The sequence below is a fragment of the Glycine soja genome, chromosome 20, assembly GCF_004193775.1.
Source record: "Glycine soja cultivar W05 chromosome 20, ASM419377v2, whole genome shotgun sequence".
NCBI lineage: Eukaryota > Viridiplantae > Streptophyta > Magnoliopsida > Fabales > Fabaceae > Glycine > Glycine soja.
Window position 1 is genome coordinate 2,098,656 of NC_041021.1, and position 70,705 is coordinate 2,169,360.

At 32.4% G+C, this 70,705-nt stretch overlaps 8 protein-coding genes across 21 annotated transcripts in view; 3 read left to right on the forward strand and 5 right to left on the reverse strand.

Moving 5' to 3' along the window:
* Positions 1-5,801: 5,801 nt before the first annotated feature.
* On the forward strand, positions 5,802-21,705 carry LOC114401409 (protein NARROW LEAF 1-like). Of its 3 annotated transcripts, none has more exons than XM_028363924.1 (6): positions 5,802-6,133; positions 7,092-7,602; positions 8,446-8,589; positions 15,289-15,529; positions 16,596-17,096; positions 20,890-21,705. In XM_028363924.1, the coding sequence occupies exons 2-6, from the start codon at positions 7,114-7,116 to the stop codon at positions 21,309-21,311; spliced, it is 1,797 nt and encodes a 598-aa protein (XP_028219725.1). In that variant the 5' UTR covers positions 5,802-6,133; positions 7,092-7,113; the 3' UTR covers positions 21,312-21,705. The 3 variants fall into 3 exon arrangements, with proteins under 3 accessions (XP_028219725.1, XP_028219724.1, XP_028219726.1); XM_028363923.1 differs by having other exon boundaries at positions 7,102-7,602; XM_028363925.1 differs by lacking the exon at positions 5,802-6,133 and having other exon boundaries at positions 7,500-7,636.
* A 2,312-nt stretch (positions 21,706-24,017) lies between these two features.
* Positions 24,018-27,583, forward strand: LOC114403551 (TMV resistance protein N-like). The gene is made up of 4 exons (XM_028366569.1): positions 24,018-24,194; positions 24,279-24,418; positions 24,741-24,927; positions 27,410-27,583. Exons 1-4 carry the CDS (start codon positions 24,018-24,020, stop codon positions 27,581-27,583), a joined length of 678 nt encoding a protein of 225 aa, XP_028222370.1.
* Positions 27,584-42,505: 14,922 nt separating this feature from the next.
* On the reverse strand, positions 42,506-44,927 carry LOC114402590 (cytochrome c6, chloroplastic-like). 6 transcript variants are annotated; one of them, XM_028365219.1, is made up of 6 exons: positions 44,766-44,927; positions 44,515-44,638; positions 43,737-43,834; positions 43,605-43,635; positions 43,163-43,226; positions 42,506-42,825 (listed from the first exon to the last, which is right to left on the reverse strand). In XM_028365219.1, exons 1-6 carry the CDS (start codon positions 44,823-44,825, stop codon positions 42,702-42,704), a joined length of 501 nt encoding a protein of 166 aa, XP_028221020.1. In that variant the 5' UTR covers positions 44,826-44,927; the 3' UTR covers positions 42,506-42,701. The 6 variants fall into 6 exon arrangements, 5 of the variants coding, with proteins under 5 accessions (XP_028221020.1, XP_028221025.1, XP_028221021.1 ...); XM_028365224.1 differs by having other exon boundaries at positions 43,733-43,834; XM_028365220.1 differs by having other exon boundaries at positions 44,515-44,698; positions 44,766-44,925.
* A 3,674-nt stretch (positions 44,928-48,601) lies between these two features.
* Positions 48,602-54,719, forward strand: LOC114401169 (lecithin-cholesterol acyltransferase-like 4). 3 transcript variants are annotated; one of them, XM_028363604.1, is made up of 12 exons: positions 48,602-48,786; positions 48,813-49,070; positions 49,891-49,982; positions 50,067-50,185; positions 50,619-50,754; positions 50,914-50,965; positions 51,359-51,459; positions 52,173-52,355; positions 52,813-52,970; positions 53,131-53,185; positions 53,783-53,836; positions 53,972-54,719. In XM_028363604.1, the coding sequence occupies exons 2-12, from the start codon at positions 48,824-48,826 to the stop codon at positions 54,380-54,382; spliced, it is 1,608 nt and encodes a 535-aa protein (XP_028219405.1). In that variant the 5' UTR covers positions 48,602-48,786; positions 48,813-48,823; the 3' UTR covers positions 54,383-54,719. The 3 variants fall into 3 exon arrangements, with proteins under 3 accessions (XP_028219405.1, XP_028219406.1, XP_028219407.1); XM_028363605.1 differs by having other exon boundaries at positions 48,606-48,725; positions 48,778-49,070; XM_028363606.1 differs by lacking the exon at positions 48,602-48,786 and having other exon boundaries at positions 48,932-49,070; positions 49,495-49,982.
* Positions 54,720-54,817: 98 nt separating this feature from the next.
* On the reverse strand, positions 54,818-58,507 carry LOC114401171. Its single transcript, XM_028363607.1, has 3 exons — positions 58,212-58,507; positions 56,804-57,400; positions 54,818-55,457 (listed from the first exon to the last, which is right to left on the reverse strand). Exons 1-3 carry the CDS (start codon positions 58,484-58,486, stop codon positions 55,088-55,090), a joined length of 1,242 nt encoding a protein of 413 aa, XP_028219408.1. The 5' UTR covers positions 58,487-58,507; the 3' UTR covers positions 54,818-55,087.
* Positions 58,508-60,547: 2,040 nt separating this feature from the next.
* On the reverse strand, positions 60,548-64,276 carry LOC114401571 (protein PHLOEM PROTEIN 2-LIKE A1-like). Of its 5 annotated transcripts, none has more exons than XM_028364111.1 (4): positions 64,064-64,276; positions 63,012-63,462; positions 61,711-61,804; positions 60,548-61,046 (listed from the first exon to the last, which is right to left on the reverse strand). In XM_028364111.1, exons 2-4 carry the CDS (start codon positions 63,121-63,123, stop codon positions 60,677-60,679), a joined length of 576 nt encoding a protein of 191 aa, XP_028219912.1. In that variant the 5' UTR covers positions 63,124-63,462; positions 64,064-64,276; the 3' UTR covers positions 60,548-60,676. The 5 variants fall into 5 exon arrangements, with proteins under 5 accessions (XP_028219912.1, XP_028219910.1, XP_028219913.1 ...); XM_028364109.1 differs by having other exon boundaries at positions 63,012-63,171; positions 64,064-64,275; XM_028364112.1 differs by lacking the exon at positions 64,064-64,276 and adding an exon at positions 63,675-64,056 and having other exon boundaries at positions 63,012-63,171.
* Positions 64,277-65,917: 1,641 nt separating this feature from the next.
* LOC114401371 lies at positions 65,918-67,665 on the reverse strand. Its single transcript, XM_028363879.1, has 3 exons — positions 67,474-67,665; positions 66,270-66,428; positions 65,918-66,159 (listed from the first exon to the last, which is right to left on the reverse strand). Exons 1-3 carry the CDS (start codon positions 67,495-67,497, stop codon positions 66,034-66,036), a joined length of 309 nt encoding a protein of 102 aa, XP_028219680.1. The 5' UTR covers positions 67,498-67,665; the 3' UTR covers positions 65,918-66,033.
* Positions 67,666-69,295: 1,630 nt separating this feature from the next.
* Positions 69,296-70,705, reverse strand: part of LOC114402747 (protein PHLOEM PROTEIN 2-LIKE A1-like) — a 3,319-nt gene continuing 1,909 nt past the window's right edge. Inside the window, exon 2 of the mRNA XM_028365416.1 lies at positions 69,296-70,126. Coding sequence (XP_028221217.1) covers positions 69,760-70,126 — 367 coding nt within the window. The 3' untranslated portion in view covers positions 69,296-69,759. The remainder of the gene's footprint in view (positions 70,127-70,705) is intronic.

Genomic DNA, 70,705 nt, shown 5'->3' on the forward strand with positions numbered 1-70,705 from the left:
AAAGTATATTTTCCTTTGTACTGGTAAAACCTTTCTAGAAGGGATTTTGAGTCCTACATTATTCATCTCAATCCATTTCAAAATATTCTTATAAATAGACCATTATCAGAATGTGAAGTATACATTTGTTACATTTATTAAAAAATCTTATTGAATTAAGCATTAAACTATTGAAGTGTTTTTATATGTACCGTACCCAACCTTCACCATCAATCTACAGGAAAGAAAGACCACTACAACAATACGTCAAAACTCTATCAAAGTTTTAAACATCTCGTATCAATTCAATTAGGGTCACACCCATTAGATAAAGTCATGTGTTTTTGTGTTTATTTTGTTATATAGAACATGTTCATTTTTTATATCAAATAAAAATATTTTTTAAAATAATTACTCTTTTAAATTATTTAAAAATAATAATCATTTTCAAATCTTTTTAATTGATATTAAATAATGAGATATTCATAATTGAGATGATTTTTATTAATTAAATTAAAATTTGTAATTTCTGAAACTAGAAAGTTTCAAATAATTTTTTTGTAAGTTGTTTATACCCGCAAAACAATTTTTAATACTTAATTAAAATTTCAAGCATGTTTTTTTTAATTTATAATTTTATATAGTATCTAAATTTAATAAACCATAATTACAAATTGTTATAATTGTTGATTTTAGCTGGGAGTGTTCATAGGGACGAGTAGGCCGCAAATTCAAGTCGATGCAAACTAATTCAATTAGTCTTATTTAGATTTTTTAAAAGTTCTAAGTTAAATTCGATCCAATCCAAATTAATTCAATTAGTACGGACAATGGATTTTGTATTTTAAACCGTGACCCAACAGGTGCCATGTAATTATTATTTTTTAATTATATATAAATTATTGAATATAGAATACCACAATTTTTTGCTAATTTTTAACCAGGATTTTATTTTATTTTATTTTATTTTTGTCTTGTTTTGTTTATGCTTTTCTTATGCTAATATAATAATTTATTTCTATCTAAAATAAAATATTATATTCACATTAAAATCATTCATTTTATTACTAAAATATTATCATCACAATCTGATCTCTAAGTATTTTATTATTATATATTTGCGAAGCTCTAAGCAAAAAAAAAAAAATATTATTCTAAAAATTTCTAATTTTACAAAATAAAAATATTTTTTAAATTTTCATATTATATTGACTTAATTCTTATAAGAATGGATTCATTTGAACTGAGTTTGACAATAAAATTATACAAATTCAACTAGTAAATTTTTTATCAGATTAAGTTATGTGTTTAATCACACCCGACTCATCCTAAAATTATACAAATCAAGCTATTTACTTGAACAACTAAATATCATTTTTTCCAAGTTGGGCGTAATTTCCCAAAACATCCAAGCAATTGTAGCATCAACTGGCAAGTAATTTTACTTTGCATGTCTCAATCAAATTCTATTTCTGTGTCCCAAAAGGTTTTCTACTAATAACAGTTGTTCCGGCAGGACCTGCTATTTCATCTTTTAATTTCTTCCCTGTTACCATTTCAAAAATCATACTTGAAACAAATGTTTTTATACTTTAAAGTCCACCAAAATAATTTCCAGTAATTCATATTTATTTACTAGTTTGTCCTTTTTGGAAGTTCCATGACATGCTTGTATTGTTCATTTATAGAGATATTAATAGTGTATGTTTGGTTCTACATTGAACGATGAAATAGAAGTTATAAAGCGTATTTTTATAATATTTGTTTCATCTTTAGTGATTTTGCATACATTGTAGGCATGAGTTCAAACACACACTCTACATTTTTTTGCTTGTCTAGTAGAACAAAACCTACCTATGAAGATCGAATTTCACTCCAAAAGTAAGTACAATGGATGAAAATTGTTATGTTTAGGCTGATAAGATTGACTTTAATCGAATTCTAACTTGACTTTAACTTATGTTACTTCTTCCTTTATTATTGTTTAAAAGTTATAGAAAGGATGAAGTATCTACAAAAGTCATTCCAATACTTAAGTTAACAATACTTTTAGTAGAGTGACAATGTGTAATAAATGCATACTTGACACTATTATTGATGTTGGTTGTATTTATTGGGGTCTAAGATGGGCTGGATTTCTTGGTATGAGATAAGGCCTTCAAGAAGCAATGTTAGTCTATTTTTGGAGTAGAACATTATAACTTTACTTTAGGTCGAGATACACTTTCATGTGCCTAAATGTATTTTAGCATTCATGTTAATGGGTTGTGGCATTCACTTTGGTCAATATTTGATGAATTGGACTAGTTCTCTCTTTAGGTCAAGGTTCCTTGTTGGGCTAATTGAGCATTGAGCTTGGTTTATAACTGTTTCCCAAGGTTTGACGTGCTAGGTACTTATGTGAGAATGTCAAGTGTTTGCATAGATTTTGTGGTTTTTGCTTATTCGAAGGTGAAGTCTTAGACATATCAATTCATCTTTGTTTGGGTTGTAATATACCATTTAATGGGACATATGACGTTTTTTGATAGGATGCCAATTTTTTAGCCTCACAATAACTATGACAAATGTCACAAGGTTTCATGTAGTTATCATGAAAAATTAGAGTTTTGGTTAAAATGTTATATTTTTTTTTTTACCCTTAGTTTTGAAGTGGAAGAGTAATTTTTACCACTATAAAAAATGCTTATAAATAAAACCGTTTCACCTGTTTTTTTTTTCCTTTTTCAAACTTTTGATTTCCTTCAATTCCTTTACAATTTTTAACGGTCATCTCCATCATCGTTCTCTTATTTTTTGGTGTTTTGTTTCACTTTTTTTAATCCTCCATTCCATTTATCTTTATCCATTTTTTATTTTATTTTTTTGCCATGGTTGTGTAGAAAAAGGTGGAGGAAGGCAATAAAAAAAGATATGTATGTGTAGCAAAATATTTGTGAAGGTCTTCTTAGTGCCTCTGTCGCTGTAGGCCAAAGTTTAATCACAACAGTCCTGTTCTAGTGAGAAAGTTCAAGGTCCAAGTTCTATTATAACATTTTCTGCAACTTGATTATAACATTTTCTGCAACTTGATAATTTTTTGTCTAACATGGAGTTATTGCAACCAACCAAATCAAAATGGTTGTAATAATTGAGAGCTAATGGAAAGTTCATTTCATTTTTTTTTCTTTTTTTTTTTCTAGAAGTGCTTTTAGAAAAGTTTACCCAAACAAGCACTAGATGATGGGGGATTAGTTTGACATTGTTGTTGAGTCCTTCAACAATGTTGTTGCCCAACTACGATTATAAGCTTTTATTTCGATGTTAGCATTGCTTCAAATACTTTTTTGTGTGTCAGATGGTAGAGTTGAAAGGATCAACTCAAACAACTCATTCTCTACACCAAATTTTTGTTTAACGCCTTTTTCTTCTTACCTTTTCTTCCTAATGTATTAAACTTTCTTTGTGATATATTTTGCCTTTTCCATGCAATTTTGTAGTTTGAATGAAATGGTGAGTTACTTTCTTGGACTGGACTTATGAATTAACTAGGTTGCCAACACTATGTTATTTTGATAAATCAATGCTAAGTTAACTTGTAACTCTAAATCAACCTTGAACAAATGAATAGTCAAAATCAAATTCACTTTTTGCTGTGGTCTTTCACCATAACATAGCATAATCTTCACTCATAGAAGGTTAAAGAATAATGAATTCGAACCATACAAAGCTGACCTATCAAGAATGAGATGATTTCAAATATAGATGACTATTGCATACACTAATTTAATATTTTTTCACTGATGTTTATCACTTAAGACCTTAATAAATGATTTAGGACCATAATATCATCATGTAAGATCAAATTAATAACTTATTAGATGCATTTGTCACTAGGGCTTTAATAAAATGAATTTGACCGAATGTTTGCCATGTAAGGTTGATTTAGTAACTTAGCACATACATTCATATTATGTAAGGCTTTACTAGAATGAATTTAGTGCCTTAAATTGTCACTAAGGCCTCTAAGGAGCAATGTTAGTATATTTTGGAGCAGAACACTGTGACTTTATTCAAGGTCAAGGTACGTTCCTTATGCCTAAAATGCATTGTAGCATTCATAATTATGGATTGTGGCCAATGACGGATCCAAGACCCTAAGTCAGTGGGTGTAAATTATAAAAAATAAAATTAGTGAGTTCAATTATATAAATATAGATGACATAAAATATAAAAATATAAGATTTTATTTATAAATTTGATGAATTTTTAAAAATGAGAGGATGCAAGTGCACACCCTCACATGGCTGTAGGTCCGCCACTTATTATGGCGTATTTCAATCAATACTTAATGAATTAAACTAGTTCTCCATTTGAGTCGAGATGTCTTGTTAGGTAGATTGAACCTCGAGTCCAGTCCAAAACAAAAATCTAGGCAAATATTTTTATTCATTATAATTGATTTTTCTTCTCTTCTAAAATCCCAAAATTATGTTTTAGACATTGAAATAAATTTCATTTGAGGCTTTCTTAACTAAACATGTATGTAATAATTTGGTCACATATTCTTGTAATATACTAATCTTGTGTAATTTGGCTTGGGTACGCCTTGTACTCATGCTTCTTTTTCAATAATACTATTCTGATTTTAGTCTCTCAAAAATAAAATAAAATAATGGGATTACATATTAAACATGTGTTGTCATGTTGATAAACTTCTTTATAAATACTTATAAGATAAAATAAAAAAAGATAAAATATATTAAAATTCTTTATAAGTAAAAATTAACTTATGCAACTTTTTTTTAAAGAACTTCTATTGAATTAGGTAAATAAATTGACTTTAGTCTATGAAGAAACTAAATTCATTTTGTTTTATTATTTTCTTCTTTCATAAATACTTATGAAAAAGTTTATCTAAGAACAATACGTATTTTTATCTTGAAAATTAGTGGATACAATTGAAGATTAATGGATATAATTGTGTAACCATTTTTTTGATGACAATTCATGTATACTTTATAGGGCCTTGAATCGTTTAAATTTGGAAATTATGCAAGAATAAATATGCACTAGTTCTCAAGAACGCAAGATGAATGGGAGCTTGAGCAAATTGTATAAAATGTTGTTATCAACTACAAATTCTTGCAGTATTGTAGTATTTTTCCTTCTTTGGGACATTAAAAGTAGTTGTTTGATATGGACAATCAATTTGTTATCATTTTACTTGTTTTCAATTATAATAACTCCAATTACACGAAAATGAAAAAAAAAACTAACCAAAGAAACAATAAACCAAAATTAAGTCATGGAAAAAAATGCATGATCATATGATTATATGACCCAAAGAAGCATGTGGAGTGGACAAAAATGTAAGGGCAGCCACAGCTTGGTCCGTTTTTTTTTTCTTTCTTTCTTTTGTGTGAATTTTATAGCTAGATAGATGGGAAATGAATGATTAAGATTGAAAGGGTGTGCAACTTTTAGGGAGCAAACAGGGATGGGCCCCTAAACCCCACCCACATAAATAAATTGATAAATATCATATCATCTGTATCCAAAGAAATGTTATATTATTATTTTCCCTTATTGCCTGGGTGCCCATGTCTCCTCCATTAAAATTTCCCCCACTCATAATTGTAAGCTGTGACAGGAATAGGATCTCCCCCATAGCTGAAACAAAAAAGCTACTAATAATAATATATTAAAAATGATAAATAAAAAAAAACAGCAGAAAAGGGCTAAAAGAATTAATATTAATTATACCTTAGTTTATTGTATTATTGCCATGTAACATATAGTAGATGGTAGATACTACATACCACCATACAGATATATTAATGCCTTTTGACAATCCACAAGTATAGCTATTTTAGCTAGTAGTGCTCTTTCATCATCATCACTTCTCTCTCTCTCTCTCTCTTCTCAATACTCCTTCGTACACTCTACACAACAACAACAACAATAACAACACAACGAGTTTGAGGCAAGGCTTGGGAATCATACTCACTAATACTACTATTCTAATGCACCCCTTTTGAACTTTGATACCCTTTCTTCTGAAATCTTAATCTCATAGATGATTGGCGCAGAATTTACATGTACTAGGGCATGAAAACCTTCGAGCTTCTTTGTTCCGAGGCGGCCATTTCCATTGCTCCAACATTGCTGATCGGTGAGTTTTCTCTGACTGGTTCTGCAAATTTTTTTCTTTTTTCACATCCCTTTTCAATGAATGGGTTGCGTTTTTTGTTTTCACACTGATTGTGCCTGAGTTGAGAAACTGTGTTTTCTCTCTTTTTCTTTTTCTAAGATGGGTCTGTTTTTGCACACACTGTTTGCCCATTGTTCCATTTTGGGGTACCTATTTCTTGAAATGGCTTTCTGGGTTTGGTTTGCTTCAATTTCTCTTTCTCTCTTCTGATAAAAAGCATCTAGCTTGATACGGGGTTCGGATTTTTAAGCTGTTGTTATTGCACGTGAAGATTATGGATTCTCTTTTGTACACTGCATGATGACTTTTAATTTTTCTATTGTTTTTCTTCTCATGGGTTCACTTTGTATTTGTCACTTGAAGATTTGCTATAGCTTTGGCTTTAAGGGGATTGTAATCCTAATTTTTTGATTTAGTGCCAAAGTGGTGTTGATATTTTTGTATGCAAATGTATACTCTTGAGTACCATTATAATACTTGATAGCTTATATTTTATGTTTTCATATGATAAATTTCTGGAGATGTGCTGGCCTTTGCAACTGAAGAACTTGTGTAATGATCTTTATTTCCTATAGTTTGTACTTTGCCTGTCTGTTGATTTTGATATTATTTTGTGAAAAAATTTGGAGCTTCCTGTTCAGATGTACTGGGGGCATTCTAGTCTGTGTTGTTTATGTTATGTACATGAAATAGTAGTCTTTGGCTTGTTAGGTTTACTTTATGCAGATGAAGTTTACTTTCTGTAAATCAAAACACCATTTCCTGTTCAGATGCTCTCTGAACAATTTTCTCCACCTATGTTGAAGTTTTGTTGAAAAATCTTTGTAGTTTGAGTTTGAGTATAACAAGAAATGGTGTTTTGATTTGGTTAAGTGGATCTGGGTCTTCAATTATTTAAGTTTGTTGAAGCTAAGTTTAGTGTGATGTAGGAGAATTGACCGATGAATCAGAATCAATTGGACTTAAGAGCTCATCATTCTGGATCAACACAATCAGAGGAGTCGGCTCTGGACCTTGAAAGGAGCTACTATGGTCATCCTAACCCCTCCAGTCCTTCACCCTTGCAACCTTTTGCAGGAGGTGCTCAGCATTCTGAGAGCAACGCTGCCTATTTTTCTTGGCCTACATTGAGCCGCTGGAACGATGCAGCAGAAGATAGAGCCAACTATTTTGGGAACCTTCAAAAGGGTGTGCTCCCTGAAACTTTGGGTCGATTGCCAACAGGACAGCAAGCTACTACCTTGCTTGAACTGATGACTATTAGGGCATTTCATAGCAAGATCTTACGCAGATTCAGTCTTGGCACTGCAATTGGATTTCGAATTAGAGGAGGTGTTTTGACTGATATTCCAGCTATTCTTGTCTTCGTTGCCCGTAAAGTTCACAGGCAATGGCTCAACCATATTCAGTGCCTACCTGCTGCCCTTGAGGTGGGGAATTTTGGTTCTTCTGGCTATGTTGCAGGTTTCTACATGGCTTTAGTGGATCTCCTCACACTTTTCAATTGAATTATTGATTATTTATTTTTGTTGTTTCTGTTTTGGTTCTTTTTTTTTAGTATTTACATATAGGTATATGTTGGCACTATGATTTGGATTTATAGATGGCTAAAGAAAAAACACAATATAGAATGTTAGATATGGGAAATTTTTTAAATGCTGACTTTCTTAAAGTTTGCACAATTGATTTAACAAATAAGAAACAGGTACTGGTTATTGAGAAATTTTTGGGTCACTCAATGGATGTTTTATCAAGGCTAAAAGCAGAATGGTCTCCACATGCGGATAAGGCACTGAACAGTGAATATTGTTTATTTTTCTTTGGCCTACAATGGTCTCTTATGAGAAAATGATTAAGAAATTTCTATTATGAAAAAGTAAGCTTATCGCACAATTTCACATATCTTTATATTGGATAATTTCCTCCCCTAACTTACACTATTCTGAGTTTATGTAAATCTGAGTTGCATTAACGTAAAATTTTTCCACATGTTTTAGATGTCAAATGCTGATAGAATATAGTATATCTAACTACAATGTGTTGTTTTTCTGTTTAGTTTTTTTGGTAATTTAATTACAGATATTTTATGGATTAACAGGAAACATACAATTTTCTTTATGGTGATAACCTAACTTATTGTAAAATCTATTTTTATCTAGAAGTACCATCTTAAAGCAACAATGGAACTATAGAACTATTATTTAAGATCTTAAGTTTGATATAATTTCTAATTAAAGATGCTGATCTGAAGTCATCTCTTAATTTCCAAACAGGGGCCGGGAGGTGTTTGGTGTGATGTGGATGTTGTGGAGTTCTCCTATTATGGTGCACCTGCACAAACTCCTAAAGAACAATTATATACGGAGCTTGCTGATGGCTTAAGGGGAAGTGATTCATGTGTTGGCTCTGGCTCTCAGGTACTTCTACAGTTCTACTTTGTTTGAAGAATCAATATCTTGTGTGTTACATTTTCTGTATACTAAATGGAAGTAAGTGAAAGGAAAGTAGTGTTTCTTAATTTGATACTAGAGAAGAGATATACCATCATGGCCATCGTTTTCTTTTTATTTTTATGGACTTGAATGCAGTTATATATTTGATATCAGCACTTCTTCCTTTCCAAATAGATTAGATGATAATGTTTTGTAATCTGGTGGGAAACTAATACGGACCAGAAAATATCAAAACAGGGAAAACAAAGAATAACAATACAAATGAGAGGAATTAAGAGCTTTATTGATGATAATGGAGTGATTACAGACTTAGGACACAGTAAGCCTAATTCTGACCAGAGCGAGGCTCCTATAGGGCAGCTAGAGCCCCCTATTCATTCTGTCAGATCTAGCAATCAACTTTTTGATCCCTCTCTCCTCTAACTGCCTGCTCCTTATAATGTGGAAAAGATTGGTTGCTCCCCTCACTCTCAGCCACGTCACTGACTGCTAGCCACTATTGACCTTCTTACCCCTTCTAGAATAAACTTGCCATATCTTGGGTCCACCTTTGGCATGATGAATTAACTGTGACTGTGGATTATTTATCTGGGCCCTATCAATACTTTCCTCTTCAATTTCAACCTTGTCCCCAAGGTTGAACTTAGGAAATTGACTTTTGAACATCAACAAATCCTCCCAAGTCGCCTCTTCTACTGCCTTCCCCTTCCAATGCACTAGTAACTGCTGCACCACCTCTCCCTGTTGTTGCACTTTCCTGGAAGCTAGCACCGCTTCAGGTTCTGCTGTGTCAGTCAAATCTCCCTCCATATGATCTGGGAGATCCTCTTCCTCAAAATATTGTCCTACTGCCTTCTTTAACAACGAGACATGGAAAACTGGATGAACTTTTGACCCTTCCGGAAGCTTCAACTTATATGCTACAGCTCCAATCCTTTCTAAGATGGGGTAAGGCCCATAATAACGAGCAGCTAATTTGGCATTAATCCTAGTAACAACAGAGTTTTGTCTGTGTGCTCTGAGTTTCACAAACACCCATTCTCCTGGCACAAAGCTTTTGTCACTGCGCTTTTTATCAGCTTGATTCTTCATCCGGTCTTGTGCTCTTTTTAGCTGAAGTTTTAGTTGCCTGAGTGCTTCATCTCTATCCAAGAGATCCCGCTGTACAGCTTCCACCCTTGTTTCACCTTGTCCCCACCTTATCATAGCTGGAGGTGGTCTCCCATAAACTATTTCAAAAGGAGTCTTCTCGGTAGCACTATGGAAGGTGGTATTAAACCAATATTCTGCCCAGTGAACCCAGTTCATCCATGTCCTAGGTTGATCAGAGATAAAGCATCTGAGGTACGTCTCCAAGCATCTATTAACCACCTCTGTCTGCCCATCAGATTCTGGGTGATAGGCAGAACTTACCCTCAGCTGTGTTCCTTGCATCTTAAACAATTCTCTCCAAAAACTGCTCATGAACACTGGATCTCTGTCACTTACTATAGAAACGGGAATGCCATGCAATCTGACAATTTCCTTGCTAAAAACTTCAGCTAAACTTCTTGCAGTGTAGGGGTGTTTGAGGGGAATAAAATGACAGTATTTTGATAACCTGTCAACCACTACAAATATAGCTTCATACCCCTTAGACTTGGGTAACCCAGTAATAAAATCCATTGAAATATCCTCCCATATGCGTTCAGGAATGGGTAATGGCTGCAGAAATCCTCCAGGGGAACATGCTAAATACTTCTGTCTTTGGCAGACATCACAGCTTCTGACAAACTCCTGAACCTTGCTCTTCATCCCTATCCAATAAACATTTTCAGCTATCCTTCTGTACGTCTTATAGAAACCTGAATGTCCACTTTGAGGAGTAGCATGGAACTCTTGTAACAGTATAGGGATTAAAGTAGAATGTCTGGATATCACCACTCTATCTCCATAGAATAAAATTCCTTGCTTGTACACATATCCAGGCCTGGAATCAGGATTCTGCTGCAGTTCTGCAACAATCTTCTGCAACTCCTCATCTTGACTTACTTCAGTCATCACATGTTGCTTCTGGTCCCATTGTACCAAAGTAGTGATGTTTCTTAACTCCATTCCTTCATTAATTCTGGATAACGCATCAGCCCCTTGGTTCAATCTTCCTTGCTTATACACAATCTCAAAGTCATAACCAAGCAGTTTGGCTGCCCAGTTTTGCTGCTCTGCAGTGACTATCTTTTGTTGCAGCAGTTGTTTCAAACTTTTCTGGTCCGTGGACACTGTAAATTTTCTTCCTAGTAAATATGGCCTCCAATGTTGTATAGCCATCACCACAGCCATCAACTCCTTTTCATAGGCAGACTTGGTCAAATTTCTCACTCCAAGTGCTTTGCTAAAATAGGCTATGGGCTTCTTGTCTTGCATCAGTATAGCACCTACTCCTGTGCCCGCTGCATCACATTCAATCACAAAGCCTTTGCTGAAGTCAGGCAAAGCTAGCACTGGAGAGGTGGTGAGTTTCAACTTCAATTCTTCAAAGGCATCCTGAGCTTGCTTTCCCCAAATAAAATTGTTCTTCTTTGTCAGCTCAGTCAAGGGTCTTGCTATCCTCCCATAGTCCCTTATAAATTTTCGGTAATATCCAGTGAGTCCCAAGAACCCTCTCACCCCTTTTACATTTTTTGGTACTGGCCACTGTGTGACACTTGCTACTTTACTAGGGTCAACAGCCACCCCTTCCTTTGATATGATATGGCCCAGATAGTCCACCTTGGTTTGAGCAAACTGGCATTTTTTTTCATTTGCCACCAATTTATTATTTGCCAGAACCAGCAGCACTTCCTCTAAGTGTTGTAAATGGTCTCCCCAACTTTGGCTATAAACCAAAATATCATCAAAAAACACAAGGACATGCTTCCTCAAAAGCAATTTGAACACTTCATTCATGAGACTCTGAAATGTCGAGGGAGCATTCATGAGCCCAAAAGGCATCACAAGGAACTCATAATGCCCCTCATGAGTTCGGAACGCCGTCTTATGCACATCAGACTCCTTCACCCTGACCTGATGATAGCCTGATTTCAAATCCAGCTTGGAATAAAATTGAGCACCATGAAGTTCATCTAGCAACTCTTCAATCACAGGTATAGGGAATTTGTCTGGTATGGTTACCTTGTTAAGAGCACGGTAGTCAATACACATACGCCATGAATTATCCTTTTTTTTAACTAGTATTACTGGGCTAGAGAAAGAACTGGTACTGTGGCGTATGATTCCGACAGCAAGCATTTCCTTCACCTGTCTTTCAATCTCGTTCTTGTGGTGATGGGGATACCTGTAAGGTCTGACATTCACTGCATTCTGCCCCTCCATGAGGTTAATAGCGTGCTCTTTTCCTCTAATGGGGGGTAGACCAGTTGGTTCTTGAAAAACTTGTGAGAATTTGTGGAGCAACCTTTCCAGTTCTTCTTGTTGCCCTGATGTTAGGATCTGATTCTCCTTCCTTTGTTCGTGTTTCTCCATCTCCCAAAATCCACCCTGTACCTCCTGTTTGGACTTCCTTAAAATGCTCTGCAACGCCACCATAGACTCTCTACAGTCTTCCAGGCCTTGCAGGGTAACCCAGCGCTTGTCCATCCAAAAACTCATCGTTTGTTTCCTCCAATTAATGATTGTATCCCCCAATGTTTTGAGCCATTCCATACCCAACACTACATCAATACCTCCTAACTCAAACAAATGTAAATCTGGGCTCAAAGTGAAATCCCCAATGCTCATTTCCAGTTTCTTACATATACCTTTAGTAATGGTCTGGTACCCATCACCAAGCTTAATCCTCCTCTCCGGGGTATCATCTACTGGCCAATCCATCTTATACACTAATTTCTGGGAGATGAAATTATGTGTGGCTCCACTATCCACCAAAATAAGCACAGGAACACCACGCACAATGCCTTGAAACTTCACGGTGTGATGATTTTCTTGGGCAATGTGATGCAAATTCAGTATGCTACACTCCCCACCTTCCTCCTCATCCGTATCTTCCACTTCCACTGCCAGGATTTTCGCATCTGAGTTTTCTTCCTCCTCGTTCTCTATCACCAGGACCCTCAACTGCTTGTCAGGACATTGATGCATTGGATGAAAGGCTCCTCCACACTTGAAACACAGCCCCTTCTGTTTCCTTTCCATTAACTCTTGATAGGATAAGTGGGTAAAGCCCCTGTCACGAGGTCCATGTTTTTTTTTGTCTCCATGGGTTGACCCATCTCTCTTAGGCCCAATAGCTGGCCCTTTGGACCCTCCAACTTCCTTTCCTTTTACCAACACCCAATCATTACTGCCCCGTCCTCCACTAAACGACCCGGGTCGTTGTGACCCATTTCCGAATCTGGAGCTCCGATTGAAACCCGACCCGTTTCCTCCTTTCACTTCTTTCTCTACAGCACGTGTCACTTGCAATAATTTGGAGCGGCTCATTTCCCCCATTGCTGCCAAGCTTCTTACCTTCCCTCTTATCTCAGACTTCAAACCATGTAAGAAGTACCCCAAAAATTGCTTACCTGGAAGTTTGGGTATCTGAGCAATGAGATACTCAAATTCCAAGATGTACTCCTCTACTGTCCCCTCTTGTTTCAGCTCTGTTAGCTGCTCATATACATCACCGTCACCATGCCCCCCATACCTTTCCAGCAGCGCCTCTTTCAGATTCTCCCACGTTAGTTCACCATCTTCTCCGATCAGCGAGTTGAAGAAGTGAATGGTGGGTCCTTCCATGCATAGCTGAGCCAAGTTCACTTTCACCTCCGGGTGTCTTGAACCCTGAAATAGACTTCTGCACGCGAGATCCACCCCGCCGGATCCTCGCCGTTGAACGCCGGCAGCTCTACCTTCTTGACGGATTGACGAAACTCCGTCATCGCGTCACCTTTGAGGTTACTGAACGATCCACCGGTACCCTTCATCTTCTCCGGTGACCCCTGGTCCACCGTCGCCGTACTTTTCCCCGTACTTCCTTCTCCGACGTGCGACGTCTTACCCAAACATTTTTCCAGCAACGCGAACAAGCTCGCGTGGTTCTCCTTCACTGTGTTCTGAACATCAGCTAGTGTTGAACGAACTTCAGAAAGCTCGCTCTCCAACGCTTCGACCCTAGCTTCCATTTGCTTGAGCACGTTAGTTTTCTTTGGTGGCATCCACTGGCTCCGTCGTCGGATAATCCGGCAGGTCGGACCAGTTTAATACGGACCAGAAAATATCAAAACAGGGAAAACAAAGAATAACAATACAAATGAGAGGAATTAAGAGCTTTATTGATGATAATGGAGTGATTACAGACTTAGGACACAGTAAGCCTAATTCTGACCAGAGCGAGGCTCCTATAGGGCAGCTAGAGCCCCCTATTCATTCTGTCAGATCTAGCAATCAACTTTTTGATCCCTCTCTCCTCTAACTGCCTGCTCCTTATAATGTGGAAAAGATTGGTTGCTCCCCTCACTCTCAGCCACGTCACTGACTGCTAGCCACTATTGACCTTCTTACCCCTTCTAGAATAAACTTGCCATATCTTGGGTCCACCTTTGGCATGATGAATTAACTGTGACTGTGGATTATTTATCTGGGCCCTATCAGAAACCAACACATTCTGAATATATTGGGTTCTATGGTGTACTACTTATTATAATTGCCAGTTCACTAAAAAAATTGACATTTCCTCTTGGTTCAAATTATGGCAATAAATTATGTTTATATATGTATTATAGATTATATTTAACGTTTCCACCCATTCATTGGTCTTTGATGGAAAATTCTTTAGAAAGTGTTATTGGTATATGATAGATATGGGGCATGTTATTATTAATGATGAAAGATAGGGGTTGCAGTGATAAGTATTTGTGGCTGGTAACTTTTAAATTGATCTTCTTAGAATTGTGGGTTATGCGCCTAACTCAAACCTACAAAACTGGCCTGTAAGGTGATGATTGCCCTCCACTTATATACTTAATTTGACCATATCTAGTCGATGTGGGACTAAACCACCACCCTCCAAGTTGCACTTCTGGCAACCCCCAAAGAGGCTGCAACTAAGGCGGGCTAAGGGGTGTCACTGCCAGCAATTAAGGAGGCTTTTCCAACAGATCTTAAAAGTATTGATGCGATTACTGAATTGGTGATTTCATTTTGTATTCAAAATGGAACTTTTCCTTCATTTTTTACCTTATCAATTTAGTTAGCTGTTGTCTTGTTCCCATATTTTCTGTGGTTGCGTGCAGCTGTAGATTATCAAGTGGCCTAAAATGAAGCTACAAATTTCTTGTTTTTAGTTAACTGAGATAATAGTTTTCCATTGCAGAAATACATTTCTTTAAATACATTTCTTCATTTGAAATGGTGGCTACAATGGTCGAGTCATAGTTTCAAAGAAATAATTCTGTGTCTCTTTTGGGCATTGATGGTTGTGCTATGCTGTTGATAGACAGCTTCATTCTTTTACTAGATGAACAAGTGATAGTATATGAAACTCATTTTCATTTGTTCTTGTACTTTTATAATTGTTTAGATACTTATTTGTTTAGATTTGTTTTCATTTTTAGTTTTTCCAAGTATTGATTTCTGCTCCTCATTATGTGAACCTTGATCTAATGCTGGAATCTATCTTTCCTTCATAATTTCTTCTCCTTGAAGGTTGCTAGCCAAGAGACATATGGAACCTTGGGTGCTATTGTCAGAAGCCGATCAGGAAATAGAGAAGTTGGTTTTCTAACAAATCGACATGTAGCTGTTGATTTAGACTATCCAAACCAGAAGATGTTTCACCCATTACCACCCAGCCTTGGACCCGGTGTGTACCTTGGTGCAGTTGAGAGAGCAACATCATTTATTACTGATGATCTTTGGTATGGAATTTTTGCAGGAACAAACCCAGGTAATGTGGTTCTAGTTCTCAGTCAACAACTAGAAGTTCTCAGCCAGGAGCTATTTGTTAATCTTAAATCTGGGGTCTAACTTGCCTTTAATGCAAAATAATAGGTGTTGTGTTGGTAGTTTCTACAAGTTAATCAAGCGAAGTTTCTTTCCATAAAGTGATATTTCTTTAGAAAATGTTTTGATTTTATAAGAAATACAAAAGTAGACGTACCTGACTGTGGAGGCTGGATCTTAGTGTAATAGAGTTTGGGAAACGCTGATTTCTCATTAATCAGAAAATGAAAAAGGCAAGTTACTAAGGATATAGTCATCTCTATGTATAGAGAGAGAGAGACTTGAAGTCTAACCGTAAACTATCCCTATCTGTTACAGACTAACTCTGGTTAGAGCTATAACAAACTGAGTTAACTGACAGCTCACAGATAATAGAAAACAAAATACACAAAGTAAAAACACTTTATGGAGTAAGTATACTCTAATATAGTGAGTTCCCCAAGGGAATGGTCACTCCAGTATTCACAATTTGGAACCCAGAGGCTAGGCCAGGGTTTTAACAATGTTGGTTTTACAGTTGAGTTAAAGATCTCTGTTTAGAGAATTATCTTGAAAAGTGAAATCTTCAGCAGCAGAATGCAAATATAATGATGGAGTTTTTATGCTAATTATTTCAGTGAGATATTGTATTTGTATTTGTATTGTTTAGCTCTTGATGTGAAAAAGTTTGTGCTAAATAATCTATAGTTTTCCTCTACAGTAATGACTACACCAGTCTATTGTCTAGCTTATGTTTGATAACGTACCCTATAGTGAATTTTCGTTTCATCCCAACATCATATGCTAAATTTATTTCTTTAACGCTCCTCTGATACTAGGAGATGTTGCACTTTAGTAGTGATTTAAGTTCTTATAATGAGATAAAAGAGTATGTTTGAGAATCTTTCCAAAATGGCATGCCAAATTCATAGTTTTCTTATTTCAAATTTGTTGGTTATGATTTTGGCTTAGAATTTTCTGTTGGGTCCTGACCCATGACGCATGCACATTACAATTTTGTTATCTTGCAGAAACATTTGTGCGAGCTGATGGGGCATTCATCCCATTTGCAGAAGATTTCAATATGAACAATGTAATCACAACTGTAAAAGGTGTAGGGGAGATCGGTGATGTAAACATCATAGATTTGCAGTCTCCAATCAACAGTCTCATTGGAAGACAAGTGGTTAAAGTTGGAAGAAGTTCTGGTTTGACTACAGGGACTATAATGGCATATGCCCTAGAATACAATGATGAGAAGGGGATTTGTTTTCTCACTGATTTTCTTGTTGTTGGTGAGAACCAGCAGACATTTGACCTTGAAGGTGACAGTGGAAGTCTCATTCTCTTGACTGGACAAAATGGGGAGAAGCCATGCCCTGTTGGTATTATCTGGGGTGGGACAGCTAATCGGGGTCGTTTGAAACTAAAAGTTGGTCAACCCCCAGAAAATTGGACAAGTGGAGTTGATCTTGGCCGACTTCTTGATCTCCTTGAACTTGATCTCATTACAACAAATGAAGCACTCCAAGGTTTGCAAACATTCAGTTATTAATAATTCAAATATTCAATTCTCTCAATTAATGGCAGTATTAAAAGGCTGCAGTATTTAGTGTTTTATTGTTTCACAATTGTTTAAACTTTAGGGTTTAGACAAGGGAAAGGAAGAAGAGAAAAGGCTAGCAATGTATTTTGAGTTTGATAGTAAGATGTTACTTAAGATACAATAGCGTAATGCTACCTATTTATATTATTAGTATTAATTAGGCCAAGCAGTAGCACTTCTAGTACAAGCCCCAATCACACTACTACTAAGCAATAGCTAATGATATATTCTCTAACACCTCTCCAGCCTTTGCTTATTACACGTAGCAAACCATAAATAGAAACATAGAACATTGCAAACTTTTATTTAAGACCAATTAAACTGATCTCAATAACAGAATTTGGAAACTAGTACTTAACTGATGTAGCTCAGGAATTCGTGAGCAGCTATCTCCAGTGTAGGATCAGGTGGGTATGGAGGGAATTGTTGATTGTATTTCTGAATACCCAGTATAGACTTGCGCAATGCTATTTATACATCCTCCTAGATCTAAGTATCCAACTATTCTATAAGGCACTACAACTATCAACTAACTACCAAAAATGGGAAAGTTACAGGAATTCTACAAAAAAAATGCACAAGGATGATTGCTCTTGAATTTGGGCTAAGCCTATCTCTAGCTCATGAGGGATTCACAAGCCTTTATAAGTTCTATTTTTTCCATGTCTATAATCAATGTGGGATCTCAACAACTATTATATCAACTCTTTGTATCTAAACCTTGGCTACATCCTTGGAAAATATCTCCTTTCTTCTCCTTGACACATGCACCAAGCAAAGGAGTTTATAGAGTTTGTTAGAACATATGAAAACATCTTATCATATTTTAGAATATCCTAGGTTTTTCTTGTTAGATTTCAGCTTAAAACCAATTGACATGAAGTGAAGTTATCCAATAGATATATAAGCTGCACCATGAGAATTGAGGTAGGTGATGTGGGACTTCCAAACATTTCTCTATGATTGGTTAATTTCCGTATTTTCTCATCATTGCTTAGGATTGTTTACTATATTTTCTTATTCTCTAACTCATTAGGATTATGATAAGTATAATTTTTTGGCCACTGCTCCACTGCCAAGCCTCCTAATGAGTTTTATTTTAATCCGTACAGAGATTATCTCTGTCCTAAAAACCACAAAACACGTGACATGACTGTCCCTTAACACCACCACACCAATACAATCATACAAATGAAAATTCATACCTTTTCCTTACTGAAATTGTCACATGACAGTTATTAAAACTGTAGTTATTATTATAACTAAATCCTAATCTGGTGGTTATGAAAACTGCAGTAATTATTAAAACTAAGTCCTACATTTCCTAGAATAGACTTTCCTAGTAATTGGTCTTGGTGGGTGCCGTGTCTGATGCCTTATCATTTGCTGTGCATTTTTTTTTCAGTGTGTTTTAAACTTTTCCAGCCACTTCTATTCATTTTTTTCGCCAATATTTGGTTTATCTCTTTTGTCCCATGATCTCTGCTACTTAAATCACACCTCTTTGGTATTGTGCACTATGAGAGAAATCAGCCTGTCCTCATGGCTTTCCTAGAATTATTAGTCTGGCTCCTCAACTTCACTAGAATTATTAGTTGACCCTGCTGCTTTTCCAGATAAATCAGCTGCCATGACTTTCACAGGACCCCATGACTTTCCCTGAGAAATCAACATGGGTGCCGTAGTTTCACCAGAATTATCTGTTGCTATCATGGCATTCCTAGAGAATCATCCTTGGTCCATTTTACCCATCGTGGTCATGAGTATTCTTCAACTAAATTTTGAATTCAATTATTGTTCAATGGTCTTTATGTGGCAATATTTTATGCATTGTTATTTCAATGTGTTTGTAAGAAGCAGCTGGGTTGCTCACTTTCCAACATCATTTGCAATAATTAATATTGTTACTATTTTTTAAGTAATCTAAGAACAAGCAACATCAAGGGTCTTACTATTTCAAACATAGAAAGAATGCTTATTTTTTTCACTTCTTGCGATAATATAGATATATGTATCTGATTAATCTTGTAGTATCTGCTCATGTTGATAACTTGAGATAAGAGGAATCTCTTTTGGCTACATCTGAAGATAGTTGGCTTGTTTAAGTTCAATTGCAGAGAGCATGCATCCTTTTGTGAAGGTTCAAAACTTCCAAAACATAAATTCGAGTAATTCCAATGTTAGATATGGAGAGAATGGTCGTTTCCTGTCTTATTCAATACAGAGGAATGGGCATGTCGGTAATTGCAAAGAAAAACTTTGGAAGAGGAGAGTTCTTTAATTTTTATTGTTTATTTATTTGGTACTTGAAATGCTTTCCAGTTTCCAACTAGCAGTACTGTGGCTTTCTGGAGTTTTTGGACTGTATGACTTTCTTCCCTTTTTTCTCTACATTCTGTTTGCCTAAGACTTTTTTTTTCTTCTGAAAATAGCTCCTCTAAAGTGAGAAAGTATGATTATATTCACCATTGTTTTGAATTAAAATATTCTGTAAACTTATTGCATTTAAAATCAATGATGGATTCATTCTCTGAGAATGTCGAGAGTCTGAGATCTCTCCCAAACCAACCCTTCACACTAGAACTGAATGTCACTAGTCTTCTTTCCCTATCTATTTATAGCCAATTGTTTCCATTCTATTAAAACTGTAACTAACAATTACTGGCTATGACTCCTTCAATTAACAGAACCATTGGGCTTACCTAACAATACTCTCCCCCAATGTTATCAGACTCGGACCGGTTGTTGACTCGGTTGGGGTACTGAGTCACTGGGTCACTGGGTCAGGGCTTGACTGAATGAGTAAAGTTTAATAAAATCTAAATAATTTTATAACATGCAACATTTTACACTTAAGATTTAAAGTTTAATAAAATTTAACATATTTTGAAGCATGGTTATGAATTTGTTTAAAATTTTGAACATGCATCCCCTATGGCAACATCACATCAAAATATGGCTTTTGTCCCGTACTTCTTCATCTTCTATCTGTGAGACAATCTTGTGTGATGCTTGAGTTGTGCATCCACAAAAATAGGGGCTATTATGTAATGCAGGGAGTGTGTTTCGATAATTCTCACTGCTGCTTTTGGGTGAGACTTCTATGTTTCGTCTGCCTGGAAAATTGCACATTGTTTACATTCAAGCTGCTGGTTCTTTGCTCTCCAAACCTTCATCTTTTCTGTTTTCTTGCACTCAAGAAATTTACCCAAGATTCAAATTCTTCATCCCAAATTGCTATCAATGAATCTTATGTGTATCGAGGTTGGAACTGCTTGAGGACTTCCTTCCCAAAGTTGCGCCAAGTCACATTTTGAGTGCACCCATTGTCTCCAGCTGGTCATTTGGCCACAGTTTGGAGAGCCTTAAGAGTTAAGACCGAGAACACCCCCAGACAATTAGTAATCTCCACATTACAATACTCAAAAGGAATATTATTTTCAACCATATAGGCTGTATAATTTTCATCCACATGGCCGAATGACCCTTAAGCCCCTTAAAATCTCAAGCCCTGTCATTGAAAAGATGTAGTGAAATATGCAAGTTTGCTACTTTCGTTCTGGTGGATGCCATATCATAGAGGTTTTATGGCATGGATCCATTTTGTCAAACCGTTTTTAGAAATGGAGCTGGAGCATGAGTGACAATATCCTAGCTTTTATGAGTTATTTATTTGTTTGAACATTTACAGCTGACTTCTTTCCTTGTCATTTTTGTAGCTGCAGTGCTAGAGCAAAGGAATGGTTCTGCTGCTGGAATTGATTCTACCGTTGGAGAATCCTCTCCTACTGTGCCAATTAAAGAAAAGCTTGAAGAGAGCTTTGAGCCTTTTTGCTTGAATATCCCACTTGCTCAAGTTGAAGATGAACCCTCTCAAAGAGTCAACCCATCAATAAGGCCCTGTGAGTTTCATATAAAAAGTGAGATTGAAATAGCTCCAAATGTAGAACACCAGTTCATACCAAGCTATGCGGGCAAGTCTCCAGCACGTCAAAGCTACCTGAAAGAAGACATGGAGCTGAAAAGTTTAGCTGAACTTAGGAATGGCCCTGATGAAGATAATTTTGTTTCGTTGCATTTAGGAGAGCCGGAAATGAAGAGAAGAAAGCTTTCAAATTCCTCTTTTTGCATCAAAGAATAAAACTAGTAGGTTTAAATATGAAGCATATATACTCAATGAAGCGACTGTCTCATTTGCATGGCTGTTCTCTATGCTATAGAAACGCAAGGCCTTTAGCATGTGGTGCCTCGTATGGGAGGAGCTTCAAAAGCAAAGCACAAACAAGGTTCACTTCTGGATGATATTCTTATTCTTTACTTTTCTTTTTTCAATCTTGTTTCGGCAAAGTGATGATATTAGTCACTTGTGGGTTATATAATATTTTATAGAGGACATTTAGCTTGCACTGTGTTGAATGGTTTATACCACTTTTGTAGACATTTGTATTATAAGCACTCCCTGAAGGAAGAGCAGCTATTGTAAGTTATCAGAATGTGAAATATATCGATGTTAAGCAGCTTCGGTCTATTCAGTATCCATGTTTTATACTTATTCAGTACTGCCTTAAATTTTTATCCTTTTAGTTGATTTTTTTAATGTAAAAGGCATTTTAATTTCTAGCCTTAGATGGAATTCCTAGATGTTTTTTTATGTTGGAACTGTAAAGGATGAGTTAAATTTCTTTTGTTGACATTTTGTGGTCACTAATTTTCTTTCATAGACGTAGTTGAGAATACCAGACAATGGCTTCTATGGTAGCTCAGTCTTTTTTAATTTGAGCTTGACAAAAGAACTTTGCATTAGGTTTCAAAAAATATTGACAATGTCAGGAGAAGCCTCCAACTTCTTTTAGATCACAGGTTTAACCGTTGATAAAATCTTCAGGCAGGACCTGTTCAGGTGAAACCCATTCCTTATAAAGAACAGATGAAAACTCCATAAATAGTTGAATGCATAAACTATTGACTCTAGAGCACCACCTGCATTAACAAGAATCTGCCGTGCAAATGCATTTATTATATCCTTGGTGTCTGTTTTTTTTTTATCCGTGAGAATTGAAGAAAATATCATGAGGTTTATAACAATTTACGTATCTTTATTTAATCAATTGAGTTAGGTCTTATTAACTATTTTTGGTGTCTGTATGTCAAAAGTGATCATCACTTAGCTGTTTTATTCTTGACCATTTATGATATATTTTAATGGTCAATAATTAATAATTCAATATCTATTTTTCTCACACGAGTATAAAAAAATCTAAATCACCGAATATGCTCCTATATAATGATGTATATAGTGAGAGGATCTTTATGTGAGTCTAAGGGAAAAAAATATTAACTGTTACATCTTATTATGAAATAATTGTTATGATTAAAACATATAAAGTTATGTGAATTCTTTTAAGAAATCATCTAATTTATTAAGTGTTCATGTAACATTAAAACCTAATTATTTATGCATAATTTAGATTTACTTTTTTTAACTCTCATATCAAAATGGTGGGAGGATTGAATAGTTTGCTCAAGAATACAAGTTCAACCGTTAATAGAATAATAAGAAGTTATACTCTTGTGCGGCAGTTGTCAAAACAATATGTAATTTTACAATTCATGTCAGAAGAAAAACTAATATAAAATAGATTTTTTATAATTAATCTCCATGGAAGATTTCTATATTTACCAACATTCAGAAATCTTTCTTTATACTGTGGAAGGTTTCTAAATGTAGGTGAATGAAACCAACAAATCTTTTGGTTTAATTTCAAAAAGTCAAAATGGCGGTGCTTTACTATATATTAGACTGAAGAAGATACGCTAACGCAAATACAATAGTATTATTCAATTGTTACTAGTTTACTGAAATAATGTATAATCTTATAAGGCATTTTAGAAGAGCAACTAATATCGAAGATATATATTTTATAAATCTTCGTGGAAGGTTTCTATATACTTGTGAATATAAAACTAACAAATCCATTGGTTTATTTCAAAAAGTCAAAAAATGAGGGTTTTTTTTATTTTATATATAGTATTAAATTAAACTGAAGAAGATAAGCTGTTGCTGTTTCCACTGTTAGTATATTAATCTTACAAAATTGCCGGTGAATCCAAAACGCGAATACATTTCACTTCATGTGTGTTTGAATAAACATTGAAAAAATTGATTTTAAATAAAATTAATTTTGATTAAATTTAATTTTGAAATTATATGATTTATGTTTGAATGTTTTATTATAAAATAAGTTATGAATAAAATTCAGTATAAATTTTTGAATCTAACGCATAAATTACCTAAAATTACTTCAACTTAGCATCAATTCTGATTTTTTCTCTAATGTGAAATTAAATATATGAAAATATATTTAAAATTAATTTTAAATCAAGAATTAATTTTGCTAAACCAAACACACAAGACTTCATTTGAGAGACTGAGAAAACATTTTATACTTATTATTATTTGCATCATCAAACTTAATTGCATTATTTTATTTATGTAGGGTCATAAATTATATATAAAGCTTCATCCATAATCATATATAGTAGCCTTTCTTCTCGGTTCTCATGTAGAGTGTTTAAAAAAAAATTGGTTCGGATTAGATTATAATCAAATTTAAACTGGATTGATTTTTTTTCTTGAATTAGTTCAAGAGAAAATAAATGTATTATTTTATAAAATTAATTTAATTTTCTAGAAAATTAGTTCGATTAACCAAACTAATTTTTATTAGAAAAAAATAATTCAAAAATTAGTTTGAAAATGAATACGAGTTAAAAATTAATTCAACAAAAACAGTTGAAAATCAATTAGATTTTTTTACTGAATTAATTTTCACACACCTGTATTCTCATGGCTTTGCGATCAAGTTCAGATGCATTCACCAACGATGTGTTCCTCAGCTTTAGAGGCTCAGACACCCGCCTTGGTTTTTTTGGTAATCTCTACAAAGCTCTTAGTGACAGGGGAATCCACACTTTCATTGATCATGAGAAGCTTAAAAGAGGAGAGGAGATAACACCAACACTTGTGAACGCAATTCAAGAGTCCAAGATTACCATCATTGTGCATTTGTGCTCTCTATAAACTATGCTTCTTCCTCATTTTGCTTAGATGAACTTGCAACCTATCCTTGACAGTGTCAATGGGAAAAAAGGACTGTTGGTTTTGCCGGGTTTTCATAACATGGATCCTTCAGATGTTCGACGCTGGAAAGGCAGTTATGGAGAAGCATTGGCTAAGCATAAGGAAAGGTTCAAGTTCAACCATAACATGGAGAAGTTGCAACAATAGAAGATGGGTCTGTATCAAGTAGCTAACTTGTCTGGCTATCATTTCAAAGATGGGTACCTAACCTTACCAATCTTTTTTACTTTATTGTTTTAGTTGGATTAAGTTATACAGATCTAATAATTTGACGTTAAAATTTAAAGAGAAAAGAAAAGTTTGTTAACCTTGATAGACCACATATATTCTTTATTGAAGTCAATTCTGTTGGACCGGGATTGAACTACTAGTCTACTATTGATAGAAGGCTTTTAGTTTAACTTTATTGATTTTTTTTTTTTGAAACAGAGCTGGATACGAATATGAGTTTATTGGGAAGATTGTTGAGAGGGTTTCCAGCAAGATTAATCATGCTACTTTATATGTTGCAGATCACCCGGTTGGACTGGAGTCACAAGTGCTAGAAGTAAGGAAGCTTTTGGATGATAGGTCTGATGATGGTGTCCAGATGATAGGGATCCATAGAATGGGTGGGGTAGGAAAATTAACACTTGCTCGAGTTTTTTTATAACAGTGGTCTCTCTGATTATTCAGTTTATAAGTTTTAAAACCTAAAAATCTTATTTGCATGGTACCACAACATTGTCAGGGAAAAGAGTTTATTCAAATTTTGTCATTGTTTTGTTACACTTTAACTCAAAGCATTAAGATTCAGGTTTATGTTTTTTTTTTTTTTTTTTAACTGATACTCATCTTTTCAAATTCTAATCAAGATGAAATTTTACCTTCACACTTGTACTTCTTCAACACTTTTAAAACCTAAAAATCTGATGTGCATGTTACCCAACATTTGTCAGGAGTTTATTACCTCATACACTTTACCTGGCAATGAACACATTCTATCGATTTTGACCAGGAATGGAGGTGGTGTAGGAAGTCAATTTATTTTAGCTTGCTAATGATGTTTAAATTTATGTGATTTCATGTTATTTGTGTAAAACATTATCCTATTTACACTTCTAATTGATGATGTTGACTAATTGGTATTCTTTATTCAAGGATCTCATAGGTAAATCTGAGAACAAAAAATATAAACTGTTGACTATTTGTTGTCTGACATTGGTGTGTACGATAAAGGTCAAAGCATTCAAGCCTAATCATTTATGGTTAGTGTGTGTTACCTTATAATCTTATGTCTTTCATAATGATTTTGTTACTGGCCACTTTTTTTCTTTCTTTTTCAGCCAGATGATTAGGTAGCCAAAAATGCAAATTCTATCGGGAAGATGGAATTATCCAGATTTTCTCTTGGCTTTTATTATCCAGATTATCGTAAAAATTTTTATAACAAAAAGTGGATCTTTGAAATGTGAGTTCAGTCTGCAGGAGGTAAAAGAATAGAATATGTTTATTTTTTTTAACTAATAGTTAAATGTTATAAATATTTTATTGAAATTGAGAATATTTGAAATTAAATAATTAAATTCATATTAACTAACTTTTATTGTTTAAAAATTATTAAAAATATTTTTCCTTGAAAATTATTTAATCAGATAAAATTTAACATAAATTAACGTAAATATAATATTATATAGACTTTAAATCATTTAAGTATGTGATGTTAAATATATATTTTTCATTCATTCACTTAATTCTGTTTTGATATTTTTTTACAGTATGTTAAATTAATAATCTCTATAAAAGTGATTATAATGAAATAATCTATCTTGTATAAAAAATAATTTTATTATTATTACTTTCATTTGAGTTTTGTTATGTATTTTATTTGTTTGTACAAACTCCTTTACTTTTAGGAGACAAATATTTTGAAAATTAACTTATGGACATTTGAATCGATTTTTTTTTTCCAATAATATAAGAAATTAATATAGTTCTTAATATAAATTTTTCATACTCCTTGAAGTTTGTACAAAATTTATCATGGCCATACAAAATTCATCATGATCATATTAAATCTACCATGATTGTGATAAAAAACTTAAAGTTGATTTTCAATCTTGATAATTTTTTTTCTTGTATATGGTCAAGGACAAAACTTAAAGTTGTCGAATATTTTCTGTTGTCCAATGAGTATAAAAATGAAATAATAGATTTTATCAATTAAAAATATATAATCCTATGCAGGAAGCATGCCATCTATTAAACGAGCGTTCTAAAAATTGCAACATTTTTAATTTCATCTTATAAGACAGTAAAAATATCTAACATGTCAAATTACCGTAAGTTCTTTTCACGAGCTCACCAACGCATGAATGCGACGGTCCAGTTTGGCTGTGAGGATTGACGAGCGTTTGAAACCAATAACTTTATAAATCTCCGACGAATATTGCTTTCCAATAACATGTCTTTTTAAGGCCAATTTGTTAATGCATTACATGATTTTTTTTCCGACTTTGACTTCATAAATATAATTGGCGTTCACAACCAAAAGTGAATTTATCACATCATTTAGCAGTCTCAAAGATGTAAAATCACAGAACAAGATTTCTTTTTTATGTTTTCTCTAACAAGATGGTGTTAGTTTATGTAAGACAGGTTCTTAAGAGGGTTTTATGCGGACAAGAGACAAAAAAAATCATGTATTTTTGGAATTATTAAAGGAACTGTTAAGAAGAACATGATCGTTGTAGATTTTGTACGGTTGTGATAAAGCCACAGACAAGAAGCCAAGATTGAAAATCATCATCAATTTTCTGAGCAGGGCTGTGGTGGATTTTGTACTGTGATAGATTTTATATAGACCACAAGAGTATTTAAACAAATCACGTGATGTTCGTCGGAAATCTATTTGTTGAAGAAGATGAATCTTTGACTTGCTCCTTCAAGCTAAAGGAGGTAATTGCATATCAAGAGTTGAGTTTAATAGTTTTTTTTTCTAACAAATTATGGTTCTAGTTACTTTTTTTTGTCTCTTAGATAACCATTTTGCTTGAGTATGAATCCTTTGGTTGTGTTTAATTTTTTTATATATTAATGTTGTTATTTGGTATTTTTAGGTAGAAATGGAATGTTTGAGAGAGATGCTAAAAGTTGCAGTACATGCATGGTGCCCTGAGATTCGATCCATGAGAGTTGGTGTTGCTGCAAGAGTTAATGAAGAAAATGTTGACCTATTGAACTTGCTACCGGTCTGGTGGTCACAGATGTCTTATAGATCGAAATGCATATAAAATTGTAGTGAGTTCTATACGATTTTTGATGGGTGGTCATGGTTCTGTCAATGTATATAAAATTGTCTTGTTGCATGTAGTATGGGTAGGTAATATTCTGATATGAATAATATTCTGATGTAATAATAGGAAAAATAGAGACAAATTGGCATTAACATGTGGTTTGGAAAATACTATAAAACTGTTTATGGATTAAATTGTTGAAAGTCAAAACAATAAATAGCTTTTGATTTTTTTTTTCAATTTTTAATTACCATGTTTTTTTAGTTCCAAAGTCTCAATAAAGCTTATAAGCCATTTTCACTATGAGTTTATGATAACATTTATCAATCCAAAAGAACGCTGAAACTCAATTTATATACAAAGCAATTGAATACTTATCACCCCACCCATCGAAGAGAATGAATACAAAAATGTTGAGGTTCCATCCAATCATTTAACTGCTTCAAGGAGAACCAAAACTAGCTAGGGAGAAACCATAGAAGTTTTTTTTTCCAAAGAATTTGATTCCTTCCAAACAATCGAGGAGTATACTTTAGAAAGTAAAATATAAAGTTAAAATATATAATCAGTTAAAAAATTAACAGTCGAAATTATGATAAATACATGCACACACATATATAACAAATTATATAATTGTATAAATTAGGTTATAATAAGATACATGCATATATAAAACAAATCATAAATATAATTGTGTATACATTTATCTTATGAATTTAGTGGTAAAATGTTTAAATTTTTTACATACTATGATAGAAAAAGTCAACAAACTTATTATATATTTATTTGTAAATGAATAATAAATATAAATCAGTTATATATATATATATATATATATATATATATATATGAATTTGTAAATTTGTTTTATATCATTATTACATAACTTAATTTTTCTTATTTTTCAATTAATAGACATAATTACAGACTTAATCCTCTAAACATCACATTTGCTTTAGAGTAGCAATTCTTAAAAATACTCGAAAATTAGTATAATAGTCTCTCAAACAGTCGATGGAAAACCAGTAAATTTGAAGGCATGGCACATGACAAGACACAAGCAAATATGGGACAAATTAAATATGAAAAAAATAAGAGACCCTAAATTAGTGGAACTCAAACTTTTAGCTTCTTTCTAGTTTTTCTTCTAATTTTAAAATTTTTAGCCCAGACCCAAAAAATTTCTGATGAGAAAAGTGCCATAATAAATTCAGAAAGCTCAAATAATGCAAAGTACTTCCTTTTCGAGTATTTATTTAAAAAATAAGTTAATTTCAGTGTTATTTTAATTAAAAATAAATATTTTTTTTCTAAACCATCATTCATTGGATCATAACTTTGATATCAAACATAAAAATAATCTTTGATCTTATTAAGTAAAAATATTTTTATGAAAATCTTATTATATAAAACATAAGTAATTAAGATTTGTTTATATTTGAGATATAAAACAAGATATTTTTGTTACTTACATTCAGGACCGGAAGAAATGCATATAAATTCAAATTAAAACTTTATTTACCTATAAATTTTTATAAAACTTATCAAACAAAAAATTTAATATTTTAAAAATTTAATTTATGTCATGATCATTTTTATTACAATTGTCATGATCGTCACAACAATTATCATCATGATCCTGATGTTGTTGTCACCATTGTAACATAAGTTTAAAAAAAATCAGTAAAAAAATATAAATTAAAATTTTAAAATATTTGATTTGCTATATAGTAATTTTCTTTAAAGATTTTATGGTTAAATAAAATTTGAATTTGAATTTAAAATATTTTATTGTTGATCTTTCATTTTAATTTAACATTTAAGATAAATCATTATCATTTTCACATAAGATAATTATTCTTATATGTGTGTGTGATTTATCAGAAACTAAGATTCAGGTTAAAGTATACACGAATTTAGCTTTTTAGAAGCAAATGAGCGTGGATAAGTATGTGTTTGTGACCAATCTGCACTATGAATTGATCTTGAGATATTTTTACATTATTTAGTTAAACTAAAGAAACCCAAATGATGTTTATATTATTTTACAAGAAAATATAAACCACATTTAGATTCACTTGTGAGTTTTATTTTTTTTTCTTTTATGTATAACAACAACAAGGATCAAATTTAAGTTTTTGTGCTTCTATTCTAACCTTTCACCACTATCCTGACCCTAATGCGTTAATTAACTTGTAAGTTAACACAGCTGATAATCATAATCAGCCTTGTACTGTTAAACATTATCTATTTATCAACCCATTTCACGGATTTCTCCTTTGTCATCCCAAAATAAAAAAGCAACAATCTACAACAACTGTGTATATTAATTTAATAGGAGACATCACAGGCATTCTAAGAATTAATCCATGTCAAACAAAGAATTTCCAAGCAGCTGGATGAAAGGCACGCATAGCAACACCAATAAATTAGTTGAATTTAAAATTTTATCAAATGCAATCTTAGGGCATGGTGAATCGCAATCAAAAACTTAATTAGCTCTAAACACAAGTGAAAGTATACAAAATTTATTTTTCCTTTTGATTTTAAGGCATTCCTTCAAATATATCCCTCAGTTAAACACAACCTAACACACCAGCTTTTATATATATATATATATATATATATATATATATATATATATATATATATATATATATATATATATATATATATACACACACTGAATTTGAGTATCATATATGGAGGACTAGCTACTTACTTGAAGAGGCTACCATGTAGAATTGCCATCAATATTTCAAATAAAATCTTAAGCTGTTTAATTCACAAAAGGTAGAGAGAATATTTGTTCACATTAGTCATATATAGCCAGTTTTGAATAAACAGACTTGAACTGCATCACATGATATGTTGCTGCCATGTCTTAATTGCAGTAATTCCATTATTTGGAAACTTTAAAAAATTATTTGATACCGCATGTAACACTGTATACAATTATATTTATCTTTTATGTGCATACATATCTCAAAAATATATACTCCCAAATCAAAATGGACAACATTTTGTTGTCTTTTTTAATGTTCACACTTCACAACATTTTCTCAGTTGCAACTACTGCTAGGACTGAGCATGAGGTCATGTTTTCGGACCATTATGGTAGCAATTGATATCAACTTTGTAACAGTCACAATATATAATTGCAACTGATCTAAAACCATATGTATATGATATGAAACTAATATCGATTGAGAAATCATGTAATTATATACAAGTGATTAATATGCTGAAATTAAGTTGAATCGTTTAAATATTATTTTAATTTAATTTTTTATGAAAATATTTTTTATTATACTTTACTTATTTTTCAACTAAACTTTGAATTAATTAAAGATGTATATTTCCCCTAGTGTAAGGTTAAGGAAAAAAAAAATCTACCTAGATGAGCACAGATCAACCTAAACAAAATTTACGGCAAAAAAAAAAAGAGAAGAAAAATGCAAAATAGTACTCCATTCAATTGCCTACGTAGGTGTATACACTAGACCATTTTCAGTCGGTGGATCTTTATCTATCATATGAATATAATCCAAAATAGCTTTTCTAGCTAGCAGATGCTGAATTAATAGAATGAACATACATATTCCAGAAGGCTTAGGTAGATTGGACCACACATACAGTTGTCTACACAGGAAAATAACAATTTAAACCGCTTCCATTAATTTGTCTCTGTACTCGTATCAGAAAGCGCATCCCCAAAAAAAGTTAGAGATCAAGGTAGTTGAGATTATGAGACAAATGAGTACGACTAGAAACAAATATACGTGAACGATTATTTCTGTTAGATAGATCACTTTCATGTTGTAGAACCACACATATATACACAGATAGTATTGTGTAGTAATTATTAACCATAATATGTTAAATTCATGCAGATCATGAATTATTCACTAGCTATATATATAAGTTCATATTTTGTCTTATATATGGCCATATATTCTTCCATCTTTTTTGCTTTTGGTAATTTATATACAGACAACATTTTCTTTCGTTATTAACAAATATGTCAATTGACATGTGCCTAATAATTAATACTGGGAAGAGAATATAAACTAAGAAGGCATGTGCCTATACAAAGATACAGTTGAAATTAAAAGAAATAAACAATACAGAAAAGAAATTAAATGAGATTGAAAGTGTCAAGTATGTGAAAGCCTGGTACCTGAAATTGAAATTGTAGCATGAACAGTACCAGAATTCATCACTTGAGAAACTAATCTGTTGGTTATTGAGTGATTGAAGCTGCAAGATGACCTGATGGAAACCCCATCTTATGATAACCAAATTGCCCTTTGGTAGGTTTCCTTTAATTAAGGATTAATTCTTGGCTCAAAAACTTAAAAACGAAAACTTTTTCTTAAAAAAAGAAGAATAAAAAGAAGGTAAACTTAACACATGTTTTACAAAATTCCATCACTTTTTTCACCATTAATGATACATACTGGGAACCTTGAATTCGAAAAAAAAAACTGAATAGATGGATTTTTCACCATTATTTTCTCTAGTGAGTAGTTTTTTAAAATTAGGCATGAGATGAGAAAAAAAGAGTGTGGTGGTTTACCAGATCATGCTGGCAGCTTCAACCTCTCAAACCAACATGTGATGAAAAGAGTGATGAACCCCTTTCATTGAAGCAAATCCTGTGAGAGGGTACCAACAACAACATCTTGATACATAGAAATTAACAAAAAAGGGAACAAGCAAGCCATGCATGTTTGGAGTAATTAAAGGAAGACCCTCGTGATCCTCTTTATCTTCACACTGATCCATATATGAATGCCTGTGCGCAGCTCAATGTCTCTTTTCTTTCACTACTGTGACATAGAGGGAGTATTTAATTGTAGGTTTTGGTCCTTCTTACAGCTATTGACAATGACTTCCTTTTCCTCTCCATTCTCTCTCTCACTCTGTAGGGTTTACAATTGTTAATCATATTATAATTGGTATGAAAGGGGACCACATAATTGTCCTTAAGAAATTATTAATTAAAACGAAATTGGAAAAGTTTATATTAGAAGCTAAACTAATGTTAGCAAAAAAGTACCACTGGTCCTCCTCTTGGATGAGAGATCCTTTTCTTGAGGGAAAAGATGAGAGATTTCTAGTAAACATGTAATAAGTATTTAATGGTTTAATTATTCGTTTAATTTTTATAGGTCCATAAATTTTATCTTTATCTTTTAGTTTTTATATTTTAAAATTATCTATTTTAATTTCTATCCATGTTATTTTAGTTTTTTTAGTCCTTATATGGATATTATTTTTAATTTGATCCTTTAAATCTCTTTTATATAAATTCATAAGGATTAAAAAAATTAAAAATAATATATGTATAAGAATTAAAATGAATAATTTTTAAATATAAGAACTAAAAAAATAAAGTTTGTTCAACTATAAATAAAATGAATAATTAAATTATATTTAATTTATATACGCCTTACTATTTTTGTTGTTGTTGGGATACGCCTTTATGTATATATAGTAATGGTTAGGGTGATAAAATAACTTTCCCATAAGATCTAAATCAGGATTTATTGGTCAAGTACATATAAATTAACTGCACGACTAATCATTATTTTGTACTATCCTTATAATTAATAGATTACGATTTGATATAACTTATGGCTCAACTCATTCACCTTTTGCTCATAATAATTTTATGATTTTTTTAAATAATAATTATGTGGTTTGGATTTGGATCTTAGCTTCTTATTGACAAGCAATATGTAATTTTATCATGAATATTGATAAAAGTTAGTATCTGTCATGTTTTTAAAATGAGAGACTCCTCAACTCAAACCTTTATATATATATATATATATATATATATATATATATATATATATATATATATATATATATATATATATATCCTGTTAATTAACATGATAGAGTTCAAATCCATAGTACTTAAAATTCACACATTGTCTAATCAAATTTAATTTTCTCTCAACATGTTCCTCAAAAAATCCGAGTTAGAAAGTTTGACAATATTTTAGCACCATATTTTGAGTTTCTTTGGATTTGATTATTCATGCTCTAAACAGGTGATAAAGATAATGTTCCCATGTGCTTTCAGAGCACTTCGTCCCTACATCCACATAATCACAATTAAATAATGTATGGTAATTAGATGTAATAAAAAGGGGTATAATTAAATTGGCCAGGTTGGTGGAATCAGTTGAGGGTGCCCTCATTTTGTCTTTAGCTTTGGGTGGTTTCTCTGTCTTTGGTGTATTTGGTTGACAAACAATGACATATGGACAGACCAAATGGAAGGCAAGGACCACCTATATGCATCTTTTTTTTAAATATTTCTTCTGATTTGTGGATAGAGTCACATGGTTTTGCTTTTGTGTGTTTTAGCTCAATAATCAGTTTGATATCTTCAATTGATTAAGGTAGTTGTGACTTGTATGTGGTGGTTGTGAATAAAAACACTTCATATTAGGGCTGCTCCCTTTACCAAACGTATTAGGGTTCTCTTTTTTTTTTTTTTTGTTTTCTTCTTTCTTTGGGTCCCACTTGTTCGTTAGATAATTCAATTAACTCCTTTATACATATAGCTGGGTTTTTTAATTAATTAAGATGCCCTTTTGCTTTCCATGCCTTCAATCTCACAGTTCGTTTGTCCTAGCCTCTACCTAAATCAGGGTAAATGTTAATTACTTTTTAGAGAGAATCACATTTATGATGCCCAGTTTGTGTTTCACCTGCTCCATTTCACTTCAACCACACAAAGGAGACACTCAACTAGATCATTAGAAAAACACTGAGCAACCAGAATTAAAGAAGCACAAAGATATTAAATAATATTAGTTTAGTAACAATTGATTCCATTTTCTGTGACCTTTTTCAAATATAAGACACCCGGAAACAAAAATGAAACACATGCTTCGATTCATATTATCGATTATCTCCAAAATAGGATTCAAATTTTACTTTTTTTCTTCCTCGAGTAAGAGGTGGCATATCGGTAAATTAAAAAAATATATTAACAACTATAAATAAGCTCCATATAAAATATTTTTTTCATACTTATGTGTCATTTTTATTGAGATTTGACATGACAGTTAAATTAGAAATTGCGAATATTCGTCTAATCCCTACCTAATTTTGATAGAGAAAATCTGTTTTGACTGAATTCTAATTTGGATTTTTTTTAATTTAAGAAAATAGAGCTAGATATAGTAATTAAATAATAACATTGAAATTTGCAAGATGAAGACAAGAAGAGCTACCACTTGAGTGTATGATCAATTCAAATGAAATTATTCTGTATTAATTAATGGCCTCGAGTCTAAATCTTAAATATAGAGTCATATTAAATTTTCGAAGAAAAAAAATTACTACTTATATATATATATATATATATATATATATATATATATATATATTGATTCTCTTAAGAATACTTATAGTCATCTATAAAAAAAAGTCCAGAAGAGTGTTACCCACCTTGTTTTTTTAAGCGATCGATCTACCTTTTTATTATGCCTAATTGTTAGAATAGAGAATTATATGAATTTGGCTTTTCTAGCTAGAATAAGCCAGTCTCACTTTAAATAGTAATGCACTAATCTCAGTTATTAATAAAAAAATCAAAATTAATATTATGTATATATACATAATCAATCATGTATGTATGTGTAATAATTAAAATTATTTACTTTAAATTCTCTTCTCACTTTATAAGTTTTTAAATTGAGAGCTTAAGAAATGTGAAGAAGATCGACACCTATTTCATTCCTTCCAAATATTAGATACCTTAACATTCCCTGTAGCCATCTGTGTATTTTTTACTAATTGTTTTGGTAACCTAAAGTTAACAAACCAATTAACATTTATGTTTGAAATGAGCAAGTACTTTTCGAATGATGATGGTTTTCTTACCATTGCAATTAAAATTACAGTTGACCAATCAATTAGCTGATTGATTCAATGTATTTATATTTTATACATGTAGTTGACGTCATTGAAATCCTGCCTAGGGTAGCTTTGCTATTCTTAGCCGGTCCCAAGCCCGGATAAAAGGAGAGGGTTGTGTTAGGCTTTCGACAGCCAACGTTAAACTTTGTCGAATCTCTATGACATGGATCAATTACGTAATAATGTGAATGCTAGGTCGTTGTCCGGAAGCAACGCGCTGTATGGTTCGAGTACAGTGTCAAAAGAGCAAGAGCCGCTGCACCGCTGCATCGCCGCCCGGATGTAGTGAAAAGTAAGCAAGGGTTCCCACATTTTCGTGAACGGATGTGGGTAAAGAAGCTAGTTCATGACAGGAGGATTCGCTTTGGTACATGGAATATAGGCACACTTACTGGAAAATCTATGGAAATAGTGGATGTTATGGTGAGGAGGAAGATCAATTTTATGTGCCTACAAGAAACTAAGTGGACAGGTGAAAAAGCGAAAGAATTAGACAACTCGGGATTTAAGCTGTGGTATACGGGAAAAATCAGATCAAGAAATGGGGTAGGGATTATTGTGGACAAGGAGTGGAAGAAGGATGTCGTGGATGTAAGAAGAGTAGGAGATCGTATCATAGTCTTAAAATTGGTAGTGGGACAGGACACCTTTAATGTTATTAGTGGGTACGCACCTCAGGTTGGGTTAGCAGAACACTTTAAGGTAAAATTTTGGGAGGATCTAGAAGTGGTACTTCAGGATATACCCCAAGGAGAGAAAGTTTTCCTAGGAGGGGATCTCAATGGACATGTAGGTAGCGTGGCTAGAGGTTTTGAGGGGGTGCATGGGGGTTTTGGCCTAGGGGAGATGAATGGGGAGGGTAAATCCATCTTGGAGTTTTCGGAGGCTTTGGATCTTTCTATAGCCAATACATGGTTTAAGAAAAGAGAGGAACATCTTATCACTTACAAAAGTGGAGGGACATGTTCTCAGATAGATTTCTTCCTTATCAGGAAGTCTGATAGGAAGTATTGCTTGAACTGTAAAGTTATCCCGGGAGAGAGCTTGACTACCCAACATAGAGTTTTGGTTATGGATGTAAGAATTAGAGATAGGGCAAAGAGAAGAAGTCCTCTGGTAGCACCAAGGATCAAATGGTGGCACTTGAAGGGTGAGAAACAAGGAATCTTCCAACAAAAGATATGGGAGGGTTGGTGTGGACAATCACAAGGAAGTGCAAATGATATGTGGAACAAGATGTCCCAAGAGATTATTAAAGTGGCTAAAGAGACGTTGGGTGAATCTAGAGGTTTTGGACCTAGGGGTAAAGAATCGTGGTGGTGGAATGAAAATGTTCAGAGCAAAGTTAGAGTAAAAAAGGAGTGTTTCAAGGAGTGGTCTAGGTGTAGAAATTCTGAAACTTGGGATAAGTATAAGATAGCTAGAAATGAAACCAAGAAGGCGGTGAGTGAGGCAAGAGCCCAAGCTTTTGACGGACTATACCAAGCTCTAGGAACCAGGGACGGAGAAAGATCTATATATAGGCTTGCTAAGGGTAGAGAGAGGAAGACTAGAGATTTGGATCAAGTAAAGTGTGTTAAGGATGAAGAAGGCAAAGTCTTAGTGCATGAAAAAGATATCAAGGAAAGGTGGAAGGCGTATTTCCACAACTTATTTAATGATGGATATGGATATGACTCTAGCAGTCTAGACACAAGAGAAGAGGACCGGAACTATAAGTACTATCGTCGGATTCAGAAACAGGAAGTAAAGGAAGCGTTGAAAAGAATGAGTAATGGTAAGGCAGTGGGGCCAGACAACATACCTATTGAAGTGTGGAAAACTCTTGGAGATAGAGGTCTTGAGTGGCTCACCGAACTCTTTAACGAAATTATGAGGTCAAAACGCATGCCAGAGGAATGGAGGAGAAGCACGTTAGTGCCAATCTATAAGAACAAGGGGGATATACAAAATTGTGCAAATTATAGGGGAATCAAGCTCATGAGTCATACCATGAAATTATGGGAAAGAGTGATCGAACGGAGATTAAGAAAGAAGACTCAAGTTACTGAGAATCAATTTGGTTTCATGCCGGGAAGGTCGACCATGGAAGCGATTTATTTATTACGGCGGGTGATGGAGCAATATCGCATGGCCCAACAAGACTTGCACTTGATTTTTATTGACTTGGAGAAAGCGTATGATAGAGTGCCTAGAGAGATTTTGTGGAAAGCTCTAGAGAAGAAAGGGGTTAGGGTTGCATATATTCGAGCTATCCAAGATATGTATGATAGGGTATCGACTAGTGTTAGGACACAGGGTGGAGAGTCAGACGATTTTCCCATCACAATTGGTTTACATCAAGGGTCAACCCTTAGCCCCTACCTTTTTACCTTAATTCTGGATGTCCTCACGGAACAAATCCAAGAGATAGCGCCGAGATGCATGCTTTTTGCAGATGACATAGTCCTCCTTGGAGAGTCAAGGGAGGAGTTGAATGAGAGGTTGGAAACTTGGAGACGAGCTCTAGAAACACATGGCTTTCGCCTAAGCAGAAGCAAATCGGAGTATATGGAATGTAAGTTCAACAAAAGAAGGAGGGTTTCTAACTCAGAGGTGAAAATAGGAGACCATATTATCCCTCAAGTCACACGGTTTAAATATCTTGGGTCTGTAATACAGGATGATGGGGAAATTGAAGGGGATGTGAATCATCGCATTCAAGCAGGATGGATGAAATGGAGAAAAGCATCGGGGGTGTTATGTGATGCAAAGGTACCGATCAAGCTAAAGGGAAAGTTTTATCGGACGGCGGTAAGACCGACGATTTTGTACGGAACAGAATGTTGGGCGGTCAAGAGCCAACATGAGAATAAAGTCGGTGTAGCGGAGATGAGGATGTTGCGGTGGATGTGTGGTAAGACTCGACAGGATAAAATTAGAAACGAAACTATTAGAGAGAGGGTTGGAGTAGCGCCTATTGTAGAGAAGATGGTGGAAAATAGACTTAAGTGGTTTGGGCATGTAGAGAGAAGACCGGTAGACTCTGTAGTTAGGAGAGTAGACCAGATGGAGAGAAGACAAACAATTCGAGGCAGAGGAAGACCCAAAAAGACTATAAGAGAGGTTATAAAAAAGGATCTCGAAATTAATGGTTTGGATAGAAGTATGGTACTTGATAGAACATTATGACGGAAGTTGATCCATGTAGCCGACCCCACCTAGTGGGATAAGGCGTTGTTGTTGTTGTTGTTGTAGTTGACGTCATTGAATTGGTTACAACAGGTATTAAATATGGGAAAGAGTTGAGTAATATTGGAGATGTTGACTCTAAAGGATTAAAAATAAAACTTTACCAAAAAAAAAAAAGATTAACAATAATTCTGGACAGCTTGTAATTACAATCCCAAATCTTAGCTGTTTTTTTAGAAAAAAAAAATGTTTCAAAAAATAAGCTCAAAATTTGTAACTTATGATTATTTTTCTACAACTTTTTTCCCTTTCAGCGGTATAAACATTTTATTATATTTTTCTTAATATAAAATTATTTATTATTTTTGTTATATAATTATATAATCTTTAAAAATAAAGCAAAAGAAAATAGGTATTAAACTTCCTTCCATCCAATCTTTAATATATATTTTTCTTCTATTTCTCTCTTCTCTATATTATTTTCCCCTAAATGCACCCAAACAAGAACACCATAGAAGCCAATCAAGTGGAGGATTGCATATGGCCAAGACAAGAGCTAGCAGCAATGAAAGATTTCCCTAGATAGGCCAAGCACCAGTTGCTATTAGTCATTTGTTAGTGTAGCTGATAGAGATAGGGTGGTTTTCACCCGTGCTTAATTTGTTTTCTTCTTTACTTCACTCACCAAAAAAAAAACAACAAAAACAAGAATGCCATAAAAGAACTAGGTGATATTTAAAAATGGGGAAATTGATTTGATTAGACTTGGATCTCATGAAAATTCAGACAATGATCTTGGTTTTCAAGAACGCCATAAAAGAACTAGGTGATATTTAAAAATGGGGAAATTGATTTGATTAGACTTGGATCTCATGAAAATTCAGACAATGATCTTGGTTTTCCATTAATTGATAAATAGTTTTTAATTTTCTTATCCTCTTTAGCCTTTAATATTTTTTTTATCTATAAATATTAATTGTTAATTTATTATAAATCTTTCTATTTTTTTATAAGCATTCAACCAACTTTATATCTTCCTTTAAGTCTTTAATGTGTTAAGCTAGCTTTGTAAAAATTATCAAGGATTATTATGAACGTGGATTAGAGTATATATCCTTGTACTCCGATCCCTTAATATTACTATTGTGTTTGTCTATTAAATAATTAAATAAAAGGGACTCGTTTGTGTTCCATCAATTTGGCATGGATGCAACGTGGAGATCCAAAAGCACGGTTCGAGAAGTATTGCTTTTTTTTTTTTTTTTTTTCTTTTACATACAAATCATATATATTTACGGGAGGCAATTCCTCATATTGAATCATTATGAACAATTTTTCTTCTGATTATTCAATATAATTATATACTAAAAACACAAATTTTAAAAATTATAGGTAAAATTAAAATAATTATGCGCTAGTTGATTTACCTGTTCAGTAATGTTCGAGAACAATTGTTGAATATACATGACAAAAATCTATTTCAAGCATTATTTCCTTTCTAAACAAGCATTGGGGGATAAAGAGAAAAGAAGTATCTATCTCCCATCAATAGCCTGAAAAAATACAGGAAATTGACAATCAATTAATAATTTTCGTAACAGCTGTTTCTAGTATATTAAAACTTACCAATACATCATCTTTTTCTGCTTCTATATATAAAAAAAAAAACAAGAATGTAATTAAAAACACAAGTTGCTATGTGTATAAAGCTATTTTCAAGATTAATTCATCAAATCGACAATATGCAAAGATGAAGAAACCCTTGCCTTGAGGGAAATTCCATGATACCAAGCACAAAGTGGCACATGGCAACAAACTATAAAGTGACAAGTTGTACCACCCAATGGCTCTTGATTAGTCTAGTCTTTGACCTTTTTTCTCCACATTTACGCATGGGAAAAATGAATAGAGATCTAGTTTGTCCCGTTTTGATTATAGGTTGGCTGTTGGGGCTTGGGAGGACTATTGCTCTTGGTGTGGGAATCTTTAATAATATTTTTATATACTTGAAAGGGCCAGGGCAGAGCACAAAAGGTGGAGCTATATATAGCTATGGCGTGATTTGTGAGCATTGTGCAATTTGTTAAATGTTTTGGGGATCTATGTTCACGTATTTGATTCAATGTGTCATCATGCATCTTGCCTAGGGTTTAGTGAGAATCATCCTTCGAAGTTTTAACCCCCACGCTTGGTTCATTTTGACTCGTAACTTTTTTCATGAATGCTTTATCTAAGTCAAAGTTTTGCTTGATTTGGTGACCCACTAAATGAGACAGTTAATTATCACTGGCCCATTTTTCCTAAGTATTCTACAAAAAAAATAAATTATATTGCTTAGTAGACATTAAGGATCTATTCAGCAGAGAGGAAAGAAATAAAAAGAAAATAAATTAAGATAAAAAATTTAAATTAAAATAAAATATAAAAATATGAATTTCACGTAATTTTATTATTATTTTTTTCTTACTCTCTTTCTCCTTAAACGATTGATATGTATGTTTGGTATTACTACCAAAGGGGACTAAGAAAGCAACATATAAACACCCTTATATCTGACTGTGTGGAGTAGGTTGCCAGGCCGCAGGCCCAAGACATAAGGAGTTTGACATTTGAGTGTTGTTAGGTGCATCCAACATTATTGCTGATGTACCCAACATTCTTTGAAAATGATAAAATTGTCCTTATTAATTTCTCTCCTTGCGGATCAAGTTGATCCGTAAAAGACTTACGGATCAACTTGATCCGTAAAGAGTATTTTTGTCTTTTCGTGGTTAGTGCTGGGTGCACCAAGAATAATGCTAGGTGCACCTAGCAGTACTCTTGACATTTGGGGCTGGGAAGTAGGCTCATGGACATGTCATGGTCTTCAGAACTGTCTATCAAACATAAACATTAGATTTAGAAAAAAGTTTATTATTACCCTTAAAATATCTCATTTCCTATAGTTTTATTATTTGTTTATCCTTTCAGTTCTCACTATCTAAAATTACCGAATGTTGATTAAATGAGCTACGTCACTTCCTTTCAAATGATATTAGTTGACACTTAATGACGATAATAAAAAAAAGTAAAAAAAAATATAACTATAAAAATCAAAATAAGATGTTTTAAGCTGTATGAATCAAAAAAGAAGTTGTTGCAACTATAAGGATAAAAAAAGATAATTAAACCCTGAAAAAAGGTCAAATTTGTTATAAATTTATTTTGACTTGACACTCAAATATACCCTTCAAAATCAAGCATTTCAATTAAGGCTTTGTTTGCACTCATACAAAACTTTGGGATTCATTCAAATCAATGCATGGTTAGTTTGATTTATATATTTAAAATAATAATAATAGTCACTTTTACGGCCAAACATGTGTATTAATATATGTAAGGTTGTTCTATTAAAATCAATAGTTGAGTTTGAATCTTGAATATGTAATTACTTGAATTATTTGAAAGGAAAATTTTATCGTTCAAAGTGATTATGCTTTGCTGGAATATGATTGATTATCTTCAATAAAATATACTTATGGTAATCACTTTTTTAATTATAAGCTTTTTTTAAAAGAGAATTTTAAAAAATAATTTATGCAAAAGAATTTGATGATCTTCTGCCTTTAGATCTATAATTTGCTTGGACAAGAGGACCTGGGTACAAGTATACATCTAGTAGTAGCTAGGGCTTCTGTTTGCCTTAATTTTTAGTAATTTCAAAAGAATCCAAGCCCAAATCCTATCAAAATTTATATAAATAAATCCAAAATTTCCATGCCAACATATGTCTGCGCACAAAATAACTGTGTAAGCTCAAAATAACTGTAAACCAAACATTCATATATTATGAAAAGATGAAACAAAAGTTAATAGCATGCTTTGTTCAGCTCAATTGGACATAAAAAATCATTTATTTTCCAAAAGTTCCCTTAAAAAATTGAAACGAACAAGCAATTGTTTTTTATAAATTCATTAAATTGAACCAAATATGTATTAAATCATTCTTCTTTAGTCTCTATACTTGGCCACCCTTGATCAGCCTGTAACTTGACAAACTCGGCCAATGTCTTGATATCTTCATCTTCCAAACGAGCTCCAAATGTGCACTGACCCCGTGGCATGCACTCTTTACCAAAGCCCTGCAAGCAAGTGTAAGACATTCTTTGACCAAGTAGAATCTAGATATGCGTACAAATTATTTAAACCAGTAAACATAAAATGTGAATGATGAAAAACAAAATATTGACAATGTATATGTATGTACATTTAGTGAAAGTGAAAGGTAAGTGAAGTTAATTTTAACCATACAAAACTATACATTGTTGGTCAAGTTTGGTTTTACTCAAATAGAAACTAGATAATATATTCATGTTTTTATGATTTAAAGTAACTAAATGATCTAATGGGTTGTCTTTTTCCCTCTTTCCTACATATCCATTTGAATACATAGAGAGCTAATCCTACAAGATAACTTACTGGCATTCGTGCTTTGCCATAGTATGTGACACGATAGATTGCTTCTTCTGTATCAACTTCATTTCTGTTGAGCAATAACATTTGGATTATTTCAAAGATATACCACAAAGACTCAGAAGTTTGCTACAGCTGTTGCTAGAGGCCAACAACCTGTGACTTTCAAATTCACATTTGTTGATACTCTAAAGAACTTGCTAAGCTAGCAATTTACAACAAAGATATATTGATTCATGCCTTCAACTTAGGCAAGAGCAGTTTGCAATAACTTGCATAGGAAACAGTTGATACTTGATAGATTATTTTCATTCTTCATTAAGTATGAAAGAAATGATCTCTGAATTTTTTAATTTCAACTAAGACTTTTATCCTTTAAAAATTTCAGTGCTTTCTATTCCATATTTTCAATTCACTGCATGAGGGTGCTTAGGTTTACTCCATTTACCTCTGTAAATCCTTTGTAAATAGAGTTGCCCCTTGTAAGTTAAAATAGGAAGAATAAGGAAGAAAGAACAAATTAATTTCAGTTTAAAAAGAAAAAAAAATAAAGAAATGTCATGCATAAGGGGATACTCACCGGTTGTATTATGTTTCCACCTGCATCATGGCATCCAATACAAGCTTGACGAAACAACGTGGTTCCTCTCTGAATATCTACGGTTTGAGCACTTGAAACTGTAGAGTAGAATAAGCTTAACATGAAAACTTCATGTTTCTTTCTTGTAAAGATTACCTTTAGAATAGCTTACAAATCCAGAAGTGCTAGTTCTTTTGTAGAGTACACTTTCTTCTCTTACATTTAAGATGAGTGAAACAAGATACATCAGAGGAAACAACTAAGTTGATCCAATAACTGTAAACAGATTTTAGCCAATTGGCACACACAAATATTTGGCAAGCATGAGATGCCATACATTTTCAGTTCATAAATCAGAATTTCTTAGTATGACTTTTAAGCTAAAAACTTATTGTAGATGATAGTGTATGATTGATTATTTACTAAAATGGGACCACCAAAAAATGTATTTTTCAATCAATCTAATAATAAAGTATGTGTTTAAAAAAATATATCAAAAAGTGTGTTATTAGTATTTTTTTTTCATATTCTTTCTTCCATAAGACGTATCTTCCAAGAAGAATCATGCATTGAAGATTTGATTCTTGATTGATGTGAAGTTCTCATATGATTCATATATCATCAAATAAATTATTTTTGTAATTTTTTTTGAATTGTTTTGTCTAGACGTATAAAACAAGAGTAGGTGGATTGCATGTTGGCAGTCATGTCATTTGAATCAAAAGCAGGGGCATTTTAGTATTTTAAAAAGAGGACATGGATAAGGAGTAGTACTAACCTGGAATGCTGCAAATTGGAGATAAGACTAGAAAAGCAGCCACAAGAGGAGTCAAGCTCTTGAGAAACTTCACTTCACTCTTCCTTGTAGTAGGAATTGGCTTCTCTTCCCTCATCACATGCTCCTTTAAATCAATAATTATTCAATACCCAGCATTCTACTTGTGATCAGTTTCTCTCTTTTTCTGGCTTAACACATAAGACATAATTCAAAATCAGAGAGGACAAGTGAGAGAGTGACAAGAGTTTTACCTTAATAGAGAGGAGGTGAGTGTAGTCATTGCAACCAGAAATCAAGGAAGCAATTTTCATTTCGTTTGTTCCTATGTAATAAGAAGAAAACCTTAAGCGCAACTGAAACAGGATATGTCAACAACGTAAGAGTCCAGGAGTGGCTGCTTAACTCCAATCCACTCACTAACACGTGACACGCACGTATACTTCTATGTTATATAGTCCGGGAGTTCAAATAGAAAAAAACGTGGTTTGATGAAAAAATTATACTATTTTTTTTTAAATTAATCATTAACAAAATTGGTGAATATTTTATACTGATTTAGAAAAAATTATATATTTATATTATGACGGCGATTAGGGTGCGAAAGTGAAACTACTTTCGCACCAAACGCAAGTTTCAGAGAATGCATTGCGTCTGTTCGATTTTAAAATTAGAAAATCAAACAGTGGAGATCTGTTTGGGGTATCGGCCCTCCCCTTCCATTGTCTTAGTCACAAAAGTGACTTTCGGCCCTCCGCCGTGACCGCCAGCCTCCCCTTCCTCCCCTCCGCCGCACCCTGCAGCTGGATCTTGAAGTCCTTGACCTCCGCCATGTGGAACCTCAGCCCCCACGTCGCCTCCGCAATCTTTGCCACAATTCGCGAACTTGCGGGCAACGTGAATGGTGGGGCTAGGGAGCCTCGCGCAAGAAGCCAAGCTGCTCCTCAAAGGCTCCGACCAGATCCTGGCCATCGTCAACGTCCTCCTCGCTGCCGAGAAGCCAATCACCAACGACCACCTCGATTGGTACGCTATTCTCCAGGTCGATTGCACGTGCCAAGACCTTGATCTCATCAAAAAATAGTACCGTAGACTCGGCCTTCTTCTTCACCCCTACAAGAACCCTTTCTCCCTCGCCGACAAGCATTTGGGGAAGACGTGCGACTGGATTGTGGCGCTCAAGGCGCTGATGCTCGTGAACGAGGGCCCGTCGCTGTTCCAAGAGGAAATCCTCTTCGCCGCCTCTGTTCCTGGGATCCTGGGATCAGAGGCTTGACTTGATGCTCTTTGATAGAAAAAACATCGCTGCCTCCTATGGTGGCGGTGCTGGTAGTGTTGGCCTCTAGCAAGATTTCGGCGAGCCTCAGTGAGATTAAGTAGCCTCTTCGACCACAGGTAGAGGGGGAGGGAAGAACAGTGACCGTAAGTGCAACCTCTCAATCCGGTTGCCATCATCAAATCTGGTTCATTCAATTTTTTTATTATTAAATCGGACGGACCCAAATGACTGCGACCCTTTTTTTTAAACTTACATAGGGTTCGAAAGAAGTTTCACTTTCGCACCCTAGAATTCACCTTATATTATATATATATGGATCCACAAAGCTAGGTCACACAAAAAATAAGCTTTTTGCGGTGTTAATTCCTTAGCAGAATACCATTTTAATTCCTTACTAAAAATTTACTTTTAAAGGAATAAACCAACCAAATTAAAACATTATTGCAAATTTTCAATTCAATACAATAGATGAACCAATTAAACAATCAAAGTTAACGTATTTATTAGACATGACAATAAAACCCATACTTGTGGGTACCCGTCTGAATTCGTCCTGACTTTGACGGATAATATCCGAGTTGATCGGGTATGAGATTGGATTCGAATTTTTTCCGATAACCAAAAGTCGGGTACGGGTATGGGATTACTACATCCGTCGTGACCCCGAATCCATCCCGTCACTTAAAATTTTTAGAATTTTTGCATAATTTAATCAAAAGGCCTAGAATTTTTATTATTAGTTAATTTTATTTTAAATTTTTTACATAATTTAATATTCTTTTCTTAACGATTTTTGTAAACACATGCGCTATAATAAATTTATTGATATATAAGTAGTTAAAAATAAATATTTAACAATCAATTTATTTTTTCTAAAATCAAATTTATAATATTTTCTTTTAAAAAAATTATTTTTCTAATTTGAATAAGATACGAGACGAGGTCGGGGATACCCGATATCGAATAGGTACGGGAATGACACAATAAATTTTAATTTGTTGGGTATAGGATATGAAGACATGAGGGGTTAGGTCGGAAATTGAGAAGATAATACTGTCCTTACCCATCTCGTTGTCATGTCTATTTATTGATGCGTTAAGAACATATAGAAATTGGGATTCAAATGCTGATTAATATTTTTAACAAAACTAATTAAACAAAGAAAACATTACAACTATTTAATATTTTAATATATTAAAAGGAACATAATGCGGCCGGGTTGTACAGTTTGGGTTCACACTCCATAAAGCATCCCAAATCCATTACAAATGACAAAAGGATTTTCTTAAGATCAATGTTTAACAAACACCCACTCAAAACAACACACCCATTTTAAAATATTTTCTTTTCTTTTAATTTTTTATTTTATTAAATATTAAAATAATATTTATTATGTGACGTTACCGGTGTGTGTATCAGCGCTCTTTTCTTAAAAGTCTTGCTATCAACGAAATCGAAACCAAGAGACAAACACAACCAGACTTCTGCAAATGTTAGTGATTCAAAAACTAGCCGTCACAATTACAAGATAAAATTCTAATTTTCAACTAAGGTAGTTTTAGTTTATAGTAATTCTATGCTTACACAGATATTTGATTTTTTTCCCCTTATTTCCATCATTATTGGAGTTGGTTTTGACACTTGTTATTAATTAAGCAAGATACACAATGAAAATATTTTTTTTGTGTATCTTGACAAAATCTCATTAAGATAGATCTTGAATGTAAGAAAAAAATATTTTGAATGTTTGTCTAAAAAATATAAATAAATTTCAACTAATTTTATCTTAATGAAACTGTTTCCAAATTATGATTAATTTAACTGAAATTTTATTTTCAATAAATATCATTATATTTAACATTGAATAACAAATTCCTTTCCTAACCCGCCTTTTAGATTTTCTTTTTATATATAAACATGATATTTGAATCTTGCACTTGCAAAAAAAATAAAAATGCCGATAAACATATATATATAGGCCTTTAGATTTAAGAATGGACAAAGTCAAACTCGTAATCAGAAATAGGCAATTAAATTTTCTTGATCTTGTGCATTATTTGTTTTTTAAATCATAATATTAATATGAAGTTATCTTTAGAATGAGTATTTCCGTCAATATACTATTTAACATCCAAGTCAATGGTCTAAAAGCCAATTATGATCTATCCAAACTAATAAAATAACATATATTTCCCATTTATTTGCTTAAACACGTTTATAGGCTAAAATGCTTAATTACTCAATTATTATGGGTACTAGTATTTTTCAATCAACTACCCTGTATCTAGTCTAGATCTACTAAATTAAGAAACCAATATCCATAGAGTTGTTATGGTAACAAAATATTAAGAATCACCAACTATATCCACAATTTCATATTTTTTAATTTTTTATTTAATTATAAATTTTATCACTTAATTTTCATAATTTTATGGATTTTATCTTTCAACTTTTCTTATCATTTAATTTTTATTAGTTTATTAAATTTACCATCCAATTTTTATTTTTATGAATTATACTATTAACTTTCATCAATTCATAAATTTTAGCATTCAATATTTTTGATTTTTTTACATTTTATCATTACATTAAAACAAAACAACATTATTTTACTTTTTCTTTAACATTTTTTATGGCATGTCAATGATGTTAAAATATGTAAAAATTGAAAAAATTAAGTGATAAAATTCATGAAAATAAAAAATTAAATAATAAAATTTGCAAAATCACTAAAATGATAAAATTTGCTATTAAATCAAGAAATTATTCATATGAGAAAAGTTAGTGACCACAACGAATCTGACAAGTGGCAAATAATTAAATTTGTCCATTCCACGCTATCGTCTCTTCTCTTCCGTGCAACGCAGAACTTTGCTGGCGTACTCATCGTGACGAAATTAACCCAACAGCACACAGCACTTTCCCCAAATCAAATAATCGAAACCCTAACTCGCGATTCCCGATCGAAACCCTAACTCGCGATTCCCGATCGAAACCCTAACTCGCGATTCCCGATCGAAACCCTAACTCGCGATGGCGATCTTGCTGGGCGAAATTCTTCAATCGCTGGAGCTGTGGCTGAAGCTGATCAAGAACCCGCAGCCTCAGCCCTACGTGAACCCTAATCTGGACCCCGTTTTGCTGGTGCCCGGTGTCGGAGGCTCCATGCTGCACGCCGTTGACGAATCCGAAGGAAGCCGAGAACGCGTCTGGGTTCGCTTCCTCAACGCCGAGTACACGCTCAAGACCAAGCTTTGGTCGCGTTACGATCCTTCCACCGGTAGGACCTAATTTTTCGTTTTAAGAAAATAAATAATTAAAAAGCACGTTGAAAAAGCTGAAACTGATGCTATTTAGTTGCGCGTGTTGCTAATTTAACGGTTTTTGCTGTTCGTTGATGCTGCCAATTTTCTGAAGATGTTTTCGGATTGAAGATGAAATAAAATTGATATCGAATTAAGTCAAATTGCAGGTTTATATGCTAAAAATAAAAATACGAATTGTTCGTTAATTTTTTTTCCTTGCTTTGCAACAACTTATTATATAATTGCAGTAGGACAGGGAGCAAACCTTGTGATTGAACAAGTGCGTGTTTGGATAAATAGCTTAATTAAGAGTTTATCAGTGAAAACTTATTTCTTTTGATAAGCTTCACCAATCACCATGGAAGTTATTAACTGCATGTTTGGTTTAATGTTTATCAGTATTTGATGCACGTGGAGCAAAAGCTACAAATAGTAGTTTCTGAGTTTTAGTTTTACGCTGTTGACATGAAACTGCCACTTGACTCAAGGATTTGATATGCAAACAAACACCAGCTAAGTAAAAGAGCTTATAGGAGTCACTTTCTAAAGCTTAACTAAATACCTTCAATTTTTAACTTATGTGCTTATATGATAAGTCCAAACCAGTTCTGAAGAAGCTATTCTAAATGGCCCCAAATTGTATTCTTGTGTCTTTAATGCTCGTGCTGTCCAAGCTTCTGTTCCTGGCCTGTTTATTTTCTTCACTGAAATAATTTGTGTTCTGTGCTGACGAGTGTGCTGTAAGAAACTGACTTTGGCGATCTTAACCTACCTAATAATCTATTTTGAAAACAGGAAAAACCGAGTCCATGGATCCAAATTCAAGAATTATGGTTCCTGAAGATAGGCATGGACTCCATGCAATTGATATTTTGGACCCTGACTTGGTATGCTTGTTTTAAAGTTTGTTGAAGTGCAATGCAGATATCCAAGCAAGTTATTCATGAATCCTATATAATTCTTTTGAACAGATGTTGGGAAGTGATTCTGTGTATTATTTCCATGACATGATCGTTGAAATGCGTAAGTGGGGGTTTGAAGAGGGAAAGACGCTTTTTGGTTTTGGATATGATTTTCGCCAAAGCAACAGGTACCTAATTATTTTAAAGCTGGAGCAGTTTAACTAATCTTGAAAATTGAATCATTTCCCTTTTCATCACTAATCCATAATAGTGAAATTAAAAAATTTCAAATATGTACATGTTATGAGATTATTTTATGTCATCTTTCTGCTAAGGAAAAACTGATTCTATATTTTTTTTTTATAATGGAATTGATTCTTTGTAAAAAAAATTGCTGAGTATTTTTATAATTTGTTATTATTATTATGAAAGGATAAGTTTTCTGAGGAAGCTATTAGCTGATAAATAAACATAGCCTGAAGTAAACTGTAACTGTGCAAATGAATTTAATCTGATTGATGTCTCTCCAGTGTATCTATCTTTTGGCTATTGGTAGGTAGTATGATTTCCCACAATCCTAAGGATAAGGTCTTTAACAAGTATTTAACCATATGAAATTAGGTTGCAGGAAACAATGGATCGGTTGGCTGCAAAGTTAGAATCAATTTATAATGCTGCAGGAGGGAAGAAAATAAACATTATAACTCATTCTATGGGCGGTCTTTTGGTGAAATGTTTCATGTGCCTGCAAAGCGATGTAACACATCTCATAAGCTTCTCATATCAGTTTTGATCTATTTTGTAGTTTCCATTTAATCTAATCATATATATTTGTCAATTTATGATTTATACACTTGAGTCTTGGAATTTATCTGCTGCTGTAACATGTGTTCATTTTTGTTCATGTCTTTTTCAGATTTTTGAGAAATATGTTAAGAATTGGGTTGCAATTTGTGCGCCATTCCAGGGTAAGTAATTCTTTTCTATATTCATAAGAAGTATGGAATTATAATTAAGGGTATTTGATGAATGATTCTTTTAGCATTTCAATGATGGGTCTATTAATTTTTTTTTCCATGTTTAATATATTGGAAGAAGGCATTGTCATCTTTTCTTCATAGGCTAAAATAGTTGATGGAAAAAAAATGTGCAAAAAGCATGATTTTCAAATATCAAAAAAGAAGTGTTAGATCATTCACTGTCATTCACTTGATGTTGACCAAAATATGATTTGAACTTAATAGCTTTTGTTGCCTTCACGTATCATCTGTATTGTTTTAGCTACTTAGGGGTCTCTTAATTTTTGTTTTGCCACAGAAAAGTGCATAATGGTGTAGTTGTACTTGTACATTGTTCTGCAGGTGCACCAGGAACCATCAATTCTACCTTTTTAAATGGAATGTCATTTGTGGAAGGATGGGAACAAAACTTTTATATTTCCAAATGGAGCATGCACCAGTTGGTACAGATCAGTTATTTTTGTCTTCTGGATTTGTGTTGAGTTTGTTTATTTGTAGTTTCCTAATACAAAACGTTATATTTGTGTTTTTGAGTTTGTTTACTAACTGTCTGAGCAATTTATCCTTACCTTTCAGAGTGCGTTTGGTTGAGATGATGGAAATAGAGGAGAAATATTTTAATTAGAGTAGAGTGTAGAAGGTGTGAGACCCACCCTATTTCTTCTGTATTTTTCTCCTTCCCCCCTCTACCAAACGCACTCTCCGTGAAGGCAATTGACAGTAGTGCAGATAGATTAAGTGTTTATTAACCAGTCTGTAGAAATAGGAAACTACTGATGATGAGATCTTCCCATTCAGTCACATAATACAAAAGAAAAAAAAAGATTTGGATGCTATTATTCATAGTTTTATAAAAGTTATTTTATTATTGGATTACTCTTTCATCTTGTATTATCTTTTCATATAGACTACATGATTTGGATTTTCCGTATATGTATTGTTGGATGGTGTGTTCTCTATTTCTATTGGTTGTGCTGCTTCCCTGTGTAAAAGATTATTTAAAGCATAATCTTGCATGTTTCTTTTTATTTTTTGTAAGCATGCATCCTTTTTGGATTCATGTTGTTCTCTCTCTCTCTCTCTCTCTTTCAATTTTTGGTATTTAGATATTTTGATATTGTAGAATTATTTATTGAAGCTTCTTCCAATGTCACAGCTGATTGAATGCCCATCAATATATGAACTTATGGGTTGTCCTAATTCTCATTGGAAACATATTCCTGCTCTGGAATTGTGGCGTGAGAGACATGATTCTGATGGGAAATCACATATTGTTCTGGAGTCATATCCACCATGTGATAGCATCAAGGTTTTGGAGCAAGCTCTTGTAAATAACACAGTGAGTTACCAGTGTTAACTTTCTCAGCATGCAAATTAATGGAACTTGGTTAAATTTAGGTATCAGTAACATTTCCATGAAATTGAATGTGTTATAGTTTAAATTTGTTATTTTAGAGCAAAAGACACTTGTAAGTTGCCTTTATCTATTAAATTCTATACAAATAATGATTAATGGATAATTTGGAATTGAAAAAATCATAATATAAAGATGTTGTCTTTTCCATATTTAGAGATGAGCTTGGAACTTCAACATAGTCTCTACTCTCTTCTTTAAGCAAATCTTTCTGTGTGTGTTTTTTTTGGGGGAGATGGGAGGGAATGGAGTGGAGGATTTCCATGCTTTTTAGAATACATTAATGCATTTAAGGAATGCTAGTATTGCTCTTCAAGATCATCTAGGATGTTTATTGGTTTGTAGGTTAATTAGATTGGTATGATATCTATCTGTGATCCAGGTTAATTATAATGGCGAGGATTTGCCCCTGCCTTTCAACTTTGAGATCCTGAAATGGGCAAACAAAACATGGGAGATTCTGTCTTCTGCCAAACTTCCCTCGCAAGTTAAATTTTACAACATTTATGGGACCAGTCTTGAGACACCTCATAGTGTTTGGTAAGGCCTCTATCAATTCTTTGGATGTACCATGGTTACCCTTGAAATGGTATTTGTGAAGTGTATTAAGAATGGACTAGTGGATACAAGTAGGTATTTATAATTCTTTTGGAAATATATGACCAACTGATCATCACTTTGCATAACTATTATTCTGCAGCTTTGGAAGTGGGGACAAGCCTGTCACAGATCTGCAACAGTTACGTTATTTCCAGGTAAATACATTTGCCATTCTGTTAAATATATGTTTCTGGATTCATGTTACGTATCAAAGGAGAGGGATGACCATATGCTATGGTGCACGGCTGCATGCAATACTGATTCCCCAAGTTTACAATACAGTTTTCTTTCTTTATACTTGCATTGAATAAAAGTCTGGGCAGTTTTCCATCTACATTTTGTCTGTCTGTATTTATTTTAGTATTTATTGATTGAATTAGTCAATAAACTGTGTTGATTAATAGAGTTAGTAAATGCAAATAATTTCTTTTTAAAGCCCTTGTGGTATGTTCAGACTTTGGAATGTGGCAACCTCTTCTATTCATAAACTTGATCTCACATAAAAAATAATTCTTTTTGATAGATGCACCTCATTTCTCTTTTCTTCCACTGTATATAATTGTTTCAAAATATTTAATTCTATTATTGACATACAGTGTCTTTTCTCTCTAGTGTGATATAATTGAAGAATAGTTTTAATTGAACATGTTTGATGCTAAATCTGTGTAAATTATTTCCCCCCTCAAGTCATCGTTTGGTTCTCTTCTTTGCTTTGGTTGCCAATGCTTACTTTTATCTTTCTTAATATTCAGGCCAAATACGTATGTGTTGATGGAGATGGAACAGTTCCTATAGAATCAGCGAAGGTTTGTTAATTTCCCTATACACAATCCTTGTGCAATTGATGTCTTCTTGGTATTGTGTCAATGAAGTAGCATTAGTGCTGGTGGTAATAATTGGGTTAAGAGCCCGAAATGTATTTTGATTAAACCTAAATGCAGGCTGATGGTCTCAATGCGGAGGCAAGGGTTGGCGTGCCCGGTGAACATCAGGGTATTCTTCGCGAGCCTCACGTATTTCGGCTTCTCAAGCACTGGCTGAAGGCTGGAGAACCCGATCCCTTTTACAATCCGGTCAATGATTATGTGATTCTACCTACTGCTTTTGAAATGGAGAGGCATAAAGAGAAGGGTGTAGAAGTAGCATCCCTTAAAGAGGAATGGGAAATTATTTCCAAAGTCCAAGATGACCAAAGCAGCACAGCAGATAAAGTGTGTTCCATATCAGTTTCACAAGAAGGAGCCAATCAATCTTATTCTGAGGCTCATGCTACTGTCATTGTTCACCCAGACAGCGAGGGTAAACAACACGTTCAACTGAATGCTTTGGCTGTTTCAGTTGATGCCTCATGAATAACATTCTGTTGAAGCCTTTCTGCGTGTTTGGAAAAATGTTGGGTTCGACGTAACCCACCTTTTTTTCCAATCCAGCTGTATATAACTGTTCCGTTTGCTGCTATGGAACACGTGAACGGAGTTTGGAGCTGTGCAAACGGCAAACCAAACACTCACATGTATTGTTGATTATGGATGACATCTCTTGTATATAATGATATTCGTTTGATGTTGCTGTGCCATATCCCTCCCGATTTATGTATGATATGTGAAGCGTATGTATCAGTTATGAAAATGAATACCATCGTTCTGAAATTCTTGTATATAATGATATTCGTTTGATGTTGTTGTGGCATATTCCTCCGTGTTCTATGTTTGATAGTACATGTGAAGCGTATGTATCAGTTATGCAAATGAAATACCAACAAATAAAAAAAGAATGAACAAGACAAAGAAGAAAACAGCAAGCTATTGTATTTTATTTGAGTAATGATATGAGAACACTTTAAAAATGCATATCGATTTTCTCCATCTCATTCTTTTTTATCACATCTTTATATATTTTCTTCTCTTTCTTGGATCTCTAGATGCCAACTAGAGTGAACATGTCTCTATTCATTCTATAACTAGAGATCAGAGAGTACTAAATATGGGAATAAAATACTTCATTACATGTTACTATGGCAGAGGGGGTTTATATATAGCTTAGTATCTACTTGATTCTTAGTTCTTTGGTTTGATGACAATGCCTTGGATTATAAGCCCTGTCTTCCACATGCCACCTTCATATTCATACATAGAGATCTCTATGTTGCCAACATCTTTTTCAGATGCCACAAACTCTCCCACTGGAATATGTATCCAACTCTCCCTTAACTTCTTGTTTAAATTCTCCTTGTGTTCTTGTTTTTTTCCTCCAGGAAGGACAAGTCTAAAATTTATTGGAACTTCCCATCCTTGAGCTGAATCTTTCAACATTACAATAAACAACACTTGATATGGAATTCCTGGTAAAAGCTTTCTAGCGTCAAATTTCCCATGCACTTCTAGCCAGCAAACCATTTTAAGTTTAGCTAACTCTGTCATCGTGCCACTGCATTATAGAAAGGTAGATAGATAACTTAAATTAAGATTGATGGGAACTATTTGAGATCAATGTGCATAAGTTTTAAGACTTATTTTAACTAGACACTCACACATAAAGAGACTCTTTTGAGAACACCTAGTTATGGTAAAAATATGAGAATAATTATAATATTTTTTTTCTAGATCATAAATATCTTTTACTCGAGTCAATATCTTTTCTTGCCGAATAAGATTACTAAGGATAATAAAATTATCCAAATATTTAACACACTGTAATCTTTGAATCAAGATTAAAAAAAAAATTAATACTTTCATTATCATTATTATTACCACTAAGTATCAATGTGATCATTTTAGACAGATGATAAGTTATTATATAAAAAAACAATGCTAGTGACTTGATATTGATCTTTCCCATGAACAATATTTCTCAAGTTTAATTTGATAGAATTTATGGTTAATAGGATTTAATACATGTCAATATGGAATATAGGAACAAAAAGCATTGATATTTAATTAAGTCCGATGGATGATTGAATTAGTCAAAAGACATTGGTTTAAATTTTAATACAATGTAGCCACAGTTTAATTGTGGTAGAATAATATATATACAATAATGATGATAATTGAATAATACATAAAATAATATTAAAGAAACATAATATCATAACTCTAACTCTACAAACTAAAATACTAATACACAATTTCATAAGGTCTTAAAGTACACAAAAAAGTTTAAATTAAATATATCATTATACTTACGCTTAAGTTTCAACAATACATAACAATATTTATTAATAATAAAAAAATATGTTTAGAATAAAAAATAAAAGAACAAATATTTTAAGTTTATTTTTTTAGACTGTTTTATGGTTCATTGACTAGTTTTTCTATAGGCCATTCATGTTGTTTATTTAAACTTGACACTTGATCGGTTTACTGTTTTTCAGTCCAATTGATCAACTGTGTTTGATTCTCAGAACACTAACAATGCTTTTTACATACTATCCATTATCCATATTTTTATTTATAAGACTCAACTCATTAATTCATCAAGATTAAGAAAATAAATTAATTTAATTTATAACAATAAATTTATCCTAAATTTATATACTTTTTTAATAATAATATTGTCACTAATATTTATTTTTCTCTTCTAAATACATGTCAATATAACTTTTCTTATTTAATTACGGGTATATTAGTTTAAAAATAATTAATGCATTAGATAATATGGATTAGGTCTTATAAAAAAATAACTTTAAAAAATTGGGTCTTATAAATAAGAATAGAGATAGTAGATTTTTGTGATGGTGAAACATCTTATATAATATATTCATGATACATGTGTACCTTGCTTCTTTATGTTGTACCCATTTCCAATAGTTTGGATTTTCTGCCCAAGTGATTGAGAGTGATCTTGCATACACCATGAAAGAATTGGTGTTGCTGGCACTTGTGACATTATCTATTGCCTTTGTGCTATTCTTGAAGTATTTTGAGTTACCTGCAGGAGACATCAACCATGATTCCCTTCTAGTGAGTTCATGTGGTTGTTGGTGGTGTTGTGATTGATTAGTCTCATTCTTTGGTTTGATGGCAATGCCTTGGATTATAAGCCCTGTCTTCCACTTGCCACCTTCATATTCATACATAGATATCTCTAGGTTGCCAACATCTTTTTCAGATGCCACAAACTCTCCCACTGGAATCTCTATCCAACACTCCCTTAATTTCTCGTTTAAATTTTCCTTGTGTTGTTGTTTCTTTCCTCCAGGAAGGACAAGTCTAACATTTATTGGAACTTCCCACCCTTGAGCTGAATCTTTCAACATTACAATAAATGACACTTGATATAGAATTCCTAGTGAAAGTTTTCTAGTGTCAAATTTCCCATGCACTTCTAGCCAGCAAACCATTTTCAGATTAGGTAACTCTATCATCGTGCCACTGTAACATAGATAAATAGATTGTTTTAATTAAAGATTGACTGGAATATTGTGCAAGATGAATATGTGCTTAAATTCTAATACTTAATTTAATCACATATACATAGAACGATTTTTTTTTTTTTTACGCAAGAACAAGTTGTTATTTAAAGTAGAAAATGCTAGTGACTTTTATAGATCTACCTATGAGAACATATTTTTTCTTAGGAAAAATCTCATTAGCACGAATTCGTACTCACAAAAAAATTTACAAACTCTCGCCACCTTTGATTTCGTCAAAAGCTTTATTTTAAAATTTCTTATTTAAATTCAATCAGCATGATTTCAACGTTTGTTTTCGTATAATATTTCATGTAATTAACTTTTTTGGTTTAATATATTTTTTAATCCATAAACCTTTTTCCAATTTCATTTTTAGTCTTTAAACAAAAATTTAACCTATCTTAATTCTTACATTTTTTTTCCCATTTAACCGTTTAATATATATCACGGTTAAAGAATTGATGCATGATCAACTAATCCGATGTAACATTCATGTCCAAATTTGTTTTGTAAACTATTATTAGTCCCTTATCATTTTCATAAAAGTCGCTTATAGTTTCCGAATATTTTTTTTACCCATCTTAGTCACTTATTTCTTACAATATTTAGTTTTACTCTCTCCATAATAAATTTTTTTAATTCCGTTTACCCTTTTTGGTCTGATTAGTCAGTCATGTTCACTACTTAATTAGAAAACTGCTTTTTAAATAGATTCTTTTTGGTAGTAATTATATTAAAACCCCCCCAATATATTCGTTATAGATGTGTACCTTTCATCTTTATCCTGTACCCATGTCCAATAGTCTGGATTTTCTGCCCAGGTGATTGAGAGTGCTCTCGCATTCAACATGAAACAGTTGGTGTTGGTGCTGTTGGCAGCTGTGACATTATCTACTACCTTTGTGCTGTTGCTGAATTGTTTTGTGTTGTTACTAGCTGCAGGAGACAACAACAATGATTCCCTTCTGGTGAGTTCATTTGGGTGTTGGTGTTGTTGAAACTGTTGTTGTGATTGTAGCTCTTCCTGTGATTGTGAAGCCCCCATTTTTTTTTTCCCTCTACTACACGTTCCTTGCTAATTAGTTATTGTTCAAAATATATAATGTTTAGAACTGATTCTGTAAGTTCTCAACCATCGTTATTGCTTTCGCTTTTTTTATTCTAAAGGATATAAGATGCTTTATGATAAGAGTGCTCATCAGAAATATATGAATAGAACTGTTTTTATTGTATGGTCTATTTTTTGGAAGTGAAAAATCTTATTTTAATTTCTCTGTATAGTAAAATTCTTGGTTTTAATCCTTATATTATACTATTGAACATTTTAGTTCCAATACCTCCTAAAGTTTTTAGTTCTTCATGTTAGATACTGGTTAACATCATTTCTTATTTGACGTCAATTTTGAGAGATTAAAATTATAAATTTTTAAAAATTTAAAGACTAAAATATTGAATAATAAAGTATAAGGACTAAAATTAAGAATTTTAAAAAATAAAAAGACTAAACATTTTTTTTCTTTTTTTGGAAAATGATGACAAACTTACATCACAATATTTATTGGTGTATGCCTAAAAGAATAAAAGAAACAAAAAAAATTAGAATAGAATGAAAGACAAAATATAATAGATTGGACTCCTCTAAAATGCAGCGGACACTTTAGAAGATAAAGCGCACATATGTGAACCTCTATAATAATGGATGATGTAGATTGTTACACATCATTTGATAATATGTGTGATAAAAAAAATGAGATAGAAATGAAATAGAAGAGAAAGTAGATGTATATGATAATAATAACTCTTTTTTATATTTACCTTATACCTTTTTTTTTTTTGAATTTTTTTTATCATATTATTATCATTTTTTTCTGTTTTCCTTCCTGTCTCTTTCTTAGGGTGTAAAAACATTAATTTTGTAATTGAAAATTGAAATGTTAGTAATTGAATGGCAGTAACGGAATTTGAAAAAGAAAATGGATTAACATTAAGATTGGTTTTAGTTAGATTTCGTTTTAAAGAAAAAATTGGGTTTAAGCAATTAAGTTTTACCCTTGCACTCTTTGAATGGTAAGATTCGCCATGATCGTATTTGATACGGTGATGAGGTTCTTTGGATCATGCTGCTCTTAGTTGACGTAGGTCCTATCATAGGTGATGGTGGGAGGTGACCCTTATTGTTGAATCATGTTTGGCATGAAGATCTGATTCTTAGTTTTTTTTATTTTTTAGTTGTGGCCAACTAGAGAGTTTGTTTATAATGTTATAAACCTTCCCTGTGATGATGCACACTTGGAAACTTAGGTATCGTTAATTCTAGTGCCAAAAGACACAGCATTTGTTTTCCTTTATTGCATGGTGAGATGATTTTATGTTTTATTTGTGTTGATGATGGATTAGTATACAGGAAAAAAAAATTCATAGTATTTTCGTAAACAAATAAATTATGAGATGTTTCAAATCAAATTAAAATAAGACCTTGCACATAAGAGTTGTATGATGTCATGTAATGTCTCTAGGTCGTTCATATAAAAAAAATGACCTCTCTTATTTTTGTCTTTCATTGTCAAAATATGTTATTACGCCTTGTTTGTGCACAGAAATAAAGGGAACTGTACTCCTTATGCAAACTGTTAAACATAGAATCCATAATTTGTTAATTTTTCTCATATATACTTTGATCTTATTCCTAGATAAAATCGTAAAAAAAAATGTTATTCCTAGATAATGCGCATCTGCCTCCCGTTGTTGAGTTATATGTTATTTGTATTCCTTCTCTTTTCTATGAGTCTGTTTGGATATATGAATAAAAATATTCTTGAAAACTTCTCTATTAAAACAAATTTTATATTTTTAATAAAACAATTCTCAAAAATGCTTATGATTTATATTCAAACTGGTCTTATATCTTTCATGAGTCATGACACTCTTTTCATTTTTATTACCCAATTTGAAGTATCTGAATTTTTTCTTTTCAAAACACAACTAAAATAAGACAGTCCCACATATTTTTTTTTTTGTTTTTTTGTTTTTAACTTAATAGATTTTATTTTATTATTATTGAATAGATAAAACAAATTAAAAAAAGAAGGAAGAAGAAGTAAAAACATTACACAACAAACTGCTATATCCTATTTAAGTAATGATATTAGCACACTTCATCAATCCAAAAGCTTTATTACTAGTAATACAAATTATCATTTATGGCATCGACTTCATAATATATCTATTTTAATACTTAGTTCTTTGGTTTGATGACAACACCTTGGATGACTAGCCCACTCTTCCACATGCCACCTTCATATTCATACATAGAGATATCCATCTCACCACCATCTTTTTCAGATGCCACAAACTCACCTACTAGAATCTCCATCCAATTCTCCCTTAACTTCTCGTTTAAATTTACCTTGTGCTGTTGTCTCTTTCCTCCAGGAAGGACAAGTCTAACATTTATTGGAACTTCCCAACCTTCAGATGAATCTTCCAACATTATTAGAAATGACACTTGATATAGAATTCCTGGTAAAAGCTTTCTAATGTCAAATTTCCCACGCACTTCTAGCCAGCAAACTTTTTTTAGTTTAGCCAACTCTATTATTGTGCCACTGCATCATAGATAGATTTCAGTTTAACCAATTTTGTCATCGTGGCACTGCATCACAGATAGTTAGATAACTAGATAGATAAATAGAGATATATATGAATAGCTTGTTGTAATTAAACTGTCTGCAATTGTGCAAGATGAATATGTGCATAAATTTAAAGACAAATTGAAATGGACATCCTTAAACGAATGGACAAATTGAAATTTTCAATAGAATATTTACTATTTTGTTGTGTGATATCATTCATAGAATTTGAAATAGTGGGAGAAATGTTTGTCACATGTTGAATTTGTTTATAACAGGATTGTTTATTCTATTACTTCGAATTTTCCTTTTGGAGTTGTGTATGATTTTAATCTTTGACTTCTTTAAATATCTTGCATTTTTCAATCAATGAGTTTACTAATTTGGATGGAAAACATAAGACGGATTTTATTAGGGAGTTGCATGTTAAGGTTCGAACCAATATTGAAAAGAAGAATGAACAATATACAAATCAAGCAAGTAAGAGACGTGTAAAAGTGACTTACAAGAAGTTATTCTTGTATGTATGACAAGTTGTTATAAAGGCACTCTGTTCTTATCTTTCACATGTTTTTAATCTTTACAAGGAGTCACTTATGTTCGGGTTTCTTTGTTTCGTATTATTATTTGATTTTGCTACCTGTTCGAGGCATTCCTTATGCTTTCCAAGGTCTGTAATGTCTTTATATATATATATATATATATATATATTTCAGTCGGGAACAAATGCACTCCTGAGAAAAAAAATTCAAGTATATATTTAGTGTTTTATCTTTTGTTCAATTATACATTTTATTTCATCTCATGTTTTCTTTTCACATGAATAGTAATCACGGTTTTAAATTGTGGGCTGCAACCAAAATGAAAAACATAAAAGAGGTTTTTTTAACTTATTACAACCCTCTCACAATCAGAGCTGCGATCGTGTCTACCACATTTGTCAGCAATTTTTTTACAATGTCAAGAATTACAGCAAAGTCGTAACTGTGGTTGCAATTGCAACTGCAATTTATACCTCTAATAATAATAATTATATTTATGAAAGGAAATTATCCTCACTTCTCAATTACTCCGGATCTAGATCACCATTGACTTTTTTATGATGATGTGTTCAATTTAATGGATTCTGATTATATTCACATGCAATTTTCCTTTCTTAGATTGCGTAAATAATTGATAATGTATTTTTTTCTAATGAAAATTGTGAAAATATGCTAATGTTTTTTGGTGTGAACTAGTGTATTCCTTGATGAAAAAATAAAGATTATTTTCCTGAAGGATTGAAATCCATTTAAGGAGTCGACATAAGATGTTTTATCATATGTATGAATCAGGGATTGAATCCATGATCACATATTTAAGGAATAAGATTATCTATTAAGAATGTGTGTAATATATTTCAATTTCTTACACTAACAAATAAAATATATACTTGCTAAGTAAAGAACAATATTTAAATAGTTAATTTTTTAGCCCACTTATAACTTCCATTGTAACCCATTCTCTATTTCAATTATTTTAAATTTCAAAAACATTTCCAGGAATGTTAAAATCTAACTAGATTTTTTAAATATTTTCTGAAATAACATTTATACTAATAACATTTTTGGGAATAATTCTAAGTAGGATAACACTCCAGACATTACCATCATTTACAACAAGCCAAAAATATATTAATAAAAAGATGAACGAACAAAAAATACAGGGGGACGAAACACACGGTGAACTAAAGAGCTATCTAAAACTATATGAAAGCAAATCAATCCTATTGCGAAAGAAATCATTTATCAATAAAAGAGGGGATTGAATCTCACAACAAAAATCCCATCCCTGTATGTTAGATTCGTGAGATATCTACTTTTTAGAACACTACTTTTTATATAGAATTTTGATTTTTTTTATTATAGTAAAACCCCTTAATATTTGGAGATAGATGAGTACCTTGCTTCTTTCTGCTGAACCCATATCCAATATTCTGGAGTTTCTCCCCATGTGATTGAGAGTGCTCTCGCATACAGCATGAAACAGTTGGTATTGCCGGAAGCTGAGCCATTATCTACTGCCTTAGGCTTCGATGATAGACAACCTCCCATTTTTCTTCCTAGGTAATTAATGTTTTAAATGCATAACATTTAGAGTTGATTCAATTTTAAAGACTCTAATTATTAGCAAGACATAAGTTGTAATTAAAGAAATAATTGTTAGGAATTTTATAATTCCTAATTAATTAATATGGACTACATACTATATTATAATATTTATATTAGTTATTTATAAACGGAAACCAGTTTGACCCATTAGGAGATAATGAAAATACTAATAGATTTAAAACATAAGGAATGGTTATGGTCCCCAATATACCAAATCAACAAACAATTTCTCCTCTCCCCATCTGAAAAGAAAACTAAAGATCAATTCCTGCTTCCAATAATAAAATAAATACTTCGTACTAATATCATCCTTAAAAAAACATTAAACAGAAAAAAGTCACCGTTAGAGTTTCAGAAGTTGAGATCTCTAAAGCAAACAGAAACAGAGCACAAATATTTAAGCCAAAGTTTTAAAAAAATAGAGTCACAACATCAAAAAAATTTAACTGTCTACCACCGTAATTTGAACAGTATTGGTCGTATTTGTCCATGATTTTCCGTGATATCAACAAACACGATGGCGATGGATGTTTAAAACCTTGATTTAAGCTCATGAAGTGCAGTGTGTAACTTTTCCTTTGATTAAGAAAGATACAAACAGTATGCAGATTGAGAAAGATTGGAACATGTAAGCAGATTAGAAAATGCTCAAATGCTCGATCAGTAAAATAAGCAATTGCACAAAGCAACAAACGTTGGTTTCTCCTAACAGAAGTCAAATTTATGGCTGAAGCAGGGGGGGAAAAAGTGAGATAGATAATCATAGGATGAAAATAAAATTACGAAAGTCTAATGTGAATTATTATTCCCTTGTAAAGATTTGGCTAAGAAAAGTGTTCTTACCAGTGTAATTGTTAAATGGTGAGAGAGAGGACTAAGAAGCAGGGTGCGAACGAGATCAGACACTCGATGATGTTACGATGTGTGGTCCAGAACCAAGGTTGACTTGAGGTCCAGACACTAGGAGAATTCGTTTTGGTCGTAAGAAAATAAATAAACTAATCAACCAGAGTTAGGCCTTGCGGAAAGGACCAGGTTGGAATCTCTACTGAGGGATGCTTACATTTAATATTTGTTGTGTTTTGAACAAAATTACTTTTAAAGGAGGAGGCTTGTACGTGGGAAAAAAAAAGAGCAAGACCAAGCCGTGTAAGAACAAAATTAGGATAAATGATCATTTTAATTATTTAATATATAGAAAGAACAAAAACTTTGATTTAGCCTCTTAATATATAAAAGTGTGACAATTATGTCTTATAGTTAAGTTTTTGAGACTATCTTATCATTAAGTTATAATGTTGAAAAATCAATTTGATATTAAATTATAAAATTTAAAGATTAATTTATCATTAAGTTAAAACTTAATTGTTACACTTTTTTTACATACCTAAATTAGAATTTTTTTTTACTTTTTTAATCATATGACACAAATGGGTTAGATATATTGGGTTTTTGCTTCCTGCACCTCCCATTATTTGAAAAAATAGGTGAATAAACAAATATGCCCTCACCTCCCAATAACTTAACCTAACTTCTTCTTTCTTTTCTTCTGAGCCGCAAACACCTCCTATTCCCCCCTTCCTCGTCGCCCCACACCCCACACCTCCTTGGCTTCTTGGTTTTTTCTTTTCTTGTGGTTGTTCGTGAGTTAATAATCATCCAAGATCACCTTCCACATTTTTTCCAAGTAAGTTGAAACTTTCATCCCTTTCCTTTTTTTTTTTTTTGTAATTTATTCAGATAGCTTGATCTGGTTTATGTTGTGTTGTATCTGGATCAAGCTATCCGTAATTGTGTCATGAATGTTTGTTTTTTATTTTTTTATATTTTTTGTAATTGTTCCGGATAGCTTGATCCGAATGTGGATTTGGTGGTTTTCATATCAAGCTATCTGTAATTGAACAATGGAATCCATAAATGTAATGTGTATTGCATGATCTGTAATATTTTCTAATGTTAAGGATCATGCAATCCAAGTTACATTGCACAATTATGGATTAGTTGATCCATAGTGGTGATTGCCAACCCGAAAATATGTTTCGGATTGACAATCATTACTACGGGTGAACCTATCCATAATTTTATTTAGCCAAATGGAATGCAAATTGGTATTGGAGAAATTGTTATTTTAAAAAAAGTATTTAGCAACCCAACTATTATGAACATTTTTTATTCTCAACTATTATAAATCATTGCAGTATTTTAATTTAACTTTTAAGTGTAGTTACATCTTTTAAAACAAATGACATCCAACTGCGTAAATTATCTATCTTTACACTAGTTATTATAGAAAAGGATCTACCTTACCATGTATGATATGATTAGATAAGTAAGTTCTAATTAAATTCTATAAAAAAACGAGATTGAATTGGGTTTAGAAAAAATGTGAATGAACTCAAAAAAAGAAAAAAAAAACATGAATGTTGCACATGGAATCATATGGTTCTATGACTTTCTTCCTCCTTCCTTCCACCACCTACCCCATCTATTATGTTTTAGCAATTGGTTGATTGATTATAATTAGTTACACAATTTAGGCAATCCATCTACAGAAAATTCTCTCACCTTACTCTCCTTCTTGTAGAAAATTATATTTGTTATGATAGGTTAATTGATATGTAGGATATTGTAATTGTTAGGATAGGTTAATTATATTGACTTTGACTATGATTACAAATGTTAGAATGTGTCGGACTATGTTCACAATATTTATGATATGTTTAAAATATGTTGACTCGAATTCTAATTAGTGTACGTTGATGTTATCTTTTATACAAATATGTCATGTACAAGAGGTGGTGACCGCACCAAACCTACTGCATATGTACGTAGACGTTAAAGACTTGCAATTGTAGATGAGGAGCAAGAGATTTATGAAACTCTCGAATATGTTGCAGTTGATGATGTTGCACCTGAAGATGTTGTGTTTGGTGGTGGACCTGAGGACAAATCAAGCCTTACTGAATATGCTCATCATGTGACTTGTAAATTTTGGAATGACTTGGTATACCAATAACAACAATCTAATATTTAATTTTTTGTTAATTACCTTTGTAGTTATGAATGTTTTGCTACAATCAACAATTTTTCCAATTTCTTGTCCATAATCTTTATGAATATCTTCGTCTATTCTAACGTCATTATCCATGTCAACCTCCACATCCACTCCATCAGACATCTTCCTCACATAACCATCTTCCATATAAATCTTTCAAAAGCAACAAAGTAAGTTAATGAACAAAAACTATCCAACATATTCAAACCAATTTATAATTAATAACTAAAATTATTATAAATACCCTAAATTAAACCAACCTTCTAGATAAGGCAATGAAATGAAAAAAATAAAATAAACTAGATTGACTAATCCAGAACTTCAAAACATTAATTTTGGATTCCCTGATTCGAGATATAATATAATTTTTGGATCAGACTATCAAGAATTGATGTTTTGAAGTTTTAGAATAATTGACCTGGGAAACAAAAAAACTCAAAATAGATCAAACAATTTGGTATTATAATTGCACAATTCTGGATTAATTGATCCAAACTAATAAACAAATACACATAATTTACGGATCAATAAATACGTACTTGTATAAGAATGAATATGTATTATTTGATCTGGTATTAATACTACACCATTTTGAATTCATTAATCTGGATTTGTATAACAAATCTGAATTGTCTGATTCGGTATCATGTTACTTTTACAGATTTAATTCTTAATTTATTGATTCAGACCTATCTTAAAACTTTGTTTTCTAAAAATCAATTATGGACAAGACAATTTAGTTATAATAATTTAACACAAAAAGTATAAACAACACAATTAACAACTCACTTGTGCAAGTGAACCTGAGACACGAAAATGTGAGGAAGTGAACAAGACAATGTTTCCGGCATGGAGAAGTGAGGAAAACAACCTATGGACAAGTGAGGAAGACAAGGTTGCTATGGCCATTATGAAAAATTGGGAGGTGCAGCAAGCAAACAGGAAGTTAACCAAGCGCCGACATCAAAATCCCTTTGAGCCCAAGCATAATACTATCCCAAAAAACCATCCAATCTACTAACTAAGGGCAAACCAAAAAAACCTCCAGCCTATACACGTGACCACTAACAGCGCATGGTGCCTTTGTCCCAACCAATCACATTGTAGCCCTTATAATATTCACCAACCATTCTTGACTGTTATTGAATCAACCATTCATTGTTGTTTTAAGTATCAGCATAGAGACAAAAGCAAGTACCTTTGCATGTTTCTCTAACTTCATCACCCGACACCCCCTTTTGCACGCGACAGAATTCCACCAATACCAGGTTTTTTATTTCATAACAGACCTGCACTTTTTCTTGTGTAAGAGCTTCAAATTAAATACAAAAGTTTTTTCAAATAACGAAAAAAAAAATAAGATAATTTTAAACTAAATAAAAGAGTAAAATAAAATTTTAAATAAAATAATAAAAATAAAATTGAAAAAAAAGTTAACATCTTATTCATTAACTTATTTTTCATAAACTAATTTAAATAAAATATTAAAATAAACTATTTAAAATAATTTATGAAAAATAAGCTACTAAATTGATCCGAATAACTTATAAGCCAGTGAAAAAGCTTATAATCCCTCAAAATTCTTATCAAAACTATCGTGTAAGACCCAGACGTGTAATAATAACATTGATTAAGATTGGTTTTAGTTAGATTTCATTTTAGAGAAAGTTATTATACTCCTTTCTGATTCTCAAATTATACTCCCATATTATATAGTTTTATAAAAATCATTTTAGTCTCTTAAAATTGAAAAAAGAAAATAAAGTTTTAGTCTCAAAAATTTAATTTTTAAAGACAAAATGATTTTTTAAAAAAGGTTTAATTCCTCAAATTTATTACTTAAAGTCTAAAAAATTAGATGTTAATATTTTTCAAATAAACTGTTAATTCATGTAAGTTATGATCATATAATTTCAAATAAATTCTTTATTCTCATATGTTAAATGTAAATGATTGAAAATTAAATTTATTTGTACGTACCAATCATATAAAAAAAATATTTCCATTTAAAACTTTCGTTCAAATGATTGATGATTTAAACTTTATACAAAGACCCCAACACCGTATGCTATATAGGGAACCTCATATAAGAAATCATTTGATTAATATCAATTTATCAAATTTAATTAAAATTTAAAGTAATAAATCATTAATACAAGGATAAAAAAAATAATTAACTGCATCCACAAAAATTACAATAAGAAATTGAAAGTAGACTGTGATAAGTAAAATAAATTAACTAATAAATATTAATTATAATTATAAGTAATCAATTATCAATCAATTTAAATTTAAATTAAAAGATAATGGTTCAAGGATATAAGGATATTTTTTAGACAGACTCTGAAAATTATTCTCTGAGACAACAAAAAAACATCATAATAAATTTTAGAAAAATGTTACAAACACACTTTTTAATATACTTTTTTATATTGATAAAATCATTAATTGAAAATGATAATTTTTGTGAATCTCATATTATATTTAATGATTTTTTCCTGATTTTATAATTTTTAATAAATTTTAAACAATTAAAGAAAGTGTTAAAGAGTATGTTTTTAGTATTTATCTCAATTTAATCTCTGATCTCAAAAAAATCATACATCAATATATTAATGTCAATATTAATTAAATTTAAAGTTATCAAAAAAATAAAAGAAATTGATTAAAAGTAATCGATGCTCAGTTAATTTAAATTTAAATTTAAATTTTGTTTAAAGGATCAATAATTATAGGGTTTTAAAAATATTAAAAACACTAAAGAAATAACAATAATGATTTAACGGGGTATTTCGGAATAAGTATATATAGTTGGTTGATAGGTACAATTATTACTGCAATCATTCATCTTGAAGTATTAATAAAATGCAACAATTATTTATCATGGGATTTTTTAACCTTATTTTTACTTAAAAAAATTAGACATTTCCCTATTTTTAATTTTTTTGTTTTTAACTTAATAGGTCTTATTTTATTGCTATTATTGAATAGATAAAACAAATTATAAAAGAAGGAAAAGATTCACACAACAATCTGTTATATTGTATTTAAATAATGTGATATTAAAACACTTCATCATTTCAAATACTTTATTAATACATATACTTTATTATCACATCTACTTCTTGTATATACTTTTTTTTTTCTTTCTTCATCTTTTCTTGGTATCGACTAGAGTAAAGGTGTCCTTATTCATTTTATTTAGTGATCAAAGAAAAATTATATATAGCTTAGACTTTATTTGCATAAATTTCTTCATAAATACTATTTATAGGGGAAAAGTAAGTAGGAAAAAAACTTCTCTCTATAAATTAAAAATTAGTTAATTTATCCATAACCTAATTTGTTGTTGTTGGAGTACATTCTTTTCCTCATGTTAGCTTCTTTGAATATTAATTTTAATTTATAGAATTTTTTTTTTCATTTTTTCTTCTTATGTTTTTCTTCTATAAAAGCTTCTATATCCTTAATATGTATTTAATACCTAGTTCTTTGGTTTAATGACTACACCTTGGATGACAAGCCCAGTCTTCCACATGCCACCATATTCATACAAAGAAATTTTCATCTCGCCAACATCTTTTTTAGATGCCACAAACTCACCTACTAAAATCTCCAACCAACTCTCCCTTGACTTCTCGTTTAAATTTACTTTATGTTGTTGTCTCTTTCCTCCAGGAAGGACAAATCTAACATTTATTGGAACTTCCCACCCTTGAGATGATTCTTCCAACATTATTAGAAAGAACACTTGATATAGAATTCCTGCTGAAAGCTTTCTAGTGTCAAATTTCCCATGCACTTCTAGCCAGCAAACACTTTTCAACTTAGCCAACTCTACTATCGTGCCACTGCATCATTGATAGATATCAATTTAGCCAACTTTGTCATTGTGGCATTACATCATAGATAGTTAGATAACTATATATATAGATAAACAACTAGAGAATTAGATAGATATATGAATCTAGTTGTAAAATTAAAACTGATAGTAATTGTGCAAAATGAATATGTGAATAAATTTGAAGTTAGGCAGCTGATTCAAGGAAGAAATTTTATTTCTTGATTGAATTTTTAATTCACTTTAAAGAATTTTCTAACAATCGTTTAACTCAAGTTTCTATGTTACACTACTCTTATAAAATTACCGTAAAGAAAAGTTCTACATAAAGTGATAAATAAAAGATAAATTACATTAATTTGGTCGGGAACCTAATTTATATTGTATTTTTTCTATTCATAATGTTTTCTAAACAGTTGCAAGCATCAATCATTTTCTGGATATATATGTCAGCCATTTTTTGGGTATGTCGCTCATTTTCTAATAATTACTAGTATGATGGTTATGGGTGCATGCTTCCATCATGGATTGTTGTCCTGAAATGTATCCCTAAATATTTTAATTACAACGTTTAATTTGACCTTTTGTC

Coding starts and splice junctions, on each gene's coding strand:
- LOC114401371 (XM_028363879.1), bottom strand. CDS start 67,497: ATGAAGTTAGAGAAACATGCAAAG. Junction 66,429..67,473: donor AGTTAGAGAAACATGCAAAG/GTACTTGCTTTT, acceptor TGCTTTTGAAAG/ATTTATATGGAAGATGGTTA. Junction 66,160..66,269: donor AAACATTCATAACTACAAAG/GTAATTAACAAA, acceptor ATTTGTCCTCAG/GTCCACCACCAAACACAACA.
- LOC114401571 (XM_028364111.1), bottom strand. CDS start 63,123: ATGGCTCAGCTTCCGGCAATACCAACTGTTTCATGCTGTATGCGAGAG. Junction 61,805..63,011: donor GTTCAGCAGAAAGAAGCAAG/GTACTCATCTAT, acceptor TTTTTTTCTCAG/GAGTGCATTTGTTCCCGACT. Junction 61,047..61,710: donor ATAAGGAATGCCTCGAACAG/GTAGCAAAATCA, acceptor TCTATGATGCAG/TGGCACAATAATAGAGTTGG.
- LOC114401171 (XM_028363607.1), bottom strand. CDS start 58,486: ATGGGGGCTTCACAATCACAGGAAGAGCTACAATCACAACAACAGTTT. Junction 57,401..58,211: donor GTACAGGATAAAGATGAAAG/GTACACATCTAT, acceptor TCTATGTTACAG/TGGCACGATGATAGAGTTAC. Junction 55,458..56,803: donor GTACAACATAAAGAAGCAAG/GTACACATGTAT, acceptor TCTATAATGCAG/TGGCACGATGACAGAGTTAG.
- LOC114402590 (XM_028365224.1), bottom strand. CDS start 44,825: ATGAAAATTGCTTCCTTGATTTCTGGTTGCAATGACTACACTCACCTC. Junction 43,636..43,732: donor AAACATAATACAACCGGTGA/GTATCCCCTTAT, acceptor TTAACTTACAAG/GGGCAACTCTATTTACAAAG. Junction 42,826..43,162: donor ATGGCAAAGCACGAATGCCA/GTAAGTTATCTT, acceptor ACTTGCTTGCAG/GGCTTTGGTAAAGAGTGCAT.
- LOC114401169 (XM_028363604.1), top strand. CDS start 48,824: ATGGCGATCTTGCTGGGCGAAATTCTTCAATCGCTGGAGCTGTGGCTG. Junction 49,983..50,066: donor ATATTTTGGACCCTGACTTG/GTATGCTTGTTT, acceptor TCTTTTGAACAG/ATGTTGGGAAGTGATTCTGT. Junction 51,460..52,172: donor AATGGAGCATGCACCAGTTG/GTACAGATCAGT, acceptor CCAATGTCACAG/CTGATTGAATGCCCATCAAT.
- LOC114401409 (XM_028363924.1), top strand. CDS start 7,114: ATGAATCAGAATCAATTGGACTTAAGAGCTCATCATTCTGGATCAACA. Junction 7,603..8,445: donor GCCTACCTGCTGCCCTTGAG/GTGGGGAATTTT, acceptor ATTTCCAAACAG/GGGCCGGGAGGTGTTTGGTG. Junction 15,530..16,595: donor TTTTGCAGGAACAAACCCAG/GTAATGTGGTTC, acceptor GTTATCTTGCAG/AAACATTTGTGCGAGCTGAT.
- LOC114403551 (XM_028366569.1), top strand. CDS start 24,018: ATGGCTTTGCGATCAAGTTCAGATGCATTCACCAACGATGTGTTCCTC. Junction 24,195..24,278: donor AGGAGATAACACCAACACTT/GTGAACGCAATT, acceptor CATTTTGCTTAG/ATGAACTTGCAACCTATCCT. Junction 24,928..27,409: donor GGATCCATAGAATGGGTGGG/GTAGGAAAATTA, acceptor TGGTATTTTTAG/GTAGAAATGGAATGTTTGAG.